General features: G+C 38.5%; 1 protein-coding gene and 1 pseudogene across 1 annotated transcript; both read left to right on the top strand.

The window, feature by feature from the left end:
• The first annotated feature begins 14,514 nt into the window (after positions 1-14,514).
• Positions 14,515-48,221, top strand: LOC114103878 (olfactory receptor 8S1-like; annotated as a pseudogene).
• Positions 48,222-58,894: 10,673 nt separating this feature from the next.
• On the top strand, positions 58,895-59,866 carry LOC114103877 (olfactory receptor 8S1-like). Its single transcript, XM_027949718.2, has one exon. It carries the CDS (start codon positions 58,895-58,897, stop codon positions 59,864-59,866), a length of 972 nt encoding a protein of 323 aa, XP_027805519.2.
• The last annotated feature ends 12,223 nt before the right edge of the window (positions 59,867-72,089 follow it).

Below are 72,089 nucleotides of genomic sequence, written 5' to 3'. Positions count from 1 at the left end.
AGGGGTATGCACTCTCTGTCTCTCTCTCTCTGTCTCTCTCTCTCTCTCTCTCTGTCTCGGTCTCGCTCTCTCTCTTTCTCTCCCAGCTTCCTGGTACCATGTCCTCCGTTACTTTCCTCCACCACACTTTCTACCATTATCTTCTGTCTCCTCTCTGGCCCAGAGCCTTGGGGTCAGCCATCTAATGAACTGAGACCTCTGAAACCATGAGCCCCAAATAAACTTTTCCTCTAAAATTGTTCTTATCAGAACTTTGGGTCACAAAAGCAACAAAAGAGCTGAGTAAAACAGAAATGTATGTCTATATGTACCTACTAATACATCTATCTACACATACACATATTCATAGGATCATTTGCAGCTTATTTATTCTGACCTTGGGAAAACAAAAAATATAATACTCCTTGATTGAACTAAAAAAAGAGAAATGCCTTCTTTTGATTTAGATTAGTTGAATTTAAAGGCTCTGTAGCCCTGGGGCACCATGGTGCCCTGAAGTCTGGGAACTCCTGTTACTGTTGGGAAGTAAAGCAGGGGCTCTAAGTTATAGGAAACAAAGCCAATACAGTTGCTCTGATAAGATTAATCAGAGCTGGGAGGTTGCACAGCCATTTTTACCTGACACAGAAACAGGATGGAAACCATCACAAACTGCGGACCGATAAAGAAGGCCTGTGAGATGTGGGATTTGGGTGAGAAAGTATGACAGCTGAGACTAAAGCACAGGCTCTTTTCTTTCCTATTCCTCCTTCTCTATCTCTTTCCCTCTCCTTTTAACACAACCTAAAATGAAAGGTCATTAGAATAAGTTAAGAATTAAGAGGAAAGATACAAAAGTATACCTTGACTTTCTTTTTAACATTTTAATGATTCCCTCTTCAAATCAATTCCAAATACATCTTTAAAATGGTGTTACATAACTACTGCAACTTAGTGAAATACATAAATCTCAAGGTTATGAATCTGGGGAGACAGGAGAGGAAATATGTCAGAACCTTCAAACTTTATGCTAGGACACTACTGCCTCCCTGTGGCATGATTCCAGAATAACAAGTTCTGACTGTTCCAAGTTCCTCCTTCAGATCAGTTTTGACAGCCAATGTCTCAGCCATGGCTTGGAACACAGAGAGTTGTTATGAATCTAAGGAAGACATATCTAGAGAGATATTAGACAGAAACACAACCACAAAGAGTTACTCAGGTTTTTCTTTCAGGTCTCCCAGATATGGGGGCAGAGAGGCTAAAGAAAAGGACTTTACTAATGGAAAAAACCTAGGATTGGGAAGCACTTGAAGAATAGTGAGTGGCTTGTGAATGATTGTGCAGAAAGAACAACAGATATTGCATCGAGTCTAGACAACAGGCATTGTGCTTTCACATGTTATGTAAAATTGTAAATATATGAGCTCCGATCGTATATAATCACAAATTTGCCATTTATTGTCTATTTGACTGCAATACGTTACTTGGTCTTCTATAGTCAGTTTCCTTGTTTGTGGAATAGTGACAATCAGTAAGTCCCTCCATAAATTTTTGCAACATTTAAATAATGATCACAAAATTTTACAATAAACTCTTGCTTCTTTTCTCACAACATTTATAAAGCATGTAAAATTTTTAGTTAATACTATGAGTGGTTTATATTCCAAAAATTGTATTTTTAAAATTTTTATTTGTTCTAATTAGTTACACATGACAGTAGAATGCATTTTGACACATCATACATAAATGGAGTACAACCTCTCATTCTTCTGGTTTACATGATGTAGAGTTATACAGGTTGTGTAATCATATATGCACAAAGGGTAATAATGTCCAATTCTTTTTACTATTATTTCTACCCTCAAACCCCCTCCCCTCCCTTCACTCCCCTTTGTCTAATCCAAAGTACCTCTATTCTTCCCAAGCACCCCCCCACACACACCTTATTGTGAATTAGTATCCGCCTATCAGAGAAAACATTCAGCCTTTTGTTCTTTGGGATTGGCTTATTTCACTTAGCATGATATTCTCCAGTTCCATCCATTTATTGGAAAATGCCATAATTTCATTCTTCTTTAAGACTGAGTAAAATTCCATTGCATATATACCACAATAAATTGTATTTTTAAAATCCATAGTGCTCTTTCTATATTTCAATCAAGTAAGGCAAACACACTGTCAGCTGAGCTGTTTCCCAAGTTTGGGGCAGGGGGGATGAGATTTGAAGGTGAGAGAGAGGCTCTGCCTTTAAGATGCTTTAATGAGAAGGAAAGCTATGTTGACAGCTACAGTGCCACATAGTGAGGTATCTTCTACCAGTGTGACAGGATCACTGTGGGAATTCTGAGAATGGAAAATTCTTTCTGTATCAGATGGTAAGGGAAATCTTTATACAGAAGCTATTTGTCTTAGCCTTATTCAGATAAGCAAGTGTTAGGAAGAGGAGTGAGGAAAAAGTCATATAGGCGGAGGAGACAGTTTGTAAAGAAGTAAGTGAGCACTTTTTAGGGTTTTACACACAGACACTGGAGTCAAACAGGGTTGAGTCTGAATCCTACCTCTGCCCCTAACCTCCTTTTTGACCGTAGGCAGGCCTCCCCTTTCTCCATCTCCTGGACTAGAAACAGCTCTGATAATTGCTCCCTGTCATGGTAAGTTGTGATGAATAAATGAAATGTGCACATAATATATTGCCTAGCTGTGTTATTATTAACATCCTTCTCTCTTCTAAGTTGCCATCATCTGAAAAAAGTAAGCTATCCATTAATTCTCAGCTTTTTTTCTCTTTCAGAAAGCAGAACAAACCTTATTCAGTATACAATTAGTTTTAAGATAAATCTGAATCTCAGAAACACTAAAATGAGAAACAAAATGTGCATCTTAGAATCAAGGAAAGTGTATCATCCTCATGAAGACTGTCTGCAAAGAATCTTTCATGTCATGCTGAATATTTGGATTTGATCTTATTGTTAAAATCCTTCCCTTCTTGCTAGTTTCCAGGCATTTTGTATGTAGCTCTTAAATCATACATACTTATTCATATGAAGTCTGTGTTTCTCATGTCCCCTGCACAAAGTGGATGTTCCACAGACTGAAATTAAGCGGAATCGGACCAATTTGGGAGAGGGGTGAGGTGAGAGGTGACCATTTAGGACCACATGCTAGAATTCCAAGGAATGGACATAAGCTCAGTGCCAAATAAATATATTTTAAAAAGCCATTTCTGCCTGAGCCTTATTGTTGACATCTCATTTGAACACCACCCCACCCGACCTTGCATTTGGCAGTCTAAAAACAAAAACTAAGTACCAGAATCATCAGCACCACCTATGGATTTACTAAAAAGGCAAATTCTCAGGCTCTGCTCTGGATCTATTGAAATCAGGAACTCTGGCTGGGGCCCAGCAATCAGGTTTTATTCTAATTCAGGATTTGGAGGCCTTTCTAACAACCTCCTGAGTGGTGCTGGTGCTTCGGGTCTGAGGATTACATTTTGAGAAGCACTGAACTACAGGAAGTTGAGCTTCCAGAGCTTCAGCCAGGGCCAATTACTCAGATGGAAAGTTGGCTCATCTGAGCCTCTGTCTCATGGGGTGGGTAAGTCCACCTCAACACACGGTGAGCCTCTCTGATTGGCTGTGGGCTCTGGCTTTGGCTTCTCTGTCTGCTTGGCATTCTCTCCATTCACAATGACACTTAAATATTGTGCTAGGGAGAAACAATGGTGATCCCATCGAGCATTATTAGACAGAGGGTGGAATGATGGGGGAGTGAGATTCTGACCGGGTGTCTTGGGGTCTTGTTAGTGCAAAGCTGCACTTGTCGTCTCCTTGGGCCCCAGTAGCTTTTGCCTCCTGTAGCAGATCCCAGGAAGCTTAGCCAAGTGTGTAGAAGCAGCTCCCCAGTGTGTGAGCCCAGGAACAATTGCTGAGGGCAAGGACAGCCTGGGCTTTATCCTCCCTCAGCTAGAGACTTCTTAAGAAGTTGGCCAGATGCCCATCTTGCCTCCAGCTTCCTCTTAACAAAAGTTCAGAAATGCAGAAAAGTGGCAAGGTACCCATGAGGCTTCCTGAGCCACAGCCTGAACTGCCAGCGCCAATTACAAGCACAAATTGCCCTTTGCCCACTCTGAAATGGTTCAGAAGCAAGCTGGGACAATATTCTGGATTTAGAGAATGCCTGTTGATAAAGGAGAGCAATTAGAACAGTTAAAGCTCTGGGCTACAAATACTGCAGTACTTGATTTAAACACACATGGATTTTGTTGGAGGGGTGTTTGAACAGGACAGGCTCCTTCTTTCCACGTTGTTCACATATCCTTTCTATTGCTGTTTTGTTGTGACAGCCAGCACTCCGTTGACCTCCATCCCTGATTAACATAGCCATTTAGTACATGGCTCACCCAAACATTACAGCATCTCAAGGTCATTGTCCTCCACTTACTGCATTCCCAATTCCAATCCTGGTGCTTATGACACAGCAGGTGCTTAATAAATATTTACAAAATAAACTAAAATTATATCAACTGCTGGATCGCTAGTCATTATTGTCTTAACCCTGACACTTTCCATCTTCTCCACAGAGCACACCTTGGTGGTGGTTGTTTGTTTTTGGTTTTGTTTCTTGTTTTTTTTTTTTTTTTTTTTTTGTTTTTCCTGTGGAGGGGGTGTACTGGGAATTGAATCCACGGTGCTTAACCACTGAGCCACATTCCCAGCCTTTTAAGCTATGTTTAGAGACAGTAACTCACTGAGTTGCTTAGGGCCTTGCTAAGTTGCTGAGGCTGGCTTTGAACTCATGATCCTCCTGCCTCAGCCTCCCAAGCTGTGTTATTTGTTCTTTTAAAAAATCCCAGACTTCATCTTGGTGCTACCCTGCTTCTTGTTTTAGAAAGACTGAGATGGTGCCGCAGGAGTGAGCAGTTGTGTTCCTCTAGGCTTTACTGAAACATGCAAATATTTGACTTTTATTTTCAAATAGAGATTTTAAGCAGTTTAATAGAACTTATCAAATCTCTTCTCTTATTGTGCAGCCAAGCTTTTCAAAAGCATGTCCAGGTATGCTGACATTATCTCCTACCCATGGATTTTATTTTATTTTTTTTAAGCCTCACTTCCTCCTGCAAGTTGGCTCCCTTCTATCCTCCTTTTCAGGAATTATCTACTTTTTGTGTGCCAATATCTTCTTCTTGTCAATGTTTGACAATATATTCCTCCTTTGGTTTCTTTATATGCTTGAATACCGTGAATTACATTTTCCTAGTCTTATACTTATTTTTCTGAGCTTGATATGTCCTGCTGTCTGAATGGTGGAAGTCTCAAGCCAGGACTTTTAGAGCTTGCTGAGGTTGTGGGGCCCAGTGACGCTATTCATCAATGCTATAATGGTTCTCTGAGCTTGTGGCAGGACAGAACTTCTCAGGTACCTCGAAGTTAGTATGGCCATATATCTTGTTTGGACCAATGGAAAGTGAGTGGAGGTGATGTGTCAGGTCAAGGCAGGAGTTTTAAAAACAGTGTTTGATTTTCCATGTTTCTGTTTTCCTAACTCAGTGATTGCTGAAGCATGAAGAAGGAGGCTCCCTCAGTCTGAAGACCTGACTGAGGCTGGCAGAACAGAGCTCTTTCTTCAAGCCCATCCAGAAGGGACACACAATGAGAGCAAAAAATAAATTTTTCCCGTTTCAGCCCACTGAAATTTGGAGGATTATGGCAGGGGATCCTCAAGACTTCTTGCAGACTCAATGAATGACTAAAAAAAAATCTACATGACTAAGAAACTTCCATAATTGTGGTTGCAGATTATTTAAAGGGAAAGGGCAAAGTCAAAATTAGCAGAGGAAAAAAAGCACAGGTAGCAAAGTCCAGAGGAAACCAGGTATCCCCTGACCATAGTAACACAAAGGCTGTCAGGGGATTAATAGAAATATATTCCTGTAAGATTATTCTATGATTTGTAGAGTTACAGAATATTGCTTGAAGGTAGACCCTAAGCTAAAAGACGTAAACTATACATCATAAAGCTGTCCCTAGAGGAATTTAAAAAATAACTAGAAAAAAATGAACAAGCAAAAGAGTGGCAGCTAATAAACCAACAAAGGAGATCAGATGGGATCATAAAAAAAAATACTCAATCCACAAAGACACAGAAAAAGGTGGAATAAGGAAACAAAAACAGCTAAGACAGCCAGGTGTGGTGATGCACACCTACAATCTCAGCTATTCAGGAGGCTGAGGTAGAATGATCATAAGTACAAGGCCATCCTGGGCAATTTAATGAAACCCCATCTCACACTGATAATAAAAAAGGTTGGGGAGTTGAGGAGGTAGCTCAGTGGCAGAGCACTTGATTAACATGCACAAGGCTCAGGGAATCCTCAGTACTCCAATAAAAAAGAAGAAAAGACCCCAGCTAAGAGAATTAGAAAACAAAGAGCAAGATGGGAAAACTAAACCGAAATATATCAAAAATAACAATAAATCTAAACTAAAAGTCCCAGTAAAGGCAGAGATAATCAGATTTGGTTTAAAAAAAAAATGAAAGACCTAAACTACATGCTGCTTCCTAAGAAACATAAAATCACTAGTATATCAAAAGGAAAGTGATAGAAAAAGATACACCAGGCTACAATTAATCAAAATAAAGTTGAAGTGGCTTTATTAATATCAGACAAGGTAGATTTTGGAAGAAAGAATATTATCAGAGTTAAGGAGGGTCATTTCGTAAAGATTAAAGGGCTCTCAAACATACATAGCCCACCTGTGTAGCTAACAAAATATATAACACAAAATTGAGAGAACTAAGGAGAAATAGACAGGTTCACAATAATAGATGGAATTTCAACACTTCTCTCAAGTGTTGTTAGAACAGTAGGCCAAAAGTCAGAAGTTTATAAATGACTTGGAAAACATTTTTAATTTATTTGACATAATTAAAATATATATAATGCTCCATCAAACAGCAACATAATAGACATTCTCTTCAAGTTCACATGGAGCAGTTTCCAAGAGATGCCACATTTGGGGCTATAAAACATGTCTTAATAAATTTTTAATATTTAATTATAAAATTATTTTCCCTGGGCTCAGTGGTAGAGCACTTGCCTCACAAGTGTGAGGCACTGGGTTTGATCCTAGCACCACAGAAAAGCAAATAAAGGCATTGAGTTCATACAAAACTAAAAAAAAATATTTTAAAAAATCATTTTCTATAATATAATGGTGTATTAAGAATTGTAATGCAAAAATAAATAAATGAATAAATAAATAAAATATTAAATAAAAATAAAGGTATTGGGTCCACTCATCTAAAAATATATGTATTCAAAATTTTTAAAACAAAAGAACCATAGGGAATTTTACCTTTATTTATAAGTAAAAAGAACCAATCAAATATAAATAAATAGACTAACGAAAGGAAGTCTAGCAGAGTAGCTGAAGGAGAGTGAGGGAGGCCAGGAGGGGATGGGGAGGGAAACAGGGGGATTGTGAACTGAAATTGAATTCCATGCATGTATGAGTTTTGTCAGGATGAACCCAACTACTATGTAAAACTATAAATCTCTAATTTTAAAAAGGGAGGAATCAATAAAACAAAAAACTGGTTCTTTGAGAAGATGGATAGAATTGGTAAATCAATAGCCAGATGTATGTGTGTGTGTATGTGTGTGTGTGTGTGTGTGTGTGTGTGTGTCTGTATAAGAAAGAAAGGAAGCGGGACTTTTTCAGCATTAAGAATGAGATAGATGACTTTACTACAAAGTGTATAGATACGAAAAGGATAGTAAGGAAATATTTTTGAAAAACTCATCATTTCAATAAATTTGAAAATGGACATATATATTGAAAACTACAAACTATTAAAGCTCATTGTTATGATTTATATATGAGATGTCCTCTGAAAAGCTCATGTGGTAATGCAGGAATGTTCATAGGTGAAATGATTAGATTATGAGAGCTGTAACCTAGTCAGTGGATTGGATTAATAATCTAAATGGACTACTATAGGCAGGTGGGGCATAACTGCTGGAATCAAGTCACTTGGGTTATGCTCTTAGCATTTTTATTTTGTCCCTGGCTCCCATCCCTTCCACACCCTTTCACTATGATATTCCTGTATTGGAGTTACCCAACCATGGATTGATGGACTGAAACTCTGGAACCATGAGTCTACTCCTCCCCTTTTCTTTCTCCCCGTGTGTGTGTGTGTGTGTGTGTGTGTGTGTGTAAAACTCAACACAATTCTAATCAAAATCCCAACAGACCATTCTGTAGAACTTGACAAGCATATTCTAAAATTCACATAACAATGTAAATCATTAGGAGTAATCAACACAATTGAAACATAAAAGCAAAGTAAAATGACTTACATTGCTTATTATAATGCTATGATAATTAAAATAGATCAATGGAACATATAAAGTAGTTCAGAAATTGATTCACCAACATATCGCTTGTTTATGAACAGAAGTGCAAAGGCAATCAATAGAAAATTGTGTTAGAATGGAAAAATGCTCAATTTCTCTAGCAATTAGAGAAATGCAAATTAAAACTACACTGAGATTTCATCTCACTCCAGTCAGAAGGGCAATTATCAAGCATTCTAGTAACGATAAATACTGGTAAGGATGTGGGGGGGAAAGTACACTCACATATTGCTGGTGGGACTGCAAGTTGGTGCAACCACTCTGGGAAGCAACATAAAGATTTCTCAGAAAACTTGGAATAGAACCACTATTTGACCCAGTTATCCCACTCCTCGGTATATATCCAAAAGATTTAAAATCAGCATACTACAGTGACACAACCACATCAAGGTTTATAGCAGCTCAATTTAAAAGAAGCTAAGCCATAGAACCAACCTAGGTGCCCTTAAATAGATGAATGAATAAAGAAAATGTTGTTTATATACACAATGGTGCCGCAGTCTGGCTGGGCACAATCAGGAGCCACTTGTCAAAAGAAACTAACTTTATTTTTAGAACCACACATGCCAAACAAAACAGCCTCTCAGGAAAAACCCTCAGAGCCCCAACTGCCACCACCGGCTTTCCACAAGCCTCTCTCTCCAACACAAGCCTCTCTCCACCTCCCACAATCCTCCTGCTCTTGAGGCCGATTGGCTGGGTCACGAGGGCAGAGCCAAAAAAGTCCCCCAATAAGCAGCTCCGTGGTCTGAAAGGGCAGGGAAACAGCCCAATGAGCATCACCGCAGAGGAGCCAATCAGCTAGATGTTGCTGGGGCCGCTGTGAGCCAATCATCAGCCGGCAGCTGGAAGTTTGCTGGGGCCCCTTCGGCTGTGGCTCTCAACACAATGGAATATTACTCAGCCATAAAAAATGACTATGACTTTTGCTGGTGAATGGGTGGATCTGGAGACTATCATGCTAAGTGAAATAAATCAATCCCAAACCCAAAGGCTAAATGTTCTCTCTGATATGCAGATGCTAACACACAATAAGCAGGGGAAGAAAAAGAGTGACATTCAGTGGATTAGTCAAAAGGAAATGAACGGAAGGGAGGGGAAGGGAATAGGAAAGATATTAGAATGAATCAGACAAAACTTTCCTATGTTCTTATATTAATACATGACCAGTGAAACTCCATGTCATGTACAATCACAAGAATGGGATCCTAATTAGACTATATTATACTCCATATATGTATAATATGTCAAAATACACTCTACTGACATGTATATCTAAAAAGAATAAAAAAAGAAAATTTTGCTAGAGTAATTAAAGGTCAACAAGTAGAAAAAAATAAATTCAATCTATAACTCTTCAAATATTAACTCAAAATGGATCATTGTGAGGATATGAAACAACTTGAAATCTTATACACTGGTAATAAGGATATAACATGGTACAGAAACTTTTGAAACTAGTTTGACAGTTCATTAATATTCTAAATATACAATCCCTACCATATGACTCAGCTATTCTATTCCTAAGTATTTACCCCAAAGAAACAAAGCATATGTCCGTACAAAATTCTATGCATGAATATTCATAGCAGCTTTATTTGTAACAGAATCAAACTGAAAATAACCAAAATGCTCATTAATAGGCAAATAAAAAAACAAACTGTGGAATATCCATATGTGGTGGGTTAAATGGTGCCCCTCAAATAATATGCCCACTCAGAACCTGTACATGTAACTTTATTTAGGAAAATGGTCTTTATAGATGAATTAAACTAAGGATCTCGAGAGCATCTTAGGTAAAGGATACACCTAAAATACAATGACAAGTGTCCTTAGAAAAGAAGGGAAGGAACACATCAGAGAAGTTTTGTGAAGTCAGAGGCAGAAATCAAAGTAGCACTTCTACAGAAATTGTAAAGACTGCTTGCAGCCACCAGAAGCTAAGAGAAAGGCATGGGACTGACTCTCCCTCCATGCCTGGAGAAGGAACCAATCCTGCTGACACCTTGAAGTATGACATCAGAAGTATGGCCTCCAGAACTGAAAGAGAAGAAAATTCTGTTGTTTTCAAAGCTACCAAGTTTGTGACCTTTGTTATGGCAGCCCTAGGAAACTATTATGCCACACAACGCAATTCTACTCAGCAATAAAAAGGAATGAACTATGAATATGCACAGTAACCTGAATGAATCTCAACACAGTCATTTTGATTGAAAGAACTTGTACAAATGAGTACATATTATATAATAATTTTATTATATAATATAAAATTCTAAAAATTGTATACTCTTCTAAAATAACAACATATCAATAGTTGCTTCAGGGCAGCGAGGGGAGAACGGCGGAGAGGGCTGAGATGAAGTATTACAAAGGGACACAAGGAAACTTTGGAAGTCGTGGATGGATTCATTAGCTTGTTTTGTTGATATTTTCATGAATGTATACATATGAACTTACCAAATATGTGCCATTTGTTACATGTCAATTATATCTCATATAAAGTTCTCAAAAATGTGATATAAAACTAGTTTTTTTACCCACTTGAATCAAAGTGTGAAATATGATATGTCAAGAACTATGTAATGTTTTGAACAACCAACAATAAAAATTTTTTCAAAAACTAGTGTGTTTTTTTGTATGTTTGTGTAAAACTCTGACCACTTAGATATTTTTCTTCCTCTCCCTCTAGTTCCCCTTTCTCTAGGTGAAGTCTGTCTGCAGGGAGAAGTGATCTCATGGCAGCAGAGGGGTGCCTGTCCTCTGCGGGGTGCCTTAATATCCTCATCACTGGTCTACATTAATAAGGCCATGTCTTCTTACCCATGGGAAGGGTCAGTACAGACTTGATTGGCTTGTTTATTCTACCTACATTTGATTTCCTTCTATATGTGTGTGAGACTCTGGGTTTGACCTCCAACACACACACATCCCACAATGTCTGAGTTCTTGCTATTTTTCAGGTAAAGTTCTTAGCACTATAGATATAATCAATCATCATCAAGACCAAACAAAGCCTTATGAGCTTACATTCTATGAGATGAAATAGACAAACAAACGTGACTAACAGGTATTCCTAAAGTCCAGGGTGATCAAAAAGAAAATTAACTCAGAGTAAAAGCCTTGTAGAGTAGTAGCAGCTGCTGCTTTCGATAAGGGATACACAGAGACCTCTCGGAGGAAATGTCATTTAAGCAGAGACTGGGGTTAGAGAGTCAATCTAATCTTTGGGAGACAAACGCCCAGGAAGAAGGGACAATAGGTATGAAAATCCTGAAGCACAAGGATACCCTTGGCACGTTGAGGAAGAAAGGCCAGCAGGACTGGAGCAGTATGAACAGGAGTTGTTAGGAAACGACATGGTGGCAGGGACTCTGGATGTGGCAGGACAGTGTTCTTTGTCCCTAAGCACAATGCAAAGAGAACACAAAGTTTTAGGTAAGGAAGTGATGTGATCTGTATTCATCCTAAAGTGATCATTCTGGCTACCACCAGAAGATAAGAATGGGCCAATTAGGAGGCCTGGCAGGAGTCCAGGAGATGAACAATACAGTTTGGCCAGGAGGTGATGAGACGTGATCAGATTCAACACACACTTCGAAGGTACAGCCAACAGAATTTTCTGATTATGACAGAAAAGTGATGATTTTTAAAAATATATTTTTAAAAATGATGATTTCAAGATTTTTTAACGTGAGAACTGGGCAAATGGTGCCACCATGCCATATGATGGGAAAGAATAGGTTTTCAAGGTGGGTTGGATTAAGAATTCAGTTTTGCTTAGTGAAAGATATGGGGTAGTTAGAGAAAAGTAGGAATTTGAGTTGTCTATGGGATGCATCTGGCCATAAAAAATAGTCCGTATGATGAGGAATGATGAAGGGAACTTGGACTCTTGTTATAGTTTAAATATGAGGTGTCCCCCAAAAGCTCATGTGTTAGACAATGCAAAAATTTTAGAGGTGAAACGATCAGGTTATGGGAGCCTTAGTCTAATAAGTGGATTAATCCACCAATATAATTAACTGGGAAGTAGCTATAGTCAGGCAGAGTAGGGTTGGAGGAGGAAGGTCACTAGGGTGTGCCTTTGGGATTTATATTTTGTCTCTGGTCAGCAGAGCTCTCTCTTTCTACTTCCTGACTGCCATGTCCTGAGCTGCTTTCCTCCTCCATACCCTTCTGCCCTGATGTTCTCTCTCACCTTGGGAACCTCAGCAATGGTGCTGGCTATCTGTGGACTGAGACCTCTGAAACCATAAGCCCCAAATAAACTTTTCATCCTATACATTGTTCTTGTCAGGTCTTTTGGTCACAAAACCAACAACAAAGAGATGACTAAATAAACTCCTTGTGGAAACCAAGGTAAATAAGGAGAGAGATCATAATGGAAATAGCTCAGATGCTCTTAGAGAAATAGGGAAGGTAACTTCTAATTAGAGTATCTTCTTGGGACTAATCTTTTAAGCAGTTCACAACAGTAAGAAGACAGTGTTCAGATGGGGCCCATGGTGATCTCACTAGTAGTACTTGGAGCTTTAACATCAAAACCAAGGATGGGACACTGTGCCTTTCCCTTAAATCCTGCTAAAGACAAGCATAGGGTTAATTAGATATCCATCCCTTATCTGTGGTAACTACCCTGACATTTTGTCACAAGTTAAATGCATTGTGACTTCACTCCAGATTTTAAACCTCCCCTTCTCTCCACTCTGTATTTCATTTTTTTTAAATATTGATACATTTTATTACATTAAATTCTTTTTTTAAAATTCTGAATAATGTAACTGGGTATGGGGGTCTATGGATAATATCTTCACAATCTTCATCTAAAACTATTCTAAACATTTTAAATCTATTGAAAACTATATGACAAGAAATCAAGATATAATTGGATAAAAACATAGTTCATATAGATTGAGATTTTTGGTGTATAAAGGACTCTTACAAATCACTAAGAATTCAAATAGTAGAAAAATAATATATAGTAAAGAAAATACAGATGTGATTAGGTCATATCTACTTAAGGTCAACTGTGTCATATGATGTAACCTAATCAAAGGATTAAAATCCATGAAATCCACAGTCCTGGGGCCTCTATACAGTATGAACACCAGCAAGATAGATAGTTTTAGCAGTCACTTTAACAACCACTGACAAAGTTCAGCTCCATTGATTCATTAGGGAATCCACTCTGTATTTCTGCATGAGAGCTCGTTGGATCTTTCCCACCATCAGTGGGCAGGTTATGGGAACTGGAATGTACTATCTCATGTCCTACCTACCCCAACACACCACACTACAATTCCTGCTATGCCATGACCACCCCATGATGGTATTGCATCCTCTCTGGGGTTGCTCCTCCTCAGGATCTATTTTCAGGGAGAAGAAAGGCCTTGTTCCTTCTTATATTTCTAGAAACATTGAGGGATTTTACATGCACCATCAAAAAAAAAAAAAAAAAAGAAGAAGAAGCAGGTCCCTCAGAGTTTCACACCTATACCTAATTTATTTCTTCTCTAATATTCATTTCCTGCCTCTTTTTGAGTCTGTCCCCGTCTCCCTCTTCCTCTCCCTCTGATTTTCTTCAGGAATTTTTTTTTAATTTTTTCTATGGTTTTTATTATCATTCACTAACTTTTGATGATCTTCCAAGACAAAGACTTTTAGAATTCAAAACACCATTTTTCTCTCAAGAACCTAGCTCTTAAAGCTATGTTTAAGAGATGCTTCAGGCCGTATTTTGAAATTTGTATTCTTCTTTCAGACTCATTCCTGCCAGTCTCTCAGGATCGGGGATGGCTAGTGCAATGGGCAGAGGACAATGAGGCAACAAAAATCTCCAAAAATAAAATTTAAAATTTCATAATAGTATCCCTTTATCTTACCATTATCCTGTGGATTCAGTGGAGCCTGGGATGCGGCTGGGAGGAGAAAGCCAACTGTCCCAACTCTATGAAGTCACCGCTGAGGTCACAGAGTGTTGAGAGGGAGGGGAGGTCAGATGTGGGGAGCAGAACATTCCTGCAAGATGAGGCTCAAGGAGGGGGAAATCTAGAAGAAGTGGGGCAGAGTGTGATTTGGATAGCCAGGCAGGTAAGTTTCTGGGCATAATGGACCTGGTTCCTGACCGGGGTTTGGCAGTAGTGAAGGGTGGGAGTGGGAGAAGCAGGAGGGAAACTTCTCACGGGAGGATTTGTCTCTTACTTGGATCACTGCTTTGGCCTTTCAGTTCAAAACCTGGAACAGACTGACCTCTAGCCTATAGTTCTACCAAGCAAGATGCTGACTGGGGCGGGTGGGGTATTTGCCAATATTGAATTTACCAAACACTACTTCTTCCCTGCCCTAGAGCCCACCTCAACTCATGAAACCTCCAGTCAACTCCTTACCCCCCAACCTTAGATATTTTTCTGTATAAGTTACTAAGGAGATTTTAACTGAGCTGAATTCTTCCTTCCTCTCACTCTTATCTTTTTTCACACATATGTACATACATACCTCCCCCAACACACACACACACACTGATCCATTCAAAACACAGATGCTTTCTGAACTGAGACCAGGACCAAACTTCCTGTCCAGTGGGTAAGTGCTTTCTTCTCACTATGTGTCTGCCTCTCCCCTTATTCACTTCTCCCCAGTACCTGGAGCTCTCTTCAGCTCCAGGATCCTTGGTTCTTGTGCAAGAGCAAATGGCAGAGCATGCTTACCAAGATCAAAACCAAGAGGCAGAAATGGCATCCATGGAGCAGAGAAGGTAAGTGGGATGAATGATGATTCTCAAGAATCCTTAGAATGAATATACTATATGGGAGAAGAATTAGGGTCACCTATCACCTGTCTCCCCTCTCTCTTCGCCTGGTTGTCCTTGTTGTGGTAGATGGGGACTTTCACATGTCCCCCTTTTTCTGTATCTCCTCAGTGGAAAAGGACAGTCTGTCACAGTAACTCAAGAAAATGGGCATCAGTTGCAATTCCTCAAGGAGACAGTTGGGTATTGCATCCTAGGGACATTTGTTCTTAAAAGGATGACTTTTTCTTAAATTCTTTATGTCCTCAATAGTGTAAATCAAAGTCAGTCACATACCTTGGGCTAGGGTGGTAAAGAGACCCAGAAGCTGCTGCTTAAAGCTAAATATAAGCCAAAGCAATTTCAGCCATTAAGTCAGGGGCAGAGGGAAGAGGCTTTCTGAAAGTAAGCATACAGATCAGGAATTGGAACTTGGCTTAAGCCTTTGAACTATGCAGCAGTGTTTTGTTTTTGTTCTTGCATTATTAGGGATTGAATTCAGGGGTGTTTCTACCACTGAGCTACATCTCCATTCCTTTTGATTTTTTTACTTTGAGACAAGGTCTCACTAAGTTGCAGGCTGGCCTCAAATTTAGAATCCTCCTGCCTCAGTCTCCCAAGTAGCTGGGATTATATATATATGTGTCACCACGCCCAGTGCAACAGATGTTTTGAGATTAAAGCTTGTAGGAATTAGGGAAGAGAGAGTAGAGGATTTTTGGGCTGCCTATCTCACTTAAGTGCCCAGAGTAGTTAACAAGGCCTCAAGCCTAAGAGCTAATACGGAATTGAGAAGCCTGAAGCTTGGGAAAAGATAAAACCTGCTCTAAGAGCATGCATTGTCTTCCAGACAGCTACAGAACCCTGAAGAGAAAATAGTGATTAGATATTGGAGTCTCTTTCACTTATATATGAAAAAAAAAAACACATAAAACAGACCAGAGTACTACCTTCTGATGAACAGATGATTTGGAGCAGTGAAAGTGAACAAGATTAAAAATAATCCTAATAATAATGTTTGAAATAACAGTTACAAAGGCTTCCTACACTCCTCTGCCAAACCCTTAAGATACAAATCATTCCTCCTGTTTTATAGATAAGGAGATAGATTCATACAGGCAGAGACTTGCCAAAAATCCTAGAATGAGAGAATCGTGAGGGTAGAATTCAAAATATTCTGTCCCTAAATTCCAAATTCTTCCTACTGCAATGGAATTAGTCTTCCAATAACTCAACTATGAAATAAGTGGGACACAAGAACTTAGAGCAATCAAAATAGAGTAGAATCAAACAGACCTGCTTTTACACTACTGTTACAGCAAAGCCTTGGTTTGCTGCGTAGCAGAGTGGACAACTCACACCTCCCTCACAGGACTGTTTGTGGATAGGGTATGTGGATCAAAGCACCTACCTTAGAGCCTGGTTCTTTGAGCCATTTGAGGATATAACCACTATACTTCCATTGTGAGTCAGTCTCTCACTTGTGCATCTGCCTCTTTCTGCCACTGTTTCTTTATTCTTCCCCTCCCTACCCCACTTTTCTCCATTAACACACACACACACACACACATACACACACACACTTCTTTTTCCCAATGTATTTGTGTCAATTATTCACTACCTCTGTTGGCAAGGGTTTGAACTAAAAGTCTGGTGGAGAAAACATAAGGTGAACCCCAGTTCTGTTATCATTTCCCAGGGACAGGTAGACTGAACCCTTGAGAGGAAAAGCCATCAAAGTAAAGGTGTTTGTAGAATAAGAGGCATGGCTTGAGCCGGAGTGAGGAACAGCTGTCCCAGTTTCCATGGGTGAATACCTCTCCAGCAAAGTTTTATGCATGATTCACCTGATATGGTGGCTCCCAGGGAGATTTCTATTCTGTCCTTTGCTATTTGGATCAAAGTTCTTCAAGATTCCCCAACTAACTGGAGATCTGTTGAGATCACCGTCTTCTTGGGCTCAGTTACTGCTCTCTTCTGTGTTCCCTGACTCCTCTTGGTCACACAACTTCATACCCTCATTTGGAATGATGTATGGCAGGAACCCCAGACCAGAAGTATAACAATCCTTGGGTTCTGAAACATGTTTTCTCCTCTGTCATATTTCCCCTTTTCCCCTTCTGAGAGTCCCATCCAAGGGCCCTGAAACAATTCTAAGATGTAATGAATGTCTTACCCCTCCCTCTTCCAGTTTATTACCAATCCCCTGGCTTCCTGTGGCCTGCCACCCCTACATAAGTCTACACATGACCAGCATATCCGGACTGTTTGCTCAGGACCCACTATAATGGTAGATCAGATTGGTTGCCTTAGTTTCACCCAATCTTATTCCTGTCCTTCTGTCAGTTACCTGCCTAACCCTGTATACTATACAGCTACTCCTTCTTCAGGTGACTTTGGCACTGATTCTAGTAGTATTTAGGAATGAGAGCTTCAGTTGTGCTGTCCAGAATAAACAAAATCTTTCAACTGCTTCCTTAGCATTCCATCCCCATCCCTGCCCCATCAGAGGACATGAAGAGACAAGGGAACATATTTAAGAGGGTCAAAAAGAGCAGCATTTTGATAATTGAATGTACCTCATCAATAAGCACCTGGATAATTTAACCACTTAAGAAGAGTGAAAAGTAGGAAATAGATACAATTAGGCAGGAGAAAATGGTATGATTTAATAATAATGACCATCACATTCACCTCCATCTCTTAATCCTTTGAATCTTCAAAGTTCTATCACAATAGCCAAGATTCTGGGGAAAATAAAGCTGCAAGTCCCAGAGGAGATATGAGAGTCCTAGCAATTCTTCCAAAAATTTTGCATAGAAACTTTTAAAGGATTCCTTTTTTTTCACCACATTGATGTCTATTTTGTGAATATTTTGTAAGGGTTTTTTGAAAATTTTTACTGGTTATTTTTAGTTATATATGACAGCAGAATCCATTTTAATATAATTACACAAGCAGAGAATATTGAAGAATTCTTGCTAGGAGTTGTAGGATGGAGTTAGGAGAAACCTTTAGCTTATTTCCCTCTCCTCATCAGATTTCTATCATCCTTTCTTTCTAGCACATCCATTGAAAAGACAATCATACCACAGGTGGGTAAGACATCCAAGTCCTTTGGGGATTCCTGGGGATAAAAGGAGGAGAAGAGGCTACAGCCAGAAGACAGAAACGCTGTATCTTGGAGGGTTTGTGCTTTGTGGTTCTAGGGTTTGGGAGCTGGCTGGTAAGTCATCATGTACCAAGATCAGTTAGCAATTCCAATACCACACGACTCCAGAAGCAGGCAGGCTACATGGGTATTGATATAACAGGGGGATTTATAGGTCTCTTTGTACCTGGTCACCCACTAATTAGATAAAGAGTTGAGCAGGAGATGTGAGCTGAAAATGACTAAGCAGGACTGAAGGAGAGTTTGAGCTGTGTGAAATATGGAGAGTGACTTTGGGTGTCTATTCCAATTCCAAGAAACATCTTTTATTCCACCATGTCAGATTCTGGGAGAGTTAGGGTAACATTGCCAAGATATGTCTCTTATTTCAACAGGAAAGAGATATAAGGATCTCAGAAACCCTGTGGGACCAGGTGAGTACAGAAGGGTCACTTTTGATGTTATGGTGAGAGGTAGAAGAAGGGAGAGAGAGCTTAAGAGAGGAACACATTTCCTTCTCTTCCCTTGAGCAGTTTGCTGATTAATGGTGAAGGATTACCATGCGCCCTCCTATCTTTTTCTATTACTCATTCAGTCCCAGACCTTTAGAACTCTTCATGCCTGTTCTTCTTTCTTCCCCTTCCAACACCACCTGTTTGAAGTTGTCACAAGTCCTGTTTGTTTGAAGTCTGGTTTTAAGAGTGTCTAATCCTCCAGTTCTTAGTGACTGCCACAGACCTAAATAAAAGCACAGATTTGGTCAGATTCAGTTGATAGAGTTATGATCTGAGCCCTACAGTGAAGGCTGATATATCTTTGCATTTTTTTTAAAATGTTCATTTTTTTAGTTACAGTTGGACACACAATACCTTTATTTTATTTATTTATTTTTATGTGGTACTGAGGATCGAACCCAGGCCTTGCATGTGCTAGGTGCGTGCTCTACCACTGAGCCACAACCCCAGCCCCGATGTCTTTAAGCCATTTTAGATCAATTATTCACCATCTCTGTTTACAAGATTTTAGATTAAGACTCACCCTGGAAGAGAAAACGCCTTGTGAACCCAAGTACTGTGTTATTTTCTCTCCCCTCCACACTCCTTGGGGAAAAGAATTTTCAAAGTAAAGGTGTTTTTAGGATAAAGGTCATGGCTTGCATTAGAGCAAAAAACAGCTGTCCCAGGTTCCATGGAGAAGCACCACTCTAGTTAGCAGAATTCTGTGCTTCTGGATACTGGCCATTTTACCAGTGAAGTATGAGAGGAAGAAAGCAAAAGAATATGAACCTGGATGTGAAGAATTGTCTTTCCTGTGGTTAGGAAAAAATTTTATATTGATTCCATGTTAAGGGAGTATTACACCTTAAGAATTAGACAAAACAGTTTCAATTGATTTAGAGAGATTCAGTCAAAAAATGTCTTCCTTTGTGGAAGATAGTTGAGACAGATATTCTGTAATAAGTGAAATTGTTTCATCCCATCAATAGGGTGTTGTGTTGTTTTATATTTATTTTGAATTTATAGTATGTCCCATATTTTAAAAAGCAGGAAAAGATAGTTTGGAGAATTTCACCCATTTTAATTAAAAAAAACAAAGCTTCTTCTGCCAGCCTCCACTGAACATACTAAATGAGTAATTTTTATTCTATTCCTAATGACTCCATAAGTTTTACAAAAGGAAGTAATCTTTTTCATCACAATGCTGTACATTAGCATAACTATTTCATATTCTTACAATTATTGTATTAGCTAAAGAACAAGTTGCTTTTATAAAGGTCAGAAGTTCATCCTGTTGATAATCAGTAAATAATTGGATACCTGTAATATAGCAAAGGGTAAACAAAGGGTTGCTGAGAGGAAATAAATTGATAATTGGCCCAGTCCACTCCTTTGACTATTAATCTTCCATGTGCACTATTATACACAAATGAAAACTACTGATTATCTAAAAAAAAAAAAAAAACTTTAACCAAACAAGATACCATTACCTGTCATAAAGCTTGCCCTTTTCCTCCAAATGAGGCAATCCAAAGTTCCAACAATCATTGTAGATACAATAGACACTGTAGATACAATCTATCTACAGCTGGATAAGTATAAATTTACTTTTCTATGAAATTGCCAGAACTTTTTCCAAAGTGACTCTGATTTTACACATCCCTAAAAACAGAGTTTTAGATGCTCCATATCCTCACCTATTAGCTGTTGTTCTTCAGTGTATTATAACCTAAATACAAATATGTGCTGGTTTTAATAGCTATGCTTAGTTTCAGAACAAGGACTGATTGAACAGAAATGAAATATAATAGTAATTTTCATTACACATTTTGTTCACAGACCATTCTTCTTTGAATGCTTCACTGCATTTCACCCATTTACCATGTGGAGAAATGGCGACCAAAAGATATGTAAAGAATGGAAATCAATGGGAGTTTATTGCTGGCACAAGAAAGCCACAGTCCCTTTGCATTCATACTCCATAGTCTAATAGTTGGGAGATTAGATGACTTGATTCTCTACATAAAATCCCTTTGTAATAAAGTGATGTATGTTAATATTAATTTTTCTATATTTTCGTCTTTAGGTACTGACAGCTTTTAAAGATATACAAAGTGAGGTGAGATTAAATCTTGTTTCTCTAGATTTTCTGGCCTCATCGCCTGCTCTTGATCTCACTTTTTCCATGCCCTACTGAGATGTTGACTCTGACTGCTGTTTTAGCTTCGTTTATTCATCTAGAGATTTCTCTTTTCCAAGAACAGCACTGACTTGTCAGTCCAGACATCCAAGGCAAAATGCCTAATAATTCCCTCGAGGAAATGTGATAATATAAAGAGAAAAACTTATTTACCAGGATTTTTCTCAGCAAAAATACTCTGGGTGGTTATATAAAATGCTGATAAGTGGTGAGTGCAGAGGAGTCCCCAAGTGGCATAATAAACTGCCTTGTTAGGTAAGTATGTCTATTAACTGCAGGGAAGTGCAAATTAGAGGCCAGGACTAAAGTTTTGGGATAAAGAGAGATGAGTCTCCTCCTTTGCTCCATACAGATTCTCCATACAGATTTCAGTCTATTTTCTGAACACTGATCTAATAAATAATATAATCAAGCATGCACTATATTGTTGGCCTTCCCCGAACACTGAATTATTTTAGTTTGTTCAAGGTGCTGATACATCTTGGTCCTATCAAGATCACTGTCACATTTTTTTTTCTTTTTGCTCTGTTTACAGCAGAGAGTAATAGGTACTCCCTACACATAATTATTAACAAACTAGTTACATAAACGTAGGAAAACATATAACTTGGGAGAAGTATAAACATCATAAACCAGGGCAAACAGGAAGCTTCTGGTACAGATTTTTTGATTAATCTAAAAGATATAATTTCATTAAAATTAGAATCTAAATGTAATTCAAACTTCCTGTAGTCTTAGGAACAGTATATTGCTCTCCTTTCTTGGAAGGAATGATGGGAAAAGGGATTGAGAAGTCCTTAAGATAAGTTTCCTGTATTTCACCAGCTGGACCACTTTTGGCCTTAGAACTGAACCCCTTTTTACGGACGGTGGGAGAAGCCATGCTATTGTATCCTGTCACAGGGTCTGAACTTAACCTTCATGATATGACAGCCTATGCTTTTCCTTGGCTGTTGGTAAAAAGGAGCACTAGATAGAAATCAGAAGGTTGATATTTCCATCGGGTTTTGCCTCTGGGTTCAAAATACTTCCACCTTCTCAGAACTTTAGTCTCCTGAGGTCTTAATCTCCTCCAAGCAGAATTTGAGCTAATAGGAGGAGGAGGAGCTTGTTTAGAAGGAGTTTTTGTGTATAATGACTTCCAGCCACTCAGGACCTACATATAAAGTTAACATCCATCCAGCATCACACTGCTGAAGCCCTCTTCTGGTGTCAGATACAATCCCTGCTCTCACAGAAGCCCCAGGCTGATGCAGACCAGACAACACCCTAGTTAAAGATATAAGGGAAATTTTTGTACTTTTTTTTTATTGGTTGTTCAAAACATTACAAAACTCTTGACATATCATATTTCATACATTAGATTCAAGTGGGTTATGAACTCCCATTTTTACCCCAAATACAGATTGCAGAATCACATCGGTTACACATCCACATTTTTACATAATGCCATATTAGTAACTGTTGTATTCTACTACCTTTCCTATCCTCTACTATCCCCCCTCCCCTCCCCTCCCATCTTCTCTCTCTACCCCATCTACTGTAATTCATTTCTCTCCTTGTTTTTTTCCCATTCCCCTCATAACCTCTTATATGTAATTTTGTATAACAATGAAGGTCTCCTTCCATTTCCATGCAATTTCCCTTTTCTCTACCTTTCCCTCCCACCTCATATATCTGTTTAATGTTAATCTTTTCCTCCTGCTCTTCCTCCCTGCTCTGTTCTTAGTTGCTCTCATTATATCAAAGAAGACATTTGGCATTTGTTTTTTAGGGATTGGCTAGCTTCACTTAGCATAATCTGCTCTAATGCCATCCATTTCCCTGCAAATTCCATGATTTTGTCATTTTTTAGTGCTGCATAATACTCCATTGTGTATAAATGCCACTTTTTTTTTATCCATTCATCTATTGAAGGGCATCTGGGTTGGTTCCACAGTCTAGCTATTGTGAATTGTGCTGCTATGAACATCGATGTGGCAGTATCCCTGTAGTACGCTCTTTTAAGGTCTTCAGGGAATAGTCCGAGAAGGGCAATAGCTGGGTCAAATAGTGGTTCCATTCCCAGCTTTCCCAGGAATCTCCATACTGCTTTCCAAATTGGCCGCACCAATTTGCAGTCCCACCAGCAATGTACAAGAGTACCCTTTTCCCCACATCCTTGCCAGCACTTGTTTTTGTTTGACTTCATAATGGCTGCCAATCTTACTGGAGTGAGATGGTATCTTAGGGTGGTTTTGATTTGCATTTCTGTGACTGCTAGAGATGGTGAGCATTTTTTCATGTACTTGTTGATTGATTGTATGTCCTCCTCTGAGAAGTGTCTGTTCAGGTCCTTGGCCCATTTGTTGATTGGGTTATTTGTTTTCTTATTGTTTAATTTTTTGAGTTCTTTGTATACTCTGGATATTAGGGCTCTATCTGAAGTGTGAGGAGTAAAAATTTGTTCCCATGATGTAGGCTCCCTATTTACCTCTCTTATTGTTTCTCTTGCTGAGAAAAAACTTTTTAGTTTAAGTAAGTCCCATTTGTTGATTCTTGTTATTAACTCTTGTGCTATGGGTGTCCTATTAAGGAATTTGGAGCCCAACCCCACAATATGTAGATCGGAGCCAACTTTTTCTTCTATCAGACAGCGTGTCTCTGATTTGATATCAAGCTCCTTGATCCATTTTGAGTTAACTTTTGTGCATGGCAAGAGGAGGGGATTCAGTTTTGTACTTAAATACTGAGGTAAGAATAAAGTCAAGCAAAAGAGGGGATGGAAAGGTGGAATGGAATTGGGATGTGCTTTTTTCCAATTAGGCAAACACAGGACCCAGCACAAGGGCATTCTAATGCAGAAAAACTATTTTGACTCAAGTGAGCTGGGGGGGTGGGGGGGGGGCAAAGCATTTTACCAGTAGCTATTTGCCCTGAGGTAAGTAACAGGGATTCTTTAAAAAGTCCTCCACAAGTACTTCAAGGTTCTTTCAGAGGAAACACAAGAGATTCGGTGAGAAAGGTAAAGTAGGCCAGAAATAATAAATGAGGTAAGCTCCCTGTGTGAATAGTTACAGCTGTAAGTAATGAACTGTTTTTCTCCCAGCCCTAAAGAAGCCACAGCTTGCTCCTATTTACCTATCCATGCATTATTCAGTAGTTCTGAGTTTATCCTCTGTGCAGGGCATTGTCGTCAGTGGTGTGCCTTGAGAGATACAAAGGCAATACAAATTCCCAAGAAGTAGATCTATTCCCAAGAAGTTCATATTTCCCAAGCAGGTATCTGTACCCCGGACCTGGGCTATACCTGGTACACTGAATCCAGATAAGAACATACCCCTTAGTCTCTGAATTCTCATTGTTTTTCAGCTGCAGGAAGATGCCCGGATTCGAGGTAAAAAAGAAACATTCCAAGGTTTGAATAAGGGAACAAAGGATGAAATGGGGGAGGAAATACGGAGGAATTCATCCCAAAGTCTCATCTGGGGGTCTTCCATTTGGCTTAGAGCTGGAGAACATGTCCTCTTTTCATTTCCACCTCCAATTAAGTTGGACATTGGCTTTCCTTAAAGCCTCCATGAGCACGCTAGACTCTACTCTGACCATTCCAGTTAACCTTAACCCATTTGGGCAGCTAAAACAGAATATCATAGACTGTCTGGCTCATAAGCAACAGACATTTATTGCTCACAGTTCTGGATACTGGGAAGTGCAGGATCAAAATGCTGGCAGATTTGGTGTTTGGGGAGGGTCTTTTTTTTTTTTTTTTTTTTTTTTTTTTTTTGCTGTTTTTCACATGGTAGAAGGGGCAAGGGAGGTTACTGGGTTCCCTTTTTATAAAGGAAATAATATCAGGTAAGACCCCGTCTGACTTTTCTTCCAAGCCTGGTCAATCACCTCAAACTGGCCTGGAAGAATCCTTCCAGGAAACTTTTCACTTTTTTTGACCGTTAGGGAGGTCAGAATGGGGAGGTCAGAATGTCAAAAAGTCAAAAGGGCCAGGATTTCTTCTGCTTGAAGGATGTTCTCCTTTATCCAAGGAAACTTGATTTCATTAAGAGTCCTCACAACTTAATTATTTCCCAAAGTCTCCACTTCTAAATACCATCTCACTGGGAATTAGATTTCAATCTGTGAATTTGCAAAAGACACAAGTTATGCAGTCTATAGCACCTGGGCAGGAATGAAAGGATGCCTTTCTCCCTGGGAACTGGTATTGAGGGCCTAAGGACACTCTCAGCCCTTTAGTTCAGACATACTTCTTTTCACCAGAGGAGATATGCCAGCACAGAGGAGAGCAGCTTTCCAGCTCTGCAAGGGCTTAGCTTAGCAGGAATAGAAGCATGGGGAGGTCAGAATGAAATGATTATTCAAATTAGTCAATTTATAGTTCTTAAATGCCAAGATACAAATTCTAATGTTTCAGAAAAATATCCAAAATATCCAGGAACCCAGAGTTATAATCAAAATCATATTTGGAGCTTCTCCCTCCATTCATCCAAGAAAGAAAGTATAAATCAAGGCTTTTCAAACTTTTGCATATATACAAATCATGTAGTTTCCTTATTTTTAAAAAAACAGTTCTTATTCAGTAGGTCTAGGTGGGTTTGTAGTTCTGAAACTGGCTTTCATATAATGCTAAAGCTGCTGATTAACAGATGACACTTTGATTATCAAGAATGTATATGACAACCCAAAGAGAGAACCTTCAATGTAAATAAAGATTAAATAATATTTAATTCAGAGACTTCCATAGGCCCATGGAAGGGTTGAGGAGACTTGAGCTGTGGATCCAGGAGGCAGAAGGAAGATAAACCCTAAAGGAGATTCTTACTACTCTTGAGGTCTCTCTGGTATTGGAACACTCTGTACTTTTCTAGCTCTTCCAACAAAGCAGAGTGCCAATATCCATTGGGGATCCTTAAAAACAGACTATTCAGGTAAGACCCCGTCTGACTTTTCTTCCAAGCCTAGTCAATCACCTCAAACTGGCCTGGAAGAATCCATTGTGAGATACTCAGGAAACTTTTCTCTTTTTTTGACCGTTAGGGAGGTCAGAATGGGGAGGTCAGAATGTCAAAAAGTCAAAAGGGCCAGGATTTCTTCTGCTTGAAGGATGTTCTCCTTTATCCAAGGAAACTTGATTTCCAAAGGTCACCGCAGGTCCCTGGGAACCCCTTTCTCATTACCCAAACTATAAAAATGTGGATGTAGAATCTAATGGCTAGCGTTGATTTTTTTTTTTTCTTCCTGAAAGGTGAGGGAGGAAAGCAAAATTCAGGTGAGTGAGAAGAATTCAATTCTCTTTATATCTATTTTCCATACAAAAAAAGGGGAAGGTAAGATGTGTTCCTGTGGTAATGCCCTGAGATGAGGCATTTGACTAACTCCTAAATGACCAGCACTGGTTAAACAGAGCTCCAGTAGCCACATTCACTATGCTTCACAAACAGCTGGTGCCACATTCTGCAACTGCCTCTCTGATAGGTCATCAGTATTCATTCCCATGAGTCTTGCCCCTCCCACTTTGACTACTATACTCCAAACTAAGGATGTGAGTTTGGCAATTGGGGAGACATTTCCACACCCCAGTAACAGAATTCCTCCTTCCTGTATCCATATCTCAGGAATGAGCAACCGCTCCGTGACATTCATATCATCCTCATCAAAGACTGGGTAAGTGGCCTTATTCTAATAGTCTCCAAGGGAGATGACATCCACCTAGATACGGGTGTGATATCCAAGAATATAGGTAGCTCTGAGCCTTGAGCTTTCAGAAGCCTCCCTCCTAAAAGAACAAACGTTCGTCCTTTGCCACTCTCCGGTAAAGCTGAACTACAGAGAAAGGACTCCCACCTCCATTTAAATCCCTGTCAGAGATCCCTAGAATCCCAGGGTCAGCCCTAGGCCTCAACATAATAGATTTCAGGAAATTCTCTTTATTCAATTGAGCAAATAAGGTAACAGAAAATGATAGAATAAAGGAATAAAGAACTAGAGACTTAGAATAAAGTTAAAAAGAAAATTAACAAAAGTTTAAGAGTCCCCAAATTGGGAGATGTCAGAAATCTTTTACATGAAGACAAGGAGAGGGGTTGGGGCTTAGTGGTTGAGTGCTTGCCTAGCATGTGCAAGGCCCTGGGTTCGATCCTCAACACCATATAAAAATAAAGAAGTAAAATAAAGGTATTGACAAATATAACTAAAAAATAAATACTTAAAAACAAGAAGATGACAAGGAGAAAAATGATCAGGTTACCACACCAGAGACTTAATTTAGACATTAGGAATAATTTCCAATAGCAACACTGAGAAACAGAGCCCTGAGTAGTCGTGAAAGATGGTAACATCCTGCTTCAGAAGGCTTTAAAGATATGCTTTTAAAAATCAGTTTGACATGTTTTAGATATGGTCCCTGCCTGAACCAGGAAAGAAAGATGAACTCCCTAGGTCCCTGTTTGAACATAATTTGTCATTATCTCAGAGTGTTGGCCCTTGTAAAATAAAACCATGCCTTTTAAAGAGATTGATCATTATGCTTTAACCTTCTCAGTGCTGAAACCATGGAAGGATTAACTGATAAATGATCTCATACCGACATAAATTGTAATGTAATTATTATAAACCTTTACATATAAGAACCACTTTGGTCAAAAATCCTTTGAATCTATGATCTTAATAATCCTCTAAAGCATGCAGGAGGAATTTTCTTGATGAAAACATAGGCTCAGTCTGGTTATGACACTTAATCTCCTAGTGCCCAGTAAGAGCTTTTTCCTGTGGGCCCCATATTCATCAGGGAATTGCAGTCCCAGAGCCAGTGCTGCCCATTCCTGGTGGAGTGTGACAACAAAATCCCTAGGGTCAATGGAGGCCAGGGAGGGGGAGAGCAAAGGGTGGGACATCTTTCCCTCATTCATCCACAACTCCTCTCATTTTGGCACAGAAACACCAGGCTTCCAGATTTTGCTACACCCCCAAAGATTAGATCAGAGTTCAGCACTGGAGTGAAGCCATCAAGAACCCCCTCCCACAACCTGAAGATACAGGACTCTGGCCAATCAGCTTACCACCCTGGACCCTGACATTACCATCAAAGAACAAGGACTCCTCTGCTCCCATCAGATGTTTTACCCAGTTTGCCTTTCCCTCAACTGCCATCCTGCCTACCCTGCTGTACTCAGGAACCCAAGCCTCATAGTTACTTATCCCAACATGACTGAGCAGCACCTGGCAGATTGGTACCGCCCAGTGTAAGAATCTCCACGGAATGAGAAGTTAGAAACAGAAGGGCAGAATCAGGCCGGGATTTTTTGGCCTCTGTGATTAAGACAAATAGCCAAAGAGAGTGTGTCAGGTATAGATAGTTCTGTATAGAAAGGAGTATTCAGGAATTAGTGAGATAAGTTATGGAATACAGAGATGGAAAGGTAGCAGTTTTAAAATACACTGATAAATGTGAAGCCCATCATTTCCTTCTGAAAAAAAAGGAAACTTGCATTACTTTTGGGACTTAATTCGGTATCAAGAGTCGAACACAGTACTTGCATAATCCACTCCTTTGCCAGGGTTCTATTTTGTGTGGTACTTGAGCATGAGGCCTGCAAAGGCACAGAGGGGGGGACAGTCTATTTCCTCAACCCCTTTAACCCTCCTGATTTCTAGGCTCATCTGACACTCCACATGAAAAAGAAGACTGTCTCTCTTGACCACATCCTAGATGGCCCTTTTTTAGGACTCATTGTGAATTCCTTTCATGACAGAATCTGAGTTATAGGTGATGGAGAAAATTGGTTTCATCTCCCTGTGACTTTTTACAGTGAATCTGTGTTTTCTTAGTCTTCTTTCAAATATTTTACTGTTTCCCCTATAAATAATTGAAATTCACAAGATATTCCAATATTTTAGCAACAATATGACATGTATCTAAAGGAACACATACACTCACAAAACTTCTGTCATCGCTCAAGATCCAGTTTGGGTTCAGATATTAATGCAGAAAGTTTTCTTTCTTTTTAGTACAACCTAGAGAGCAAGCATAGGGCAGCAAAGGTCCTGAAGTGGATGATGCTTGGAGAGAATATGGTCTTCTAGATCTCCTCCTTTAGATCCTGTTTGCTGTCTTGAGAGATGGGCAGGAGGGTAGAAGCATCACCACGACGACTGTTTTTACTGCAGTGCCACTTGCCTAGTAAAATACCTAGAAGGAGAATAAACTTAATTTTTTTCTGCCCATGTGACTATATCTAGAACTCAGCTCAGTTGGCTGAAAAAGAGAAGATATTAGATAAACATCACTGGACCAGGAAGAGAGATTTGTGACTGTGGGCAGACCTGCCACAGCTTATGGTTGTAACCGGGAACTTGGAAATCAAGTGAGACCCAAGAACATCCCAATTGCCAAACAAAGGAGCCTGCAAACAACAACTGAGGAAATAAATGTGACATAAAAAATTGACCTCTTGGTTTTCTCTTGGGTTGTAGAATGTAGCAATGAAATTTTTGAATTATGATATTGAATTTGATTCAAAGAACAACATTATATAATGAGAGAAGACCTGGATTATAAAGTCAACAATTAAATTCTGAATTTGTCTAAGTTAATTTTCAGTGCAGGCATCAGTTTTCTCTCATACAATTAGTAGGCATAACTAGCAAATGCCCTGAAGTCTCCTTTCATTTTTAATATTCTGTGTACTATATGGTTTTGGTATACCATTCCAACAGTAACCTATCGCCATCTATCCAAGCTGGTGACCTATGCTGGGTTCACAAAATCTGACTATTCCAATAACTTAAGAAAATGGTGAAGAAAGCACACAAACACAGAAATATCTTTTCAAAATCCAGGGATGGCTCTGTGACCTTAGGGGTCTATGGAAAGAAAGACAGACACTGGAATTCTTTATTCTTATATAGGGGACACACAAGGGGAGGTTCCATGGAACATTCTATCCCCAAAAAGGAAAAGGTAGGATAATGAAGGAATAGGTGGGTATAATTCAACCCCATTGGGTGGCGCCCACTCCTGGAGCCACATGTTCCTTATCCAAGTGGAGATAAAGCCCAATGTTTTGCAGGGTGCCATAACTGTTCAGCACCACTTTACTCAGGACTTAGAGGTATGCACATAGCTTCTGTCCAGAGTGGCTCCTGACAGTAATCCCCCTACCTAAGGAAAGTCTACTTACTCCAAAAGTATTTCCTATGAGAAAGGATTATTTCTAATATTCATCAAAGATGGAGATATTTGCAAACAAAAATACATTACCTGGCAAGGAAGGTAGAATTGTTACGTATTTTCTAAAGAAGATCTAAATAAGTGAACGTAAGTATACAACAACGAATTTAATCTTCAGGGTGAGAATTTGTCACACCAGTATAATGATAAGCAGAATGCATTATAGCAATAAAGTAAGTTTTTAAAAATTTTCACCTCATTAGATGGTCACTTGACATTAGTTTTAATATAATTTTACATTATTAAGATTTCATAAAATTAATAGAGAATTTTTAAAATAAAGGATACCATAATTATTGTGTTGTACCAAAAACAAAAACTAGACCAGGATACCCTCTATTCACCTGTTAATTCAACAGTATTAAAAATGCTTTCAGGAAGAGTCATCATAGCAGATTAGAGAAAGGCTGCATTTCCGATTGTTCTGTGGCTCAGGATTCAAACAGCAGGAATACTGCTTCTCAGTGAGGTGGGCAAAAGAGGGAATTCACTGAAATTCAGTATCAGAGAGTCAAAGTCTCTTAGAAACTCAAAAACCAGGTGTAATGAACAAAGAACAAAACAGAGTACATTGAGGTTAATCTGTTTGTGGCAGCAGCAGTGGCACTGGTTCACCAGAGAGTGGAGGGATAACAGAAATCTGATGAACAAATATGGCATAAAAAAACCCATGGATAAGGTCTGAACTTATCTCCTCCTCCTCTATAGTCATCACTTTCTACATCTTTTCTGTTCCCTCTGTTCACATTTTGAACATTCTAAACTTTCTTTTACCTTCCTATGATATTTTCTTTTAAAGATCTATGTTTTAGAACCATTTGGTTATATAACTCCTGCTCCCACCACTTGTGTTGTTACAGTTACTAATACTGTGGATGGTGTAGTTGACACCTGCTGTTTAATAGCAGATCGAGTTCATGGCTATTTATTGTTTTTGCTATTGGCAATTGCTGACCTCACCATTCCTGTTTTTGTGGTAATTAGTGTTGTAAACATCACATACATAATGCTGTATGTTATCTATTTTAGTTGTTTCATTTGTTTCCCATTTTTGGTGCTTTGAATCTATAGGGCCACTACAAGTTCACAGGGTAGAGACTCTACTGCTAAACTAAACCCAGCCAAGAGAGCACAACTTGCTCCACACACAAATTAACCATGCTCAAACTTCAGTGATACTTTAATACAAAGAATATCAAAGACCAAAAAAAACAAAACAAAACAAAAAAAAAAACTAATGACCAGGCCCCAAGTAGGAATGGCTAGGGGTTGGGAGGGGTTCAAGTCCCACTCATGGACATCCACTCTTAACAGCAAAAACATTAACACAAAAACTGTGGATAACATGCCTATGAGGGTGCTCATTCTAAATCACTCTAGGACACATTGGCAAGAGGAGGCTGTACCCTAACAAGGCCCAAACATATGAGTAAAAGAGAAATCCATACCAACATAGGCTCAAACCCCAAGAAAGGAATACAAGAAACATACAAAAAAGTAACCTGGCCCCTTATATAGTTCATAATTCACCAGCAATTGACTCTGAAGATATTTAATTAAATAAAAATACAAAAAAGAATTCAAAAGAATGACTATAAAAATAATCAAAGAATTCCAAGAGAACACAGAAAAATAACTAAATGAATTAAGGAAATCAGTACAGGGTATAAACAAGCAATTTAATAAAGAGAAGAAGATAATGAAAAAGAACAGAAACCTTGAAAATTAAAGGCACAATAAATTAAATATGTTCAGTTGAAAGTCTATAATAGAGTAGACCATGCAGAACACAATCTCAAAAAAAAAAAAAAAATACCACTCACATGGACTACAGAAACAAGTAGGGGTTTCCATCCTCATATCAAATAAAGTAGACTTCAAGCCAAAGTTAATCAAAAGGGATAAAGAAGGACTTTCATACTGCTCAAGTGAACCATACATCAACAAAACAAAACAAATATAAATATATATGCCGCAAACAATGGAGCATCTACATTCATCAAACAAACTAGAGAATTCTCAAGTTCAAGAATCAAATAGACCATACACAATAATTCTGGGTGACTTTAACACATCTCTTTCACCACTGGATATATCTTCCAAACAAGAGCTGAACAAAGAAATTATAGAACTCAATAATACAATCAATAACTTAAACTTAAATGACATACATAGAACATTTCATCCATCAATAAGCGAATACACTTTCTTCTCAGCAGCACATGGATCTTTCTCTAAAATAGACCATATATTATGCTACAAAGCAACTCTTAGAAAATACAAAAAAAATAGAGATACTACCCTGGATTCTATCAGATTATAATGGAATGAAATTAGAAATCAATCATAAAATAAAAAATAAAAGCTATTCTAACACCTAGAGACTAAATAATATCTTATTGAATGAACAATGGATTGCAAAAGACATCAAAGAAGAGATTTAAAAAGTAAAAAATTCTTAGAGGTAAATGAGAACACTGATAAAACATATCTAAATCTCTGGGACACTATGAAGGCAGTACTAAGAGGAAAGTTCAATGCATGGAGTTCATTCCTTAAAAGAAGAAAAAGTCAACAAATAAATGACTTAACATTGCATCTCAAAGCCCTAGAAAGAGAAGAACAAATCAACACCTAAAGCAGTAGAAGACAGGAAATAATTAAAATCAGATCTGAAATCAATAAAATTGAAACAAACAATTGAAAAAAAATGACAAAACAAAAAGTTGGTTCTTTGAAAAAAATAAATAAAGTTGATAAACCTTTAGCCATGCCAATGAAGAGAAGGAGAGAGAAAACTCAAGTTACTAACATCAGTGATGAAACGGGAATATCACGACAGATACTACAGAAATACAGAAGATAATTAGAAATTATTTTGAGAATTTATACTCCAGTAAAATAGAAAATACTGAAGGCATTAACAAATTTCTAGAATCAAATGATTTACCCAAACTGAACCAGTATAATATACATTATTTAAACAGAACAATTTCAAGCAATGAAATAGAAGATGCCATCAGAAGCCTACTGACCAAGAAAAGTCCAGGACTAGATGGTTACACAGCCAAGTTCTAGAAGACCTTTAAAGAACTATTACCAATACTCCTCAAATTATTTCATGAAATAGAAAAAGAGGGAACACTTCCAAACTTATTCTATGAGGCCAATATCACACTAATTTCAAAACCAGGCAAAGACACATCAAAGAAAACTTCAGACCAATATCTCTAATGAACACAGATGCAAAAATTCTCAATAAAATTCTGGCAAATCGAATTCAAAAACATATCAAAAAAGTAGTGCACCATGATCAAATGGGGTTCATCTCAGGGATGCCAGGTTGGTTCAACATACAGAAATCAATAAATGTAATTTATCACATTAGTAGACTTAAAGATAAGAATCAAATGATCATCTCAATAGATGCAGAAAAAGCATTCGACAAAATACAGCATCCCTTCATGTTCAAAACTCTAGAAAAACTAGGAATAACAGGTACTTCTCTCAACATTGTAAAAGCTTCCTATGCTAAGCCCCAGGCCAACATCATTTTAAATGGAGAAAAATTGAAGGCTTTCCCTCTAAAAACTGGAACAAGATAGGGATGCCCTCTTTCACCACTTCTATTTAACATAGTTCTTAAAACACTGGCCAGAGCAATTGGATAGACAAAAGAAATTCAAGGGATACAGATAGGAAAAGAAGAATGGTACAAATTAGCACTATTGGCTAATGATATGATTCTATACCTAGAAGACCCAAAAAATTCCACCAGAAAACTTCTAGAAATAGTAAATAAACTCAGCAAAAAGCAGGATATAAAATCAACACCCATAAATAAAAGGCTTTCTGTATATCAGTGACAAATTCTCTGAAAGGAAAACTATCCCATTTACAATAGCCTCAAAAAAATATAAAATACTTAGGAATCAATTTAACAAATAAGTGAAAGACCTTACAGTGAAAACTACAGAACACTAAAGAAAGAAATTAAAGAAGACCTTAGAAGATGGGAAGATCTCCCTTGTTCTTGGGTACACAGAATTAATATTGTCAAAATGACCATACTACCAAAAGCACTATACAGATTTAATGCAATTCTGATCAAAATCCTAATGACATTCCTCATAGAAACAGAAAAAGCAGTCATGAAATTCATCTGGAAAAATAAGAGACACAGAATAGCTAAAGCAATCCTTAGCAAGAAGAGTGAAATAGGTGGCATCACTACATCAAACCTTAAACTATACTACAGAGCTATAGTAACAAAAATGGCACGGTATTGGCACCAAAATAGACTTGTTGACCAATGGTACAGAATAGAGGACACAGAGACTAACCCACATAAATACAGTTATCTTATATTAGACAAAGGCGCCAAAAACATATATTGGAGAAAAGACAGCTTCTTCAACAAATGGTGCTAGGAAAACTGGAAACCCATATGCAACAAAATGAAAATAAACCCCTATCTCTCACCATGCACAAAACTCAAACTCAAAGTGGATCAAGAACCTAGGAATTAAACCAGAGACCCTGCACCTAATAGAAGAAAAAGTAGGCCCAAATCTCCATCATGTCAGATTAGGCCCTGACTTTCTTAATAAGACTCCTGTAGCACAAGAATTAAAATCAAGAATCAATGATGATGAATTGAAACTCAAAAGCATCTTCTCAGCAAAAAAAAAAAAAAAAAAAAAAAAAAAACAGAAAATTTTTACCACACACACATCAGATACAGCACTAATCTCTAGGATATATAAAGAACTCAAAAATCTTAACACCAAAAAAAAAAAAAAATTCAATCAATAAATGGGCCAAGGAACTGAACAGACACTTCTCAGAAGATGATATACAATCAACAAATATGTGAAAAAATGTTCAAATCTCTAGCAATTAGAGAAGTGCAAATCAAACCTATTCTAAGATTTCATCTCACTCCAGTCAGAATGGCAGCTATTATGAAGACAAACAACCATAAGTGTTAGTGAGGATGTGGGGAAAAGGACACACTCTTACATTGCTGATGGGATTGAAAATTGGTGAAACCAATTTAGTAAGCAGTATGGAGATTCCTTGGAAAACTGGGAATGGAACCACCATTTGAGCTGGCTATCCCACCTCGGGTTTATACCTAAAGGACAGCATACTGCAGGAACACAGCCACATCAATGTTTATAGCAGCACAATTCACAATAGCTAAATTGTGGATCCAACCTAGATACCCTTCAGTAGATGAATAGATAAGGAAAATATGGTGTATATATATACACAATGGAATTCTATTCAGCATTAAAAGAGAATAAAATTGTGGCATTTGAATGTAAATTGATGGAGTTGGAAAATATAATGCTAAATGAAGTAAGCCGATCCCAAAAAACCAAATACCAAAAGTCTTCTCTGATATAAGGATGTTGTTTCATAATGGAGATTTGGGGAACCATGTAAGGAATGGAGGAACTTTAGATAGGGCAAAGGGGTGTGGGGGAAGGGAGGGGGCATGGGAGTAGGAAAGATGGTGGAGTGAGACCGACGTCATTACTCTAAGTACATGAACGGTGTGACTCTACTTTGTGTTCAACCAGAGACATGAAAAATTGTGCTCTATTTGTATAATATGAATTGAATTGCATTCTGCTCTTATATATAACCAATTAGAATAAATAAAATAAAATAATTGAAAGAACCATAATTCCAAAACCAGTTGAAGGTAGTAACTAATTAAGATCAGAGCTTAAATTGATAAAATGAGAATAAAATAAAACATACAAATGATCAATAAAATGAAGAGTTGGTTCTTTGAAAAGATAATCAAGAGTCATGAGTCCTTAGCCAAACTAATCAAAACAAAAATAAGATCCAAATTAACAAAATTAGAGGTGAAGAACGAGAAATCACCACAAACATCACAAATCCAGAGGATCATCACATATTATTTTGAAAACTCCAATAAATTAGAAAATCTGAAAGAAATAGACACATTTCTAGACATATATGACTTGTCCAATTTGAATCAAGAAGACAGTAGGACCAAGAAGTCCAATACCAAGCATTGAGATAGAAGTAGTAATAAAAGACTTCCAACAAAGAAAACCCCAGGACCAGGCAGATTCTCAGATGAATTCTATCAAACTGTTAAAGAACTATGTCATTGTTCCCCAAATTATTTCATGAAATAGAAAGGGATGGAACACTTCCTAATTTACTCTGCGAAGCCCAATATCACCCCCATACCAAAACCAGATAAGAACATGTCAAGGAAAGAAAACTACAGACCAATTTTTTAGATCTTAAAAATTCTTAATAAAATATTAACAAATCATGTTCAACAACATTTTAAGAAGATGGTATGTCATGACCAACTTGATTTTATCCCAATGATGCAAGGATGATTTAATATACACAAATTAATGCACATAATTCACCACATAAATAGCACAAAAATCATGTACTTATATCAAAAGATGCAGATAAGGCCTTCAACAAAATTTAGCACCCATTCATGATAAAACACAGAAGAAACTAAGGATAGAAGGAACCACCCAAAACATCATAATGGTTATCTATATATGACAAATCCAAAGTCAACACAATAGTGAATGTGGAAAAACTGAAAGAATTTTCTTTAAAGTCCAGAACAAGATAAGAATGTCCACTCTCACCACTCCTATTTAATATAGTACTAGAAATTTTAACCAGAGCAATTGAGGAAGAGAAGGAAATAAAAGGGATAAAAATTAGAAAGGGAGAAGTCAAATCATCCATTTTCAGATGATATGTGCCTATTTTTAGAAAAATCCAAAAAGCTCTACTAGAAGACTGGTAGAACTAATAAATAAATTCAGCAATGAAGCAGGTTACAAAATAGAAATACAAAAATCAATGGCTTGCCTGTACACCAATAATGACTCTGCCGAGAACAAAATCAAGAAAACAAGTCCATTCACAACAGCCTTTAAAAAGTACCTAGGAATAAATCTAATCAAGGTAATGAAAAAAACTCTATAATGAAAACTATAGAACATTAAAGAAAGAAATTGAAGAAGACACACATGGAAAGACTTCCTATTTTCATGGATAAGCAGAATTAACATTATTAAAATGACCATATTATCTAAAGAAATATACATATTCAATGCAACCCCATCAAAATACCATGATTTTCTTCACAGAACTAGGAAAAAACAGTATTAAGATTCATTGGAAGAATAAAAGATCCAGAATGGGCCAAAGCAATTTCATGTTTTAAAAAATGCTTGGGTCATCACAATATCCAACTTCAAATTTTACTACAGAGTTATATTAACATATATGGTATTGGCATAAAAACAGCACACATAGACCAATGGTATAGATTAGAAGGCACAGAGAAAAACCAATATACATACAGTCATCTGATTTTGACAAAACTACAAAAAACATGCTGGGAAAAAAACAGCCTTTTAAAGAAATGATTCTGGGAAAACTAGTCATCCATATGTCAAATAATGAGACTAGTTCCTTATCTCTCATACTGCACAACATTTAATTCAAAGTGCATCAAAGACCTAGATATTAGACCAGAAACTCTCCAACTCCTAAAAAAAATGTAGTATCCACACTCCAACATATAGGTGCAGGCAAAGACCTTCTCAATAGGACCCTCAAAACACAGGAAATAATGCCAAAAATAATAAATGGGTGGCATCAAATGAAAAGAAACAATTAAGAAAGTGAATAGAGGTCTAGCTAGGGGAAGATGGCGGCGAGGGGAGTGCATTGCCCCCGTGTGCTGCTTCACTGTGTGGGAGTATGACAAGTCAGGACGGCTAAAGGCTATCTTGTTAGGAGTTTCCAGCAATAGTGGGGTGCTCCGGAACCTGGAGGAAGGATTTCCATCGCACGAGGATCGGCTACGGGGACTCAAATGCGAGAGGTTTGTCGCTCGGAGGGTAACACTGCTTATTCAGCAAATCGCCCCGTGGCTAGAGTCTGCAGCGCGCTGGGAAATGAGGAGATAGCAACGCAGGGATACAGCGCTGCAGTTTCTGCCAGCCATGCCAGCACCGTACTCAGGGCTGAATTCTGGGTTTGAGACGGGGGAAGGAAGCGGTCCATCTCGGTTCTCCACACCGGTCAGACCACAGAGGAGGCCAGCAGCCACCATGTTGGAAAGCTGACGTCACCATCCCTGTTTTCGACTGACCGCAGCTCATTCAGCCATAGAACAGGTAATTTCAGGCTGCCATTCGCCTGCGGCTTGCAGACAGATTGCTAGGGTTCAGTGCCTGGGGGCTTCTTAGAACCTGATCTTATCGGAGCGAACACCGAGCGCGGGGCGGCCGAGTTCCGGCTCCCGGAACCGCCCTGGCCCAGGGCTGGGGAGCCTGCGGAGGCTGCTTCTTGGACCCTGCTCCTATCAGAGCATACACCAAGCACTAAGCGGCCGAATTCCGGCTCCCGGAACTGCCCTGGCCCAGGGCTAGGAGCCCACAGAAACTGCTTCTCGGTCCGGGTCCTGCTGAGGGCCGGTCAGGACTCACCCGTTGCTTTGGTTGCCCGGCAAGAGGAACGAAATGCTGCCATTCGCATAGGATACCAACATGGCAGAGATCTGATGTCATCAGAAAGCGGCGGAGGAGAGAACTTCATCAATACCAGCGGCGACAGAAACAGTTGGTCTCCTGGTAGGGGGGGTGAGGCACAGACACCCGAGTCTCCTCAATTTGTCGTCGAGCCAGAGGGGAGGAGCCGGGCCGCCGCCAGCGCCCGGAGCAGACCCAGCGGCTCGCCAGCGTGGTGACCGCGTGACCCCAATTGGAGAGGGGGTGGAGCGGAGCCGCCACCGGCACCCGCAAGGTGGGCAGACCCGCGACCCAGTGGTACATGGGCGTGGTAGGAGGGGCAGGGCAGAGCCGCCGCCCACGCTTGCAAGGTAAACAGACCTGTCACAGACTGGCAGGTCAGGCCCAGTGGCCTGCCAGTGTGGTACATACGTCACCCCAACTGGAGTAGGGGCAGAGCAGATCCTTCTCCCACGCCCGGATCAGGCCCTGCCGGTGTGGTGGCCACGTGACCCCAATTGGAGTGGGGGCGGAGCGGAACCGCCACCCGTGCCCGCAGGGTGAGCAGACCTGTGACCAACCTACAGATCAGGCCCAGGGGTCCGCAGGCATGGTAGGAGGGGCAGGGCAGATCCGCCGCGCGTGCCTCCAAGGTAGGCAGACCTGCGACAGACCAGCGGATCAGGCCCAGGAGCCTGCCGGCGTGGTACACACACCACCCTAATTGGAGTAGGGGCAGAGCAGAGTCGCCGCCCGTGCCAGGAACAGGCCCAGCGACCTGCAGGCGGGGTAGTCACAACACCCCAATTGGAGTAGGGGCAGAGCAGAGCCGCCACCCGTGCCCGAAAGGTGGGCAGATCTGCGACCGACCAGCGGGACAGAACCAGTGGCCTGCCGGTACGACAGACACGTCACCCCATTTGGAGTAGGGGCAGTGTAGAGCCGCCACCCACGACTGCAGGGTAGGCAAACCTGCAACCGACCGGCGGATCAGGCCCAGTGGCCTGCCGGCGTGGTACACTCGTCACCCCAATTGGAGTAGGGGCAGAACAGAGCTGACGCCAGCGCCCAGAACAGGCCCAGTGACCTGCCGGCGTGGTAGCCACGACACCCCAATTGGAATAAGGAGAGAGCAGAGCCGCCGCCCGCGCCTGCAGGAAAGATATGCAAGCAGTATGAAAAGACAAGGAAAGAAAGGACCACAAGCAATGCAGGTCAATGCAACTTTAGAAGAGGTAACAGCTGCAGCAGATGGAATGTGAGATAAAGAATTCAGGATATACATGCTTCAGATGATCTGGAGTATCAAGGAAGACATTACACAGCAAAATCAGACAATGAAAGATCACTTCGACAATGAATTACGCAAACAAATCCAGGAAGCAAAGGATCAACTATACAGTGAGATAGAGGTTATAAAAAACAAACAAACAGAAATCCTAGAAATGCAGGAAGCAATAAACCAACTTAAAAACTCAATGGAGAATACTACCAGCAGAGTAGAACACTTAGAAGATAGAACATCAGACAATGAAGACAAAGTATTTCAACTGGAAAGAACATAGACAGCTCAGCAAGACTGTTAAGAAACCATGAGCAGAACATCCAAGAAATATGGGATAACATTAAGAAACCAAACTTAAGAGTCATTGGGATACAGGAAGGTATAGAGCTCCAAACCAAAGGAATGAGCAGTCTATTCAATGAAATAATACGAGAAAACTTCCCAGACTTGAAGAATGAGACAGAATCCCAAATCCTAGAAGCCTACAGGACGCCGAATGTGCAAAATCATAAGAGATCCACACCTAGACACATTATAATGAAGATGCCCAACATACAGAATAAGGAGAGAATTTTAAAAACTACAAGAGAAAGGAAGCAGATTACATTTAGGGGTAAGCCAATCAGGATAACAGCTGATCTTTCAACACAGACTCTGAAAGCTAGAAGATCCTGGAATAACACATTTCAAACACTGAAAGAAAATGGATTCCAACCAAGAATTGTGTATCCAGCGAAATTAAGCTTCAGGATGGAAGATGAAATTAAAACCTTCCACAATAAACAAAAGTTTAAAGAATTCGCAGCTAGAAAATGATCTCTTCAAAACCTCCTCAGCAAAACATTACAGGAAGAGGAAATGGAAAATAACAATGAAAACCAACAGTGGGAGGTAGGACAGTAAAGGGGGGAAAAATAATCAAAGAGGAAAACAAACCATGTTTAGTAACAGAAATAAACAAATATGGCTGGAAGAACAACCCATATCTCAATAATAACCCTAAATGTTAATGGCTTAAACTCACCAATTAAGAGACACAGGCTAGTAGAATGGATCACAAAACAAGACCCAACAATATGCTGCCTACAGGAGATGCATTTGATAGGAAAAGACATACATAGGCTGAAGGTGAAAGGTTGGGAAAAATCATATCACTCATATGGACTTCGGAAACAAGCAGGAGTGTCCATACTCATATCAAATAAAATAGATTTCAAGCCAAAGTTAATCAAAAGGGATAAAGAGGGACACTACATACTGCTTAAGGGAACCATACACCAACAAGACATAACAATCATAAATATTTATGCCCCAAACAATGGTGCAGCTATGTTCATCAAACAAACTCTTCTCAAGTTCAAGAGTCTAATAGATCACCATACCATAATCATGGAAGACTTCAACACACCTCTCTCGCCACTGGACAGATCTTCCAAACAAAAGTTGAATAAGGAAACTATAGAACTCAATAACACAATTAATAACCTAGACTTAATTGACATATATAGAGTATACCACCCAACATCAAGCAGTTATACTTTTTTCTCAGCAGCACATGGATCCTTCTCAAAAATAGATCATATATTATGTCACAGGGCAACTCTTAGACAATATAAAGGAGTAGAGATAATACCATGCATCTTATCTGATCATAATGGAATGAAACTGAAAATCAACGATAAAAGAAGGAAGGAAAAAGCATACATCACTTGGAGAATGAACAATAGGTTACTGAATGATCAATGGGTTATAGAAGACATCAAGGAGGAAATTAAAAAATTCTTAGAGATAAATGAAAACACAGACACAACATATCGGAATCTATGGGACACATTGAAAGCAGTTCTAAGAGGAAAATTCATTGCGTGGAGTTCATTCCTTAAAAAAAGAAAAAAACAACAAATAAATGATCTCATACTTCATCTCAAAATCCTAGAAAAAGAAGAGCAAAACAACAGCAAAAGAAGTAGAAGGCAAGAAATAATTAAAATCAGAGCTGAAATTAATGAAATCGAAACAAAAGAAACAGTTGAAAAAATTGACAAAACTAAAAGTTGGTTCTTTGAAAAAATAAACAAAATCAACAGACCCTTAGCCATGCTAGCAAAGAGAAGAAGAGAGAGAACTCAAATTACTAGCATATGGGATGAAAAAGGCAATATCACAACAGACACTTCAGAAATACAGATATAATCAAAAATTATTTTGAATCCTTATACTCCAATAAATTAGAAGATAGTGAAGGCATAGATAAATTTCTTAAGTCATATGATCTGCCCAGATTGAGTCAGGAAGATATAGACAACCTAAACAGACCAATATCAATTGAGGAAATAGAAGAAACCATCAAAAGACTACCAACTAAGAAAAGCCCAGGACCGGATGGGTATACAGCAGAGTTTTACAAAACCTTTAAAGAGGAACTAATACCAATACTTTTCAAGCTACTTCAGGAAATAGAAAAAGAGGGAGAACTTCCAAATTCATTCTACGAGGCCAACATCACCCTGATACATAAACCAGACAAAGACACTTCAAAGAAAGAAAACTACAGACCAATATCTCTAATGAACCTAGATGCAAAAATCCTCAATAAAATTCTGGCGAATCGGATACAAAAACATATCAAAAAAATTGTGCACCATGATCAAGTAGGATTCATCCCTGGGATGCAAGGCTGGTTCAATATACGGAAATCAATAAATGTTATTCACCACATCAATAGACTTAAAAATAAGAACCATATGATCATCTCGATAGATGCGGAAAAAGCATTCGACAAAGTACAGCATCCCTTTATGTTCAAAACTCTAGAAAAACTAGGGATAACAGGAACATACCTCAATATTGTAAAAGCAATCTATGCTAAGCCTCAGGCTAGCATCATTCTGAATGGAGAAAAATTGAAGGCATTCCCTCTAAAATCTGGAACAAGACAGGGATGCCCTCTCTCACCACTTCTGTTCAACATAGTTCTCGAAACACTGGCCAGAGCAATTAGACAGACGAAAGAAATTAAAGGCATAAAAATAGGAAAAGAAGAACTTAAATTATCACTATTTGCAGTTGACATGATTCTATACCTAGCAGACCCAAAAGGGTCTACAAAGAAACTATTAGAGCTAATAAATGAATTTAGCAAAGTGGCAGGATATAAAATCAACACGCATAAATCAAAGGCATTCCTGTATATCAGCGAAAAATCCTCTGAAATGGAAATGAGGACAACCACTCCATTCACAATATCTTCAAAAAAAATAAAATACTTGGGAATCAACCTAACAAAAGAGGTGAAAGACTTATACAATGAAAACTACAGAACCCTAAAGAGAGAAATAGAAGAAGATCTTAGAAGATGGAAAAATATACCCTGTTCATGGATAGGCAGAACTAACATCATCAATATGGCGATATTACCAAAAGTTCTCTATAGGTTTAATGCAATGCCAATCAAAATCCCAACGGCATTTCTTGTAGAAATAGAGAAAGCAATCATGAAATTCATATGGAAAAATAAAAGACCCAGAATAGCAAAAACAACTCTAAGCAGGAAGTGTGAATCAGGCGGTATAGCGATATCAGACTTCAAACTATACTACAGAGCAATAGTAACAAAAACAGCATGGTACTGGTACCAAAACAGGTGGGTGGACCAATGGTACAGAATAGAGGACACAGAAACCAATCCACAAAACTACAACTATCTTATATTTGATAAAGGGGTAAAAGCATGCAATGGAGGAAGGATAGCATCTTCAACAAATGGTGCTGGGAAAACTGGAAATCCATATGCAACAAAATGAAACTGAATCCCTTTCTCTCGCCATGCACAAAAGTGAATTCAAAATGGATCAAGGAGCTTGATATCAAATCAGAGACACGCCGTCTGATAGAAGAAAAAGTTGGCTACGGTCTACATACTGTGGGGTCAGGCTCCAAATTCCTCAATAGGACACCCATAGCACAAAAGTTAATAACTAGAATCAACAAATGGGACTTACTCAAACTAAAATTTTTTTCTCAGCAAAAGAAACAATAAGAGAGGTAAATAGAGAGCCTACATCCTGGGAACAAATCTTTACTCCTCACACTTCAGATAGAGCCCTAATATCCAGAGTATACAAAGAACTCAAAAAATTAGACAATAAGATAACAAATAACCCAATCAACAAATGGGCCAAGGACCTGAACAGACACTTCTCAGAGGAGGACATACAGTCAATCAACAAGTACATGAAAAAATGCTCACCATCTCTAGCAGTCAGAGAAATGCAAATCAAAACCACCCTAAGATACCATCTCACTCCAGTAAGATTGGCGGCCATTATGAAGTCAAACAGCAACAAGTGCTGGCGAGGATGTGGGGAAAAGGGGACACTTGTACATTGCTGGTGGGACTGCAAATTGGTGCGGCCAATTTGGAAAGCAGTATGGAGATTTCTTGGAAAGCTGGGAATGGAACCACCATTTGACCCAGCTATTCCCCTTCTCGGTCTATTCCCTAAAGACCTAAGAAGAGCATGCTACAGGGACACTGCTACATCGATGTTCATAGCAGCACAATTCACAATAGCAAGACTGTGGAACCAACCTAGATGCCCTTCAATAGACGAATGAATAAAAAAAATGTGGCATTTATACACAATGGAGTATTACTCTGCATTAAAAAATGACAAAATCATAGAATTTGCAGGGAAATGGATGGCATTAGAGCAGATTATGCTAAGTGAAGCTAGCCAATCCCTAAGAAACAAATGCCAAATGTCTTCTTTGATATAAGGAGAGTAACTAAGAACAGAGTAGGGTCGAAGAGCATGAGAAGAAGATTAACATTAAACAGGGATGAGAGGTGGGAGGGAAAGGGAGAGAGAAGGGAAATTGCATGGTAATGGAAGGAGACCTTCAGGGTTATACAAAAGTACATACAAGAGGTAGTGAGGGGAAAGGGAAAAATAATACAAGGGGGACAAATGAATGACAGTAGAGGGGGTAGAGAGAGAAGAGGGGAGGGGAGGGGAGGGGAGGGGGGATAGTAGAGGATAGGAAAGGCAGCAGAACACAACAGACACTAGTATGGCAATATGTAAATCAATGGATGTGTAACTGATGTGATTCTGCAATCTGTATATGGGGTAAAAATGGGAGTTCATAACCCACTTGAATCAAAGTGTGAAATATGATATATCAAGAACTATGTAATGTTTTGAACAACCAACAATAAAAAAAAGTATAAATATGTCATACACCTGATGTTAATTTTATGACAAAACTAGTATAAATAAAATAATTTTAATATCCATATAGATCTCCTAAAGAAAGACAATGTTCTAAAATGGACTTGAATGTTCTAATTTCCTTGCATTTCTATTTTGATTATTTAAGTACTTGACAAAGGATGGAAAAAATCACTATTAAGCAGTCTAGCTTGAATGATAACATCTTAGATAAATAAGTGTAACTACTGGTTTATTATAATAGTCAATTATGACTCAATAAATGGTAGATTGAATAAGTAAGCTCTTCTCTAAATTAAATTTTAATCACTAAGCATGTTATAGAGCCACTGTGTACTTCAAATATATATGAATTCATCAATCATTAAAAACTGACTCAGTGATTTAGGCAAATGAATGGTTGGATTCCTTACCTTAAGTGAAGCATTTTTAAAATTCATTTAGCACCAACTACCATGTACACAGCAAATTTACCTGGGTAAATTGCCTTGGAATATGATTTCTGGACTTAATGAGAACAATCCAGCACAGGAATGGCCAGGACCAGGAAACAGGCTTAGCTAGCATAATAAATGAGTCATGGATGAGCCAAACAAAGATCCAATTCCAGTAGGTTGGAACGAAGCCAGAGCTTATGGATAACAGTTGGTGTCCAAAGAGGCAGGCATTTCAATGAACCAGACCTGAAGGTTTGAGTAAAGTCAAGAATCATGAAAGGAAATGACACTTAAATACCAAGAAAAATGTCTCAGAATAAGAGTCAATGGGTAAACCCAAATATCCTCACACCTGATTTATACAGGACTGAATGCTCTATTTCTCCATTTTAAGATGGCTCTTTTTAATAATGGAGAGATAAATTCTATTTAGAAGGTCTTCTTCCTGTGGGACAGGAACAGTAATTGTTGGCAGTTCCAGAATGATTTAGGTATCATGGCAAACTCTCATAGTTCTAAGAGCATAGGTTCCTGAAATTCTACCCCTACTTTCCTTATTTCCCATTCAGACTGAGTGAGTAGCCCATGGCATGGACCCTGGTATGGTACTCTTTCAAATCACCTCTTCCTTGCTTACCCCAAATCCTTGCCCTTCACAGGGTGCATATCCATCCTGGAAAGTGACTCAGTATCAGGAGCACAGGATTTTTAGTTCTCTGTTCCCTTGTCCTTTCTGGAATCTGGATGCCCTTCCTTTCTCAGTAATACTGATTTTGAGTCTTTTTATCCTTTTAAAGCTGGGGAGGCCCCAGTGTGATTCCAAATTCTAAAATGCCTTTCAACTGGGGAGGGAAAGGCAACAGTCTTTAGTAATTTTAATTCAGTAAAGAACAGCAGTCATAGTGGCAAAAAAAAAAACTTTAACTCTGATGGAATTACACACCATGAGGATTTATTATTTATCTTAGTCTACACCTGTAGATGATGATGATGATAACAATGATGATGATGATAATGATGATGATGATGATGATTTACACTGAGCAATATTGTACAGATTTTTAAAATATGCTTTATATGTTATCATATTTAATTCCCATGACATTTGAAATTTGAAAGAGTACAATACCACAACTCTAATAGAATAAAATAGTATTTCAGTTTCAGCAAGGAAACAGAAGTTAAGCACAGATATATATTCTTTAAATATTTGGCTATGACTTCATAGAAAAATATCTTTGCTTAAACATTTTGCTCAAATAACTTCAATGTGATGGAATTACTGATTATTTCTAAGTCACTCTGAAAGAGATCATTTCAGTCAATCATATGTGATTTGATTTCTTGTATTTATCTCAATGTTCTTTGAAATATGACTTTTTAAATGTAGACATCTTATTCATATTTATGTTCCATTATTTTCTAGATGATTGTGATGTTAAAAGAGAACCATTGAAATATGAAAACCAGATAGAGAAGAATAGAAAATTCACTGCCATGCATTTCCAGTTTTAGGGATCAACTTTTTTAAACGGCCTTCAGGAAACACAGAGCCATCACAGAGTTCATCTTCCTGGGACTGTCTGCGGACCCCTGCCTGGAGGCTCTGCTCTTTGAGCCATTCCTAAGGATTTGGTTCTGAACTGCAATAAGAAACCTGATGCTGCTGCTGGTGATCAGTACTGAATCTCACCTCCACAACCCCGTGTACCTTTTTTCTGAGTCACTCCTCTTTCTTGTCACCTCTGTTTCTCTTCAGTTATGGTACCCAAGATGCTGGAGAACCTTCTGTGTCAGAAGAAAACAATTTCAATAGAGAGCTATCTTGCTTAGGTCTTCTTTGTGTTAATTACTGCATGGACTGAAGCCCCTCTGCTCTCAGCAATGGACTATGACAGCTATGCCTCCATCTGCCACCTACTACTCTATGGCCAGAGGATAAGTAAGTAGTGGTGTGAGCTCTTGGGGACTAGACCTTCTGGAGTCTCTCATCAATATCCCTCTAGCAATGGAAATGGACTTCTGTGATATTCATGCCATCCCACACAACAGCTGTGTGCTATCCTGTCTCTTCCCTCTGTCCTTCTCTGACGTCTCCACCAACTTCACGGTCATGCTGTGCTCCAGCATCCCTCATGGTGTTGTAACTTCCCTTTCAATCTCTTCTTACACCTGCACTGTCTCCACCATCCTGAGCGTCACCTCTACCTTTGACAAAAGCAAAGTTTTTTCCACAAAGTTCTTACCACAACAATCGTATTCTATGGCTCTGACTTTCTCTACTACCTCATGCCAACCTCAGTCTCCTCCCTGGAGTTGATCTTCTCTGTGCAATACAGAGTGGTCACTCCTATTATGAATCCCCTCATCTACAAGGAGATAAAGGCAGCGGTGAAAAGAACACTGGGGGAATACTTACAATGTTTTCATTGGCTGGAAAAAGAAAGAGGATAAGAGACAATTGATATAGAAACACAGGTAGCAAGACATTGGGTGAGTGGACATTAATCAGAACTTCCTGACTACTTAACTACTTATGATGTCAAATTTGGCAAAATAAATTTAAAATGCCTATTTTTTTAAAAAAGGCATGGAGCTACTTGAGAGTGAGTCATTCAGTTCAATAAGAAAGAGGCAAAGGAATGGATTAAATATTCATTTTATACTGTAAGATTTGATTGTAAATATATGCATTAATTATTTTCATTTTATATCACATATCTTTGTTAAGGTTTATTTGGGATAAATTATTTACCATTATTTATAGTTGAATTGTGGGACAATATTGAAAGCCATAGCATTTCTAAGTAGGTAAAGGCCTGAATCTTCAGAGAAAAGACACAATAAATTCATAAGTTATTGGAAATTGATTCAGGTTAAAGTTGCAGGAAGAGAAATATGTGAACCACCCTTATTGAGACTGAAGACTTCCCAAGTGTTTGTGCCTCCTGCCTCAGACTCCAAAGTCCCTGGGATTACAGGCATGTACCACCACAACTAGCAAGACTAGGATTTTGATTAAGACTAACTCCACAGAATAAGGTTAGAAGAGGTGGCACTCTATAATATTGAGTCTTATAATTCATGAACAAGTTATATCCCTTCATTAGGTCTTTATCATTTCTCTCAAAATAATTCTAGCTTTTATTGAAAATTTCTTGTGAACATATTGTGAAGTATATTAGTAAGCATTTAATGTTTTTAATTCCACATAAGTGTTATCATGTTTTTTCTTCATATGTCAAATATACTTTGTATACAACCAGACATGAAAAAAATGTGCTTTATATGTGTAATATGAATTGTAATGCATTGGCTGGAAAAAGAAAGAGGATAACAGACAATTGATATAGAAACACAGGTAGCATCTATAACAACTTAGAATAAAAAATAAAATTAAAAAAATACAAAATGGGGCAGGGGAATGTGGTTCCATGTTTGAGTCCCCCTGAACTCAATCCTTAGTACCACGTCCACCAAAAAACAAAAAAGAATGATTAAGAACTGGAAAAATTTTTAATCTTGATGTTTATTGTTTAGACAGGTATGTCTAAATCACTTGAGTATTAAAGTGATTTCATGTATATTATATTTCTTTAGAACTTTAGTTGAAATTCATATGTTCATTAAACTAAACATTTTAAAGTGAAAAAAATAGTTGATTTTTGTATACCCAGTGACCTTAATAAATTAATTATTTATTTTTAAGGTTTTATTAATATTCTTTGGGAATTTTTTAGTGTGTGTATGTGAATAATACTCATCTTTCAAATGACTGGCATTTACTTTCTCTTTTTTTCAGTGACCATCTCTTCAATGTAAAGTAAAAGTGACAATATTAGGAATTGTTGGCCCATCTCTTTTTCAACTATTCACTTTTTTATGAAATTAACTTTATTTTTATTATTTTAATTGAACAAATTTATGGGATACAGTATAATATTTTAATGTATACAGTGTGTAGTGATCAAATCAGGGTAGCTAACACTTCCAATAAGATTCTTTTTTCAGATTAAGAAAATTTTCTCCTTTTCCTAATTTAAGTGCTTTCACCACAACTTATGTCAAATTTTATCAAATGAATGGCATTTCTATTGAGCTATCTCCTTTTACTGGTGAATTATATTGGTTGATTAAAAAAATTACACATGCATTCCTGGAATCAATCCTACTTAGGTGCAGTGTATTTTTATTATGAGACACTCATGTGATTCTTGTCTTTACTGATGTGATGAATTAATGTTTATTGATTTCCATATGTTGCAACAACCTTGAATCCCCGGGATGAACCCCAATTGATCATGGTGCACTATTTTTTTAATGTGTTTTTGCATGGGATGTCTTGAAAAGAAAACTGGCTATGTGTTAAGATACCTCATTTCACTTTTACCACAGGCTAAACTGACTACTAGTAACACCCTGGCTAGATCACATCCAAATTCGCAGCTTCTGACCAAAATCAACAAATATCATTGGAAAAGAGTTGCTGCTAAGGGTCAGATGACCACAGACGTGCACTCTAGGAAGTCAAGCAACTCTAACCCTTATTCTATTGGCTGCCACTCTGATTCCTTTAAATAAATAATTTTTGTATGTTATCCAGATTTTTAGTTGCTCTGTGTGTGTGTGTTTACCTGTAAACTAAACTATCTTTCCCTTAACAAAAGTCACCTTTCTCTGATTAACAAATACACATTGTATTTTTTAATTTTTCAATAAATATCATTTACTGCCATGCTCCAGATTCAAGTTTTAAATTTTAATTTGTATGTTGATACCATTTCAAAGTTATGAGGAAAATACAAAAATCAATAAGGAAATAGAGTTAGTGACCAACACTATAAACCAACAGTCCTAACACAGAGCAAGCACTTCATCCAACAACAGGGGCCATGTTCTCCTCTGCATTACTCCAGGATAAGCCATACGTTCAGCCAATAAAACACATCTCACTTGATCTTTAAATATGTCATCATTATCTTGAAAACATGAGAATGCTTTGGAGAGTGAACAACCCCAACTTTGCAATTCCTTAATATCATTAAATATTCAATGTTCAACTCAAAAAACTTAACACCAAAAAAACCCAATCAATAAATGAGCTAAGGAACTGAACAGACACTTCACAAAAAAGAAATACAATCCACCAAGAAACATTTGAAAAAATGTTCATTATCTCTAGTAATTAGAGAAATGAAAATCAAAGCTACTCTTAAGATTTTATCTCACTCCAGTCAGAATGGAAATTATCAAGAATACAGGCAACAATAAGTGTTGGCAAGGACCTGGAGGAAAAGGTACACTCATATATTGCTGATGGAACTGCAAATTGGTGCAAGCACTATGGAAACCAGTATGGAGATGCCTCAGAAAATTTGGAATGGAACCACCATTTGACCTAACTATCCCACTCCTCGGTTTATAACCAAAGGACTTAAAATCAGCATACTACAGTGACACAGCTACATCAATGCTCATAGCAGCTCAATTCACAAGTTAAAATATGGAACCAACCTAGATGCTCTTCAACAGATGAAAGAATAAAGAAAATGTGGTACATATACACAATGGAATATTACTCAGCCTTAAAGAAGAATGAAATTATGGCATCTGTAGGTAAATGGATGGAGTTGGAGAATATCATGCTAAGTGAAATAAGTCAATCCCCCAAAACCAAAAACGGAATGTTTTCTCTGATAGTATAGGTAAGAATGAACTTTGGTTTGTGTAGAGGGGAGAGAAGGGAGGTGTGGGGTTGTGGGGATGGGAAGGATGGTAGAATGAGACAGACATTATTAACCTATATACATGTATGATTACACTACTGGAGTGACTCAGCACCATGTATAGCCAGAGGAATGAGAAGTTGTGCTCCATTTGTGTCAAAATGTATTCTATTATCATGTATAACTAATTAGAACAAATAAAAAAGTTCAGTGTTCAAAAAAAAGCAGTGCTCAGAAGAAAACATATGACTATAAACATCAATGTATGAGAAGAAGAAATGCCTCAAATAAATAGGCTAACTTCTCACATTAAGGAATTAGAAATAGAAGAACAAATTAAACCCACGGCTATAATAAAGAAAGAAATAATAAGAAGGTAAATAGTCAAAAGGCATCAATAGATGAGTGTAATATTACATACAATGGAATATTATTTTTCAATCTTTAAAAGAGAGTAGATTATGACATATGCTCCAATATGGATAAACCTTGTAGACATAATTCTAAGTGAAATAATTCTGTTATAAAAGGACAAATATTGTATGATTGCACTTACATGTGGTACTTAGAGTGGTCAAGTTTATAGAAACAGAAACTAGAATGGTGGTTGCCAAGGGATATGGAGAGGAGGGAATGGAGGATTAGTATGAACAGAGTTTCAGTTTGCAAGGTGGAAAGAGTTCTGAAAATGGATGGTGATAATGGTTACAGAACAATGCTAGTGGACTTATGCCAAAAAACTGTATACTTAAAAATGAATATGAGGGGCTGGAAGTGTAGTGCAGTGTTAGCGTGCTTGCTGAGCACACACAAGGTCTTGGATTCTAACCCTAGCACCACAAAAAAATGATTATGATAGTAAATTTTATGTTATGTGTATTTTACCACATTTTTTGTGTGTGGTGCTGGGGATTAAACCCAGGGCCTGGTGCATGCAAGGCAAGCACTTTACCAACTGAGCTATATCCCCAGCCCTGTCACACTTTTTTTTTTAGGTGTAGATGGTCACAACACAATGCCTTTATTTTTATGTGGTGCTGAGGATTGAACCCGAGTCCTGCCCATGCCAGGCGAGCACTCTACCACTGAGCCACAATCCCACCCCACACATCACACTTTTTTAAGAAGTAAAATGTGTTATTACTTCTCACCCACTAGAATGTCCAAAGTCAAATAGAGTGAAAATACTAAGTGATGGTGAGAATATTCAGCAAACCAAAAGCTCAGACATTGTTTTTGAGAATTTGAAATAGTACAACTTTGGAAAACTATTGAGCAATTTCTAATCAAGTTAAATTTACAAGTACTTTATAGCAGAAAGCCCATACCTAGATTTATATTCGAGAGAAATGAGAGAGTATTTCCATAGGATATACTTTTATAGGAATCTCAAGGCAGCTTTATTCAAAGAACAAAATGGAAATACCTAAATGTCCAACATAGCACCTATAAACCAATGTAATATACTCATCTAAGTGTAATAAAAAGCAATTAACTATTGATATATGCAAAAATATGGACAATTCTCAAAACTTTTGGCAAGCAACAGAAAATAGACAGGATTTATAGTTAATCAATCTATCCACATAAAAATCAAGAAATCAAAACAGTTGCCTTTTGGAGTAAGAGGTGCAATGTGGAATTGACTGAAAAGAGCCACAAGAAATTCTAAGGGGGTTTGAATCTTGATTTGGTGTACACATTTGTCAGAACACATCAGACTGTTCACTTATGGTCTTTGCATTTGCTATATGTAAAATACATACCTCAATAAAATAAATAAATATTTAGAGCTCATCTCACTGTTTTGCTGAGCACCTCTACACACAAGGCACTATTATAGCCACTGGAGAAACATGCATAATCCTTGCCCTCATGAGCTTTCTTTGAAATAGTCACATATACCCACTTTTTATGCTTTTTTTGTCACATTATAGTTATGCATCATAGTGGGGTTCATTTTGACATAATCATGCATGCATGGAATCTAATTTTGTATGTATACTTTTGAGGGGTGACATTATATTAAGGTACCTCAGTTTTTTTACTTGACTGTGAATTTATCCAAATAGTATCTTGTTCATCTTGTATCTCAAATAAATACCTAGAATATTATCATCAGTAAATAAATATATTTCGTCTTTGAATGAGTTTTTCTCTCTTAAATGATTGGATCCCAGTCTTTTTGATATACTAATAGACATGCGCTATCATACAAAATAGGACAACAATTTTCTCACAAGAGAGGTAAACAGTGCTGACACTGTTTTTGAAATGATCTTTCAAAGATAAATTTCATATTGCCTGAGTAGATGCTTATTTTATTGAATAATGCATTTCAAAAGACAAGGCTACCTCTTTAAAGAAGATTCATTAACCTAAAGCAAAAGCCTGTGATTGCCCTCATCTTTACACTATTCTTTGCAACACTGTTGTATGGGATGAAAGTCTATGGATAGACCAGATGCTACTTAAATATTTCAAACATAACTGTTTCTGATTTTTTAAATTTACTTGATCATCAGAATATCCAGACTAAATGTATTTAAAGACAGAGTTAATATGAATATGTCAAATAAAGCTGTCTGATGAACTTTATCTTTTTGTACACATTCATAGATAATTTCCAAAAAAAATCACTCCTGATGGCCACTAAAATAATACTTCCCAAGTGCACCAAACCCTAGGGTTTAAAATTAGAGTTGCAACCCTGAAGTTGCAAAGCCTGCATCTGTGAAAATGCCCTAGGATTGACACAAACCTCAATTCATTTAATGGGGTTTAATTTTGGCTTCAGAATTTGACCTTGGGGAATACAGCTTTCTTGAGTTTCTGTGCTCCACCAGTCAAATTACTTGATTCCCTTCAGCTACATTATAACTGAAAACTATGTGCATCACTTATATTCTTTGTCCCATATTCACCATCACAATCACAAGGGCAGATAAATGAAGAGAAGCCTCTGTGATTGGGTAGGGAGTGACGAGAGAAGTCTCTTCTGTGCTCTTTTCAGAATCTGAATGTTTTCTGCTGCATTTGTGAGTTAAAGTGACAGGACAAAGATGAATTTCAGATGATAAGTATCTTGAGCTTCTCTTCCTGAAATATTCTATTTTCCTTCACTCATGGTGACCTACAAATAGAAAAAAAAATTGTTTGTGCTTTTTGTAGTTTGGGCTCTAGAAATATTAATTTCCCTATGCATGGACATTCCTGGATCAAAGATGACTTCTTATGCCGTGGTAAGACAAAAACTAGAAGACGACTTTTCTTCCAGGAAAAGTCAGACCTCCCTGACTCCTCTGCTCGTTCTAGGTCCAATTCCTTCACCTTATCTAATCTTCCATGCCTGGCTCTTTCAGGTAAGCGTTTTTTACCTTGAAGCCTCTCCTTTCCTTTTTCCTTGTGCTAGAGGCTGTGTTCTGGACCCTTAGGGTTTTGTCAATTTTACCTTCTCCGAGACTCTCCAGCCGCTCTTATAATCCACTAACTAATCCACTCTATGTTCTCTGAAGTACTGAGAATACACTGGCTATAAAAACTGCATTGATCTGGGAAACTGAGACCAAGAGCTAAGAGGTTCCCAATCCAAGGAGGAGTAAAGTCACATCAAAGTAAATGATGAGATTTTAGTGACATAGAATCTTTCTCCTCTTCTAGACTTTAAATGTAGTTGCTATAAAGAGATTTTTGGCTCTTATTTTTTAATAGTTTTATTAGTGCATTATAGTTATTCATTATAGTAAGGTTCATTTGACATAATCATGCATGCATGGAATGTAATGGGCTCCATTTCAGTCTCCAACACTTCCTCTTTCCCTCCCCTCTCCTCCCTTCCTATTTCCCTTCCTCTGTTCTACTGGTCTTCCTTCTATTTATTTATTCATGCTTTATAGACATGCATGAAGGTGAAATTCATTGTGGTATATTCATATATGCACATAGTATAAAATTGCAATTTCATTTCAGAGTTCCCTTCTGCGGGAGGACCCCTTTTCTGTCTCTCCTCTCTCCCTCAGCCCCCTTCCTCTATTCCACTGCTCTCCCATCTATTTTCATGAGACTTCTCCACTCTTTTCTCCCTTATTTTCCTCCAGCTTCCACTCATAAAAAATAACATTCAGTCCTTGACCTTCTGAGTCTGGCAAATGCCATATTTTCATTCTTTTTTATGGCTGGGTAAAACCCGATCGTGTATATAGACCACATTTTCTTTGTACATTCATCTGTTGATGGGCACCTGGGATGGTTTCATAATTTGGCTATTGTGAATTGCACTGTATAAACATTGATGTGCCTGTATCAAATTTTCTCTATTTCAGTTCTTATTAACCACACTATCAACTCTGGTCAACAAAGCTATTGGTGGTTTTTTTTTGTTTGTTTGTTTTTTTTAAAAAGGAGGATAGGGCATTAGTCAGAGAAGAATTCAAGGAAAATCTTGGGATTTATGAGGCTTGTTCTATGCATACAGAGCCTATGCATTGTGGCCTATTTTAGATACCCAAGGATACCCAAAGTCTTTCTATTCTTCTGAGTATTTTATATTCTCCAAATTAGTTACCTAGACCTGCCTTCTAGCACTCAACTTGTCTTACATTAACCCATGTATCTGTTCTGTAATTTATGCAGTTAACTAGCATTTTCTGCATAATTACAGGAGATCAAATGGTCAAATTGTGAGACATTTCTCCTTGGAATGTCCTCCATTACCTGTATCCATGGAAATTTTATAAGATCACAGGACCTAAAGGAATTAATAATATTAAATGATATAAATACATTTTATCCTCAGAACTGATTGGATTTTACATTTGAGTAGATATGAAGTAGAATTAATTCAAGGTGATATAAATGTAGACATAAATCATAGGATGGAAGGTGGAAATTGTCAAGGTTTTTTTAAAAGTGATTCAGAAAATGCAGGCTCTTGTTCACTTCTTTTTAAGATGATAAATACAAGATACCAAAAAGAGACCTGTCTGACATGTTCAAACACAGTTATCCAAGTAAATTGATAAATAACACCTAAATAACAGGATTTCATTGGACCCCACTCTTGATTTTCCCTGTGTAAACACCCAGGTTTTCCTTCTCTTCTTCTTTTACTAACTTTAAAAAATAGATATTTAGTTTCAATTTAAATCAAGGTAGCAGTGTGTCCTTTTGGAAGGCGAGTGAGCAGAGTTTGTAATGAGTGTCAACCTCTCCCTGCAAGGTTAAAATGATACTCTGTCTTCACTTGGTCACAATTAGATGAGCTATGTTGTGAACCAAGGAACCCTGCCCTTGAGCTTCCACCTGGCTTACTGAGAGGTTGTGTAGAACCTTATCATGGAAAAGAGGTTTTTAAACATGTATCTCTTACTCAAAATTTCCCCAACATCCCTTATATATGTTAGATCTGACTTAAGACTAAGTGCTCAGGATCTAAACGGAACTCTATTCAGCTCTACATTGAGAGTAAATATGGAAACATTAAAGTTAATATCTGATCAAAAAAAGTAATTCCAAATGCTGAGGAGAGTCTTTGCTACTAAAGAACACAGAGGAATTTGTTATTTCAACAGAATTATAAAGAAGAAAATTTGACTTTTTCATCTTATCATTCACCCTCACTGAAGACTGAATTTAATTTGAGCCTCCATCCTGGGCTGCAAATTAGTCATCAGATGAAACCAAGAGGTAACTTGAATATGGGTTTCCAGTAAAGATCTGAAGTATGGAAATTTGTCTAAATCCTCAAAGGGGAAAGCCCAGAAGAACAAATACAAAGACATTCCAATGGTCCAGCAAGAATAGAATCTTGTTGGACCATTGGACCATAGAATCAATGTCAGACTGCAGTATCAGGTAAAATCTGAGGGATTCAGAGTAGATTTAGAGTTACATTGCACTTACAAGATTATTGTAAGGAACTACTACACAAGGCAAGAGAGCTCATTAAGGAGTAGTCTGTGTATACAATGATATTCCAGGTTTTAAGTTGGATGTGAAAAAAATTAACAAGGGAGATAGATCATCCCCAATGTTGGAAAGTATAAAAGGGAAACCAGGACAAATAAGTGCATTCACACAATAGTTCTAGACAGATCAAGCAAGGTCATTTACCTAATATTCTAAGTAGGCAGACTTATGCAAAGTAAATCCACAAATATTTGAATAGTTAAAAAGATAGATGACTGAATTGACTCAGTGAATGAAAGCATGAATAAATAAAAGATTAGATGGATAAATAATGAATAAAGTGTTACATAAGTTATGAAATTTAGATAAGTTGTTAGATGAATAAGATCATGGTTTCAAACAATCTCCAGTTAAGGACAACAATCAGCTAATAGGTGTGAGCTGCACTCTGAGGAAAGAAATATTTAGATGCTATTTGAAGATGAGTCTTCTGTTAGTCCTTCAAAACCACTATTAAGTGAAACCTTAAAATCCACATCTTTCCTTTCCCCACCATTTCCAAGTCTCCCTCAAAATTTGATTTTGCTTTTGTTTTGTTTGCAGTGGTGTAATCAAACCCAAGACTTTTGCATGCTAGGCAAGCACCCTACCACTAAGCCATATCCCAAGCATGGTTTATTTCTGAAACTAGAATTCAAGCTGTAGATATCCCTTGAGAAGAAATGTACATAGTATGTCCTATTTACTTTATCCTATCATTCTTTCTACATTCAACAAATATTGCTGAAGACCCACTATGTGCCCCTCAGCCTGCGATGTGTGCAGGATTTAAGATAAATAGATGATTGGATAATAACCCTTATAGTCCAGAGACAGGTAAGTGGATTGGTGAAAAAAAGAATTGCTACTCACCTCCTACTAAAATCCAGGGCAAGATAGACATCCAAGTGAAAGTACAAAAATAGTGAAGAAAGAAAGAGGTGAAATTGTCCTCTGAGTCAACATAATGAAATATATCAGAGACATATGACAAGTACAAATACAGTAGCTAGAGAGTTTCAGTCAGTAGTACTGAGCAACTGCAAGAAGTAATGAAGGTTTGGGCAACTGAGGAAAACAAAGAAAGAACAACTTCTTTGGAAATATACTAGATTTAAAAATTCACTTTAATTTTTACAGCATAAAAGCAAAGACCAGTCAAAGAAGATAAAGTCAATTAATCATGGAAAAATCTGGAAAACAGTGAATTTATTTTGGGGTTATTTAGGTTAGAAGAGTCACGTAGAGAAAGAGCACCAGTGTACTGATTTCACATTCAGAAGTTGCTAAGGAGGCAAGTGGGTGAGAAAAGAGTTCTGGGATGGAAGGAGAATAGGTAGGAAATCTGTGAAGGAGACAAGTTGGGGGAGTGATGAGGTAGAAACTCAGAGGTGGCATGAGGAGTGACCACTGCTTCACCTTTTTTTCTTTGTTCCAGAGGAAATGTCCTCTATAATGGCCACAGGAAACCACAGCATTGTAACTGAGTTCATCCTCCTGGGACTGCCTGCTCAGCCACACATCCAGGCGTTGCTCTTTGTGCTGTTCTTGGGGGTTTACCTTCTGACCTTCACGGGGAACCTGTTGATGATACTGGTGATCAGGACTGATTCTCAGCTCCACGCCCCCATGTACTTCTTCCTCAGTCACCTCTCTTTCCTGGATCTTTGCTTAACATCAGTCATTGTGCCCAAAATGTTGGACAATCTTCTGTCCCAGAGAAAATCAATCTCAGTAGAAGGCTGCCTGACTCAGGTTTTTTTTATATTTTCCACCGCAGGAATTGAAGCTTTTCTGCTCTCAGTGATGGCCTATGACCGTTATGCTGCCATCTGCCACCCCCTGCTCTATGGCCAGATGATGACCAGACAGTTGTGTGGGGGTCTGATATGGGCCTCATGGGGACTGGGCTTTCTGGATGCTCTCATTAACACCCTCATGGCTTGGAATCTGGACTTCTGTGAGGCTCTTGTCATGCCTCACTTCAGCTGTGACCTGCCCTCTCTGTTTTCTCTGTCCTGCTCTGATGTCTCTGCCAACTTTGCAGTCCTGCTGGGCTCCACCCTCCTGCATGCCCTTGGGACCTTCCTTCTGGTCTTTTTCTCTTACACCCGCATTGTCTCCACTATCCTGAGCATCAGCTCCACTACAGGCAGAAGCAAGGCCTTCTCCACCTGCTCCTCTCATCTCACTACTGTGATTTTGTTCTATGGATCTGGTTCTCTTCGCTATCTCATACCAACCTTAAGTTCTCCGATGGAATTGATTTTTTCCATCCAGTACAGTGTGGTCACTCCCCTAGTGAATCCCTTTGTCTACAGCCTGAAGAACAAGGAAGTAAAAGCATCTCTGAATAGAATGTTGAGAAAGGTTTGCAACATTTTAGATAGCAGAGGTCAGGCAGGGAATGATTGGAAAACAGAGTAAAAATGCATCAAGATGGGTAGATAGCAATCATTAGAGAAACTTTTTTAAAATTAATATCAGATACAACAAAATATCTTGGAAGGGGACTCTCTGGAATCCTCAAAGAAAGGTCAAGAGGCACTTCCTTGCTTTGGCTCATATTTAATGCTCAGAGACAATGGGTCAGATAATTATTTCAATCTAGAAGACTGGTGACAAACTTATTCTGTAAGAAGAAACTTTTATGAAACATTCTCAGAAGGCTTATCTTTGAAAAAGTTATCTACAGCCCAAATTCTCATTTGGATCCATGGTGATTTGAGATTCAGGGGGCAAGCTTTGCTAATATAGAGTGGTTATCTCTGATAATAACATAAACCTGAGAATCAGGGGTTGAGAATAGGCTTGGGATGATCTTGAACTGGAGAGGAACTTGTAGAAAAGACAGAAGGATATTGGCTGGGGGAGGGAGCACTATTTTAGGGCAAATCCAGACTTACTGACACTTTCCATATTCTGTGCATTTCTCTCCTGGCACCTTCACTTGGAAAGTGACAAAGAGGAGAAAAACTACTTCCTGCGGTGGCCAGCAGATTTCTGTCCCTAGAGGCAAAATTATTGAATGAAAACACGGAAAGGATACTGCCTTGCCTATTCTAGAAACAGATTGGCTGCTTCTCATTTCTCTGCTGTGCTTCCCATTATCTAAGCCCAACCAGAAGCCCTACCTGGGGAATCTGCAAAATGACTTCACTGACATTTAGTCCAAGTAGCACACAGCCAAGTACATGGGACAAGTTGGGGCTGAAAAGCAACAGAAAATTAAGTCCTGTACTAGATAATCATGTAAATGTAAACCTCTCTAGGCAAGAAAAGGAGACAAAGCGGATGTGGTGGCACATGCCTATAATCCTAGATACTTAGGAGGCTGAGGCAGGAGGATTGCAGGTTCTAGGTTACCCTGTTAAGCTTAATGAGACCCTGTCTCAAAGTTTAAAAAAAATGTAAAAGGGACACAGGCTCAGTTGTCCACACCTGTAATCCCAACAGCTCAGGAGGCTTGTGAGTTCAAAGCCAGCCTCAGCAAAAGCAAGGTGCTAAACAATTCAGTGAGACCCTGTCTCTAAATAAAATACAAAATAGGGCTGGGGATGTGGCTTAGTGGTTGAATGTCCCTGAGTTCAATCCCTGGTACAAAAAAAAATGTAAAAGGGGACTGGAGATGTAGCTCAGTTGTAGAGAGCTTGTCTAGTGTGCACAAGGCCCTGGGTCCAATCCAGGTACCACAAAAAAAAAAGAAAGAAAGAAAATGAGATTTAAACAGGTGAAAGAAAACAGAATAGAAGGAAAAATGGGAGGAATAAGAGTGGTATGGTTTGGACCTGGAATGTCCCCCGAATACTCATGCATTGGAGGCTTGATCCTAATGCAGCAAAGTCAAGAGGTGGGGCTTTTGGGAAATGATCACATCATGAATACTCTTACTAAGTCAGTGGATTAATTCATTTGATGGATTAACAATTTGAATGGACTACTTGGAGGGGGTGGAAAACTGTAAGCAAGTGGTGCAAGGTTGAAGGAAATAGGTCATTGGGGGCATGCCTTTGGGGATTTATCTTGTCCTGGACCTTTCTCTTCTCTCTCTCTCTCTCTCTCTCTCTCTCTCTCTCTCTCTCTCTCTGCCACGAGCTGAGTAGCTTTCCTCCACCACACCCTTGTCCATGATGTTCTGCCCTACCTCAGGCCCAGAACAATGGAGCTGGCCAACAAAAGAATGAAACCTCTAAAACCCTGAGCCAAAATAACCTTCCCTCCTTTAAGGTGTCTGTATCAGGTATTTGGTCACAGAAATGAAAATCTGGCTAACACAGTGGGGAAATTAAAGAAGGAAAATAATTCAATCAAGGTCAGAAAAACAAAGGAAAAAGAAACTCTTGGAGATACAGGAATTAGAAACCTAAGTCTGTACATGCAGTAGCACCCTCAATGGCCTGAGGGACTCACTGCACCAACAAACACCCAGAGAAGGATTTTAATGAAGCAAAGAATTCCTCTGAAACTATGTTGAGGCAAAATATCAGGTGGAAGACCCAGTGGTTCTTTCTGCAACTTTGGGATCCCTGGGAATTTCTAAACAGCCTTGAGAAAGAGGCTCACCTTCATGGCCTCCTCGGGTCCATTTTGTACCCTTCTACCATTTGTGCATCTCTTCAAGATTTAGGGAATGCTCCAAATTCAACCAAATATATTTTCCTAAAAGAGCTTTAATTTAAAGTAATTATGTCTAATAATCTATTGAGGCACTCATGGAAAATATGCATTTACCTAATTACAGAATTTCATTTAAGGTAGACTAGTTTTAGGTCTTTCCACAGTTTTGCCTAATTGGATGTGTTTTCCAATCTTGTTTACTTTGAGAATCTCAAATTTTTTCAGCTTTCTCTTTTCATTGTGTGTGTGTGTGTGTGTGTGAGTGTGTGTGTGTGCTTTGCTGGGAATTAAACCCAGAGCTTCAAAAATGTTAGGTAAAGGGCTGGGGATGTAGCTCAAGCAGTAGCTTGCTCGCCTGGCATGCACGGGGCACTGGGTTCGATCCTCAGCACCACATAAAAATAAAATAAAGATGTTGTGTCCACCAAAAACTAAAAAAAAAATTTTTTTAATTCTCTCTCTCTCTCTCTCTCTCTCTCTTTAAAACAATAATGTTAGGTAAATGCTCTACCACTAAGCTATATCTTGAAATCCCTTTTTCTTTTAATGGCATTATTTTACTTAGCATTTATCACATATTCAATCTATAATATGTGATTCACCAAAGTTATCCATTTTAAGCTTTCTTATTTTTGTATTTTCTTACATTTTTATACTATGAGAAAATAGGTACAGCCTGAGGTTTCTAATTCCTGTAGCTCCTTGAGTTTCTTTTTTCTTTGTTTTTCTGACCCTGATTGAATTATTTTCCTTATTTAATTTCCCCTATAAATCAAGTTAGCACTCTTCTGATTTTTTCTTCCAATTTCTTACCTTATAAATGAAAACATGTGATAGATACCTAAAAGCAGTTTAGGTTACATTGTACTTTGTTTCTCACTTTTTTTTTTCTTTTTGGGTACCAGGAATTTAACTCAGGGGCACTTGACCACTGAGCTACATCCCCAGCCCTATTTTCTATTTTATTTAGAGACAGGGTCCTACTGAGTTGCTTAGCACCTCAATTTTGCTGAGGCTGGATTGAACTCATGATCCTCATGCTTCTGCCTCCCAAGCCCTTTAGCCCTTTAGATGTTTCTGTACAGTACAAAATAGCACATATTTTGCTTGATTACTGAAAGTTTTCAATTGACAGATTCTGAAAATCACTCACAAAAAAAGGCTCTACCTCTCAGTGAAAACTACTGCTCATATTTAACTCTATTTTCCTCCAAATTTTGTACTGGGAAGATCTTTGGTAAGCATTCCTATGCATAATTATTATTCTCCAAGTAATATTGTATCCAGCATTTTAGCTTACAATAAATACATACTTTTCCACGTTTCAAAATATAATTTTCAAGTTATATTATATTCCATTAAGCACACAGGCCATTGTATATATTAAAACTTATCCATTATTAAATATTTCTAACATCCTGAATAAGCTTGGATGGAATAAAATAATAGGAATAATAATAGGAATAAAATAATTCCTATTTTATTAATCATTAATTGTCCCCCTGAGCTTTTTCTCCGATGCCTACATTGTCTCCATAGTCTGAGCATCAGCTCCACCACAGGCAGAAGCAAGACCTTCTCCAACTGATGCTTTCCTCAGTTATCTCTTGCCAACCTCGGGTTCACCTCTGAGGGGACCCTCTCCAAATGGTACAATGGAATCACTCTTCTACTGAATGTTTTCATCTTCAGCTTGAAGAACAGGAGATAAGAGCAACTTTGAGAAGAATACACTGTCTCAGATAACTCAGAGGATAGCATGAAGGGAAAGTGAGAAAGAACTGCAGCAAGAAATCTAATGATTGACATTAAGAAGTTCCCGATGTCCTATTTTTTTACATGTTGCAATGTCGAGTGCAGATTCTCCCTTCTTAAAATTTATCAAGAAATGAATTGGGAGCTGTTTGATTTGCCATAGTTCAAAAATCCTACTCAGAGACAGAGCAGTAAGTCAGAAAACCCTCGAAGTTTCATGGATCTGGTTAATGATGGGTCAATTCACACTTTTTAAGATCTTTTAAATATAGATGGATCCTAAAATATTTTGTGTCTTGAATTTTCAATGTAAATTGACTTGTCTGAAAAAAAATTTCCATGAATAAAACTGGCTTGGTTTCTAAAAACAAAAATAAAAACTTGGCCTTCATGGGGTAAAAGAAAAGGATAATGGTAGGGGATGAGGTCTCTGGACACAAGCAGAAATAGAAGATTGTGATAATTAATTTTATGTGTCAATTTGACTGGGTCACAGAGTACTCAGACATGGTTAGATAATTCTGTGTCTATGAAGGTATTTTCAGAGGTAGTTAGCACTTGAGTAAGTGGAATAACTAAAATTATGGTTCTCTGCAATGTGGGTGGACCTCATCCAATCAGTCATGGTCCTGAATAGAAAAGTAAAAATTCAGAGGAAGGGAGAGTTCCCTCAGCCTGGTGGCTTGAATGGGGACATTGATCTTCTCTTACTATCAGAACTCCTTATTTCTCGGGCCTGCAAAAGCAGACTGGAACTTACACCTTCAGTTTTCTAGTTCTTAAGCTTTCCAACCTAGACTAGAATTTATACCCTGAGTTCTTAGTACATCAGACCCACACTACAAATGTACCCCTGGCTTTTCTGGGTCTCCAGCTTGCAGACAGCAGATGGCAAAGTTTTTCAGTCTCCATCATCATGTAAGCTCATTCCTCACAATAAATCTTTTGCGTATGTAATCTTCATTTCATTCTGTTTTTCTGGTCAAGAGAAGAAGTCACAATTGGCCAGGCATCCTAGTTCTCTATCACTACCATAATAAATTACCACTCAAGTAATGGTAAACTCCAGTGGACTCAAGTTGGCTCTCTGTCTTGAATCTCACAAGACTGAAATCAAGCTGATAGCTGGGCTGGGTTCTTATCTCTATGCTCTGGTGATGAATCTGCTTCCAAGCTTATTCAGGATGTTAGAGGAATTCAGTTCCTAGGTCTGAGGACCTTTTTTCTTTGTTGGCTTTCAGATGGGGTCACTCTTCCTCTGGAACAGGCTCCCTGAACACCTTTTCGTAGGGCTCCTTTGCTGAGAGCCATAGCTAAGTAGGTACGACACATGGCAATTTCCTTGTCAGCCTACCCCATGTTGCTTAGAGGAAGGACTCTCCATTGTGGACCCAGGTCATTTGCAGTGACTTTGCATGAAAGGTGACCTTGCTCAAGGACCAGGGCGGATCCGGGTTTAGGGTGGATCAGGGTTTAGGGCAGATCGGGGTTTAGGGTGATCCGGTTTAGGGTGGTTCCAGGTTTAAGGTGATTCCTGCTGGGAATAGGGCATATCCTGCTGCCTCAGGCGCCTTGAGTTCCCATTGAGTTCTCGCGGGATTCAGAGAGTATTTGGGATTCAGAGCCCCGGGGAGAGTGTGGATTTTGCCCAGAACGTGCGTGTAGAGTGCCGGTGACAGTTCGGGAATAAAGAATTGCTGTTTGAATCTACAAGGCTGTGAGTGGCTCGTGATTTTGTGCCCAGCCAGACTGCGGCATTTGGTGGCCTGTACGCGGAACATCTGAAACTTGGAGGTAAGTGAAATTACTCACCCCTGAAGGAGAGTGAAAAAATGGGTGACCATTTCAAAAACCATGTGTTCTTGTTTTGATTTATTTTGTTTTTATTTCAAGTTGCCTGTTCCTAGAACTTTCTCAGGCAAACTGGGGAAAATGGTTGACTCAAGGTTTGAAGTTGTTCACCTCCGAGGAAGAGAAATTGTTAGAGGAAGGAGGAACCCCAGTAAGACCAATAACAGTTAGGACATATGTTGATACAATACAAAAATGTAGCCCATGGCTTTTTAACGAGAAGTTGTAAAATATATCAATGGGACCATCATGGTATCCTGTAGAAGGATTTTTCTTCAACAAGGAAGAGATGGCTAGTTCTGTTTACTACACTTGTCTAAGATCTTGGTTTTTACAGATATCTGATTAATTTACAATGCTAAAGTGTTAAAATATCAACCACTAAATATAAAATCAAGTACTCTTTACTTATTAAGTTCCATAAGGTAATATATTTAAACATTATGTGTGTTTTCATAAAATGGTAAATGGAAAAAAGTTAATATTGCTTTGTGTCTGTGTCTTTGCTAAAACAAGGTTACTAAGAGTTAAGATTCTATTATGTGTAATTTATATACAAAGAGTATAAGAAGTTTCAGTTGGGTTTCAATTATAGTATTATAGTACCATAAAAAAACATGAAAGTATTTCATCTTATTAAAGTGGAGTAATTTGTCTAAATCAGAAATTTTATAAGAGTTGTTTCAGAATGTGAATTTTTAAAAAGGGTTAATGACTACAAAAGAGATATAAAAAGATTCAAGAAGACAAAATATGTTTCTAGATGAGATAATCTCTGTGTGGTAAAGTAAAAAGTTGTAAAATGCCATTTAAAAAGATTTTGAGGAAACTAGACTTACTTTAAAAGCTTGAGAAAGGAAGAAAGAAGAAAAAGATATTTGTACATGGCAGATTGAGACAAAGCTTCTTAATGGAGTTTAAAAAAAAGCCTTTGGTTGAAGGGCAGCCATGTAAACTAACATTGAAGCAATTTAAACAAAATCTTAGCCTTGTTTAAAAGAGTGAAGCTGTAGGTGGTGAAAAAGTACATTTAAAAGTACAGTATAGATGATAATTGGAAGGCTTTAAAAGGGTAAATTGAAGGTGGTTAAGATGCCTTCATGACGAGGAAAGATTGCGTCATTCGAAGCCTAGTTAATCTTAAAAACATTACTTAAAAAAACTCATGAAAATGGGAAGATAATAGGATAAAAGCAATTTGGAGAAAGAATATTAGAAATTTGAAGTGAAAAACATTAAAGACAGAAGTACAGAAAGGTAAAAAAAAGATACAGAAGATGTAGGAAGATAGAAAAGATGTAGGAAGATAGAGAAGATGTCTTCCTAGACAAGAATTTTAAACCCACAAAATAGGAAACAAAAGAAAACTAGGAGGAAAAAAAGCAACTAAGGGTGAATGTACAAACCTTAGGGAAAAAAACTAGAAGATAGAAAATGGTTGAAAATGTCAAGTAAAGGTATTTCAGATAGAAAATGCAAAAGGCTAAGACAACTATTAGATACAGACATTCTAGATAGAAAAAGGTAGAAGAGAGAAGTTTAAAGTCAAATATTGGATAAAATAGAAGAACAAGGAGATTATTAGTATTTTTTTCAAAAAGCCCATCAACTTTAATTTCTGGTGATGCAGAAATTAGAAGTTTCAGATGAGGGTGTTAAAATTTATAGACAAGAGCCAATTTAGAAAACATTAAACTAGAAGGAAATTGGTTTAAAACCACATCAAAAAATTAAAAGGACTAAAGTAATTCTAAAAACTAAGGCAAAATGCTTTTGGAAGACTTAAATTTAAAAGGATCTTTAAATTTCCAAAGGATGCATATAGGATATTTTGGAACATCATCCCTGAAGAAAAATCAGTTAATGTTTTACTTAACAGGAATCCCATACAATCCACAGGAACAAAGCATAGTTGAAAGAGCTCATCAAACTATTAAAATGTATTTATTAAAGCAAAAAGAGGGAATTGGAAAGGGGTATATATCCCCCAAAGATAAACTTAAAATAATGCTTTTTACTCTAAACTTTTAAAATTTGGATTCATCAGGACTTAGTGCTGTGGAAAGACATATGTATCCAAAAAATGTACATAAGCTTAAGGTACTTTGGAAAGATATTCTAACAGGACAATGGAAAGGTCCTGACCCAGTGATTGTCTGGAGTCGGGGTTCTGTTTGAGTGTTTCCACAGGGAGAACAGCAACCGATTTGGATTCCAGAGAGACTAACCAAAGCAATTTCTACAGACCAAAAAGAAGATGATTTGACTCAAATCCATAACAGCTGATATCCAGAGCTCCAGCTTGGCTATTCTTACATCTGTGACAGTGATTAACCAGGATGCTTTTTTCAATATCTATTTTATTATTGCATTTTTCCACATCATAAAGTTCTATTTTATTTTTGAGCTCATACAGACCTAGGTTAATGTTTTTCTGATCAGTTTTATTTTTTGACTGTGGAGTTTTTAAACATTGCAATGGAGATTTCACCTAGGTAAAGCTACAAGGCCTTTACTATTGTCTTATGTGTTCTATGTTATGTGTGCACACTTCTGTTTTGTGTTGTATGTCTGTATGTGTGTATGTCCATATTTCATATATGAGGAGCGCTCATGAAAAAAATGGATCCGAATTTTTTTTATTCACATGATTTAAATGGTTTAATTTAAATTAGGTAAACAGCTGTTAAGGATTGTTTTTAAAGGAGGTTAACAGATCTGTTTGTTTACTTTCACCTTTCATTTTCATTATATTCAATAATTCTTTTCAGGATAATGTCTCTTTAGCATCATTGCCAGAATTCCTATCTTCATCCCAGTGCCGGTAAAGACAAAGATAAAACCAAACTACAGCTTCTATGATAGATATCACAGTAAACTGTATAAACTGATGCATCAATGAATATAACTCAACAAGTAATGCTCAATCAAGGAGTTGACTTACTTTGGGAGGAAACGGACATATTGATAGATTCCTCCGCTTTGAACTGCTTGCAGAACTTGCCTGGACTATGTATCACTTGTATACATTGTGAACTATCGTTTGGTGCAGCGAATTGTGGTAGTGCTGGCATATCTTTGCTGATGGTGTCACCAGTGATGCAATTTTTCCAAAGGAGCCGTCAATTGGCTTGGTGTCATGGCATTTCTGTATCCTCCTCCCTTCTGCTAGTGATGGTCTAAAATTTGGGGGCCAACAGAGGTGAGGCAAAGAACCTCACCCCCCACTGGCACCAACGCCATATTTGGGGGCCAACAGAGGTGAGGCAAAGAACCTCACCCCCCCACTGGTGCATAGACCTATCCACAAGTATGGCTGTATGCTGGACCGGTAGTCAGTGACGGGTATGATCCAATTGCAGTGGTATCAACCTAAGACAGGAGGCTGACACCTAGAGGTCAGTTCATCCCATGACTGGTAAGAACCATATGTTGAATTGGACAACCTACCAGGCATGGTCCCTAAGCCACATTGCTTGTTGTTTAATTAATCAGAAGGGGGGAGATGCTGAGAGCCATAGCTAAGTAGGTACGACACATGGCAATTTCCTTGTCAGCCTACCCCATGTTGCTTAGAGGAAGGACTCTCCATTGTGGACCCAGGTCATTTGCAGTGACTTTGCATGAAAGGTGACCTTGCTCAAGGACCAGGGCAGATCCGGGTTTAGGGTGGATCAGGGTTTAGGGCGGATCGGGGTTTAAGGCAATCCGGGTTTAGGGCGGTTCCAGGTTTAGGGCGGTTCCAGGTTTAAGGTGATTCCTGCTGGGAATAGGGTGTATCCTGCTGCCTCAGGCGCCTTGAGTTCCCATTGAGTTCTCGCGGGATTCAGAGAGTATTTGGGATTCAGAGCCCGGTGGAGAGTGTGGATTTTGCCCAGAACGTGCATGTAGAGTGCCAGTGACAGTTCGGGAATAAAGAATTGCTGTTTGAATCTACAAGGCTGTGAGTGGCTGGTGATTTTGTGCCCAGCCATACTGCGGCACTCCTTCCCTCTCCAAAGAAGCTTATGTTCAAATCTGTCTGAGACATCTTTTGTTACCATCTGGAGAAAACCCTCTACTTTTAAAGGACTCATGTGTGATTAGATTAGGCCCACCTAGAAAATCTTGCATTATAAGCACAGTAGTTCCTTAAATAACCTACTCTACAATTAATTCTTGCTGACTCCCCACTCCATAAGCCCCCAGGTCCTGACCCCCCATCCCTCTTCCTCATTTCTGCCCCTGAAATAGCAGTGCACCAGTCCAGGTTTTGCATGCACATTGGTGCCATCCACAGTGAGGTGTGTGGGTTGGGGAGAACACCAATCTGCATCCACTCCTGACGGCAGCTTGCCTGCACAGGCCAATCCCACTTCCCCACTTCCTCTTCCCCCTCCCCAAAGGCCCCTGTCCACTGCCAATGGCCCAAGCTACTCAGACAGTTGCCACTACCAGCACCCACCTGTCAGGATGAGGCTCACCCTGTGGGAGGAAGCACAGGCACAAAGCCATGTCCTGGGGATGCATGCCTGCATGACGATCTGCAAGACACCACAATGTCACTGGCCATCATGTGTCAAAAGAGGTGGATATCCCCCTTCAGCCAGGTCAGGAATGTTTGTCCTGACTTGCTTTAGTTTCTTTTCTGTGGGAGAAATTTGTTGCATGGGACAGAGAAAGAATTGAGACAAATGAAGGCAGCTGGCCAGGGACATTGCCCTAATGCTGCATGAAAGTCTCAAATCTGACCCACATTCCTGATAACTCTGGCAATGTATTTTGTATTAATTTTATTCCAGTACTCACATCTTTTTGTTTCTCTCATAGAAGCACCCACCCACCCCCCAGATGATTTTACAATTTGTTCTTTCTGAACTACACTTTTGCCACAGACCCCTTGACTGACCCAAAACATTAATAATAAGGAAACCCAAACCACTTTCCCTGCATCACCCACTCTCAGCTTGAAGCAGCCAGAGTGGTCATCATCCAGTCAGTGTAGGTAATAAATGATTCGGTCAGAAATATGGAGGTGAATTCAGGAGGAGATAAAATGTTAATCCTCAGGACACTTCCCCCTCCTCCACCAGTTACCAAGGTAACCTACCTCAAGGGTATTGTTCTTCCCTCCAGGAAGTTGTAAGACTTGTTAATGAAGTGCTCCTAGCCGGCTTTGTTCCCACTCTTGGATCACTTTACCTTTAGTCCACATTTTTGTCACTAGACATGTAAGAATAGGTGGGGGGAGAGCATGCTAAATATTGTGTATAATAATTATATCAAATGGGCCCTTTGTGCTGACCCCCACATGTTTTCTATTCCAAGAAGCAATTTACCTGCAGCCCTGCCTGACCTCTGAGGACTGCATATGTCACATTACTTAGCAAACTACCAGTTCACTGCAGGTCAAATGCAGGTCCAAAATAATTTTGATAAGAGGAACAAGTTTCCCTGAAGGAGAAGTCTTATGACCAGATCCTGAAACTCTGGGAGATTCTCAAAATAGAGCTACCCTAGTTTTAAAATTAGACTACCTTCTCTAGGCTCTAATAAGACATATTTTCTCCTGTACTCCCCTCATCTGGCAGGAAAAAGGCCAAAAAAATTGTCTCAGTTAATTAGAGTAAAACTACCCCTCATCTGTCCTAGTTCAGGAATCCAAATTTATTTATTTTCTCTAATGGAGATATCACCCAGAGCACTAACAGACTTGCCTCCCACTTCAAATTGAGAAGCATAATATGGTACTAAAAGAGCTAAAAGGTTACTCTCAAGTTCCCCAAGAGTCACCCTCTGAGGGAGTTCAGCTGACTCTTAACAATAAATAGGAACAAGGTTAAATTGACCAGCTTGGTCTTAAACATCTAGCAAAAACAGTTATAATCAAAGTACAGCCATATCTGGGCATTTAAAAGAAAAGACAATAGTTCTTTTAATAGAATTAAAGACATACACTTATGTCAGCCCCACAGCCCTGGTGCCCACCAAATTCTGAGACATCTTTTCCTTAGTGAGGCTCATATTTACCCCTGCCTACCAAAAATTGGACTGGTCTCTGCACCTTTGACTTCCCTACTTCTCAAATTGATGTTTTATCTAACAACCAAAGTTTGTCCTTTCTGATAATGATGCACACCAGACACTAGAGAGCCCTTCAGTTTATTCTCTTACTCATAAGTCTAGAGATATCTGGACTAGAGATATCAAGAGCTACAGGATTAAGAACCTCTCCTTACTCCTTATAAAAAAAATCATCAGTACAAGTCATTGAAGATATCCAACAGGTCACCAATTCAATATTGACTTTAAAAAATCAGTTGGAGTCCCTGGTATCTGTCATCCTGCAGAATCATCGGGGCCCATTTATCCTTACTGCCAAACAATACGGCCTGTGCCTCTCCCTCAGGGAAGAACGTTGCTTCCATATCAATCAATCAGGACTGGT

Source organism: Marmota flaviventris, chromosome 3, assembly GCF_047511675.1.
Source record: "Marmota flaviventris isolate mMarFla1 chromosome 3, mMarFla1.hap1, whole genome shotgun sequence".
Lineage (NCBI taxonomy): Eukaryota > Metazoa > Chordata > Mammalia > Rodentia > Sciuridae > Marmota > Marmota flaviventris.
The sequence above is the reverse complement of the archived record's forward strand: the minus strand, read 5'-3'. Positions and strand labels throughout refer to the sequence as shown.

Coding starts and splice junctions, on each gene's coding strand:
- LOC114103877 (XM_027949718.2), top strand. CDS start 58,895: ATGGCCACAGGAAACCACAGCATTGTAACTGAGTTCATCCTCCTGGGA.